Source organism: Engystomops pustulosus, chromosome 1, assembly GCF_040894005.1.
Source record: "Engystomops pustulosus chromosome 1, aEngPut4.maternal, whole genome shotgun sequence".
In the NCBI taxonomy this organism is placed as follows: Eukaryota; Metazoa; Chordata; class Amphibia; order Anura; family Leptodactylidae; genus Engystomops; species Engystomops pustulosus.
In genome coordinates, this window is record NC_092411.1 from 234189722 (window position 1) to 234261810 (window position 72089).

At 42.9% G+C, this 72089-nt stretch overlaps 1 long non-coding RNA gene across 1 annotated transcript; it reads right to left on the bottom strand.

The window, feature by feature from the left end:
- Positions 1-990: 990 nt before the first annotated feature.
- On the bottom strand, positions 991-53180 carry LOC140106032 (uncharacterized). Its single transcript, XR_011850703.1, has 4 exons — positions 53103-53180; positions 52764-52834; positions 42195-42321; positions 991-1265 (listed from the first exon to the last, which is right to left on the bottom strand). It is a non-coding gene; the product is annotated as an uncharacterized lncRNA (long non-coding RNA).
- Between the last annotated feature and the right edge of the window lie 18909 nt (positions 53181-72089).

Sequence of the window (72089 nt, forward strand, 5' to 3'; positions counted from 1 at the left end):
TATGTGCGGGCATACAGTGGGACGCTGGACAGGAGGAGGGGTGAGCACTGTTGACCCCTCCACATAGGAAACAGTGCCGCACAGCTGCACACACAGGGAAAGATAGGGCATGCTCTATGTATTAGTGTATAAATGTACATATGAGTACATAAATGTGTGCGTATGATTGTATACATGTATGTGTGTGTTTATGAGTATATAAAAGTGAGTGTATGAGTATAGAACTTTTGTAGGCATATAAGTATATAAATGTGTGTATATATGAGTGTATAAATTTGTGTATACTGTATATGATTGTGTAGTGATTGATTGAGTGATTGCATGTGAGTGATTGCATGTGTGTACAAATATGTTTATTTTTTTACGTGAAAGGGGGGCCCTATGCAGAAATCTGTGGTTATTGTGTATTTTTTTTTAGTAAATGAGCATGCTGATATGGCAACATAGTGAAGTCATATGGGATCATTACCACAATTGTTTATTGTGGGAATTATAGTAAGAATTGTAATGTCATAATGCACATTATAATTCCACAATGGGGCAATATGTTTTCATGAAGGAGGATTGTGAAGTAATACTGGGCATTGTACCACTACATTGGGGCACTGTAATTCCATGATGAGCATTATGATGTCACCAGAAGTGCATAATGATGGGTATAAAAATGCTGAGAATTGGTCTATGACATACATGTCCAAGATGCGAATGGGTTGTATTGCAGCAAAGAGAGCCATTTACTATTGAGCATTTAGGAATCATGTAATTATCTTACTAGTAAGAAATAATCTATGGACTGAATGCATTATATTATTCCTCTATTAAAATACTTAGCATGTCTGCACAACGTAATAGGCTATATAAAGTTCTGAAATGTAAGCAGCCCACAAAGATTGTCAAAAATATCCTTGTATGGCTAGACATGAGATGAGAGTGAGGACTGAAAATGAGATCACACGGCGATTTCACAGGAGAGTTAAATATTTGTGTTATTATTCAGTGTATGAAGCGAACGTCTCCATTTTCTGCTTGCCTAGATGTGAAATGCTGTGGGTAATGGACTCTGTAGAGCAGGATACCCCCCGGCTATGTGCAACTGATTTCATCTTGTACATTGTGTCTTTCAACTAAAAGGACTGTACTGTAAACTTTAATTTAATCATGTTTTCTTTTCTGCTTTTCTTCTTTTCCTTGAAGGGAGTTTTAAAGCCGTTCTGTACATCTGCATGCTGGGCCAGTTAAGTGTTGACAGATTGACTGCTTTGAATCTGTAAGGAATAGTGTTAGAGAAGGAAAGAAAACATCAAAATCCTTGACCCTTGCAAATGTGTAATACTTTTTGTCAGCAGTGCATAAAAATACAGTAATGCTTCTGCAAAGAGCAATGAATAGTGCACACAATTCCCCAAAATAGGACTTCCTTATGTCATACAGGAACAGGAATATTATATAAGGATCACGTTATTGGTCGAAAAAATAATAATTTGTAAGGGAGAGAATATTTTTTTGTATAAATGAAATCTTTAGTATGCTCTGTGTTCCAGAGATGTTGTTTTATTCCTTTTTATAGGCACAACAAGGGTTAATGACCGTCTGTATCATTGCCACATGGCATCACAATTGATGAACAGCTGGCTCTAGTTCTCTGGTACCAGCCTTAATGATTAAATGAAAACACTGGGCGATGCCATTCACCCAGCCTTATGTAGCCAGCTGTCATCTATTTGGCAGGTATGCCACCAATATCAAGGAGGTGTCCCACCTTAATCGTGGGGATGCGCAAATAAACCAAAACAAAGAGCAAATGACAACAGATGGGGACATTTTGGTAAAGGAGATTCACAATTGTCACTTTTGGGACAATGGAAGTAAATACCAACACTGCAATAAGTATGTGACATACGCACAGAGTTTACTTTGCCATTAGCAGTGATTTATTGGAGCTGTTCTACAAGCTCAGATTCCTGTTCATGGTTTGTTTGGACGACTGGATGTGTCAGGCTTTTACACTATATCATGACAATAAATACTGGGATTACGAGAGCATATTTGGTGAATGAAATGAAGCAATAGCTTAACAGTGATTAACCCTTCCTCTTGATCAATTGCAGAATTGGCAAATAATTATTGTGTCCAAGTTGAAGTCATTTATAACTTCAGTGTCTAACAATGGGGCATATTTATTTACCCGGCCCTGTCATGATCCCCGATCCGGATGGTCCGAAGAAGATGAAGTCTGGTGCGATTCACCAACATCGTGCACCCGATATCCTGCATCTGTGGCTTCCCTGCGGAGGTCCAACGGAGTTCATCCTCTTCTTCCCGGTGTATGTGAGTGCAGGTCTTGCGACACAATGGGGGTCATTTACTAAGGGCCCGATTCGCGTTTTCCCGACGTGTTACCCGAATATTTCCGATTTGCGCCGATTTTACCTGAATTGCCCCGGGTTTTTGGCGCACGCGATCGGATTGTGGCGCATCGGCGCCGGCATGCGCGCAACGGAAATCGGGGGGCGTGGCCCCGACGTATTCGGAAAAACCGCCGCATTTAAAAACCGAAAAAGTGTCGCTCGGGAAGCGCTTACCTTCACCTGGTCCGAGGTGGTGCATTCCAGCGCGTTGAGATGATTTTCAGCGCAGCAGCGCCACCTGGTGGACGGCGGAGGAACTGCCATCATAAATCCCGGCCGGACCCGAATCCTGTGCAGAGAATGCGCCGCTGGATCGCGAATGGGCCGGGTAAGTAAATGTGCCCCAATCTGTTAAATCCCACATGTTGTTCGAATCCGTTGGATCTTCCAAAATCCGTTCGCGTGCGCCAAAAACCCCTGTTAAATGCGGCGCAACACTGAAATCATCGGGAAACCCGACGAAAATGCGGTCCGTAAATGTGCCCCAATGTGTCTGATCATGTTTCTCAGTCTGAAAGCCTTTTTTTCCAAACTACCAGTATGGTAAGTACATCTCACTGTATTGATATGTTTTATTGAATGTACAGGATGAAGGCTTTATTTCTAATTTTAAAGAAACAAATCTTCCTATCATAAACAACTACTTTGCACTATCTATGTTTCCTGGTTTGATCACGGTTGTGCACATTAACCCTTGTTGGAAAAATGGATCCGGTGGGTCAACTAAGCAAAGCTCACACTGCATTTCTGACTATATTACTTCTAATACAAATCTACAAATCTCTTCTCTTCTTCAGATTTAGGTTGGGCTCACACTGTATTCGTATTCCACTGTATAACAGGGCCAGATTAAGGGTGGTGGAGGCCCCTGGACACAAACTGGTGGGGGCCTCCCCACAACTTTTTTCATTAAAATACATCTTGCTAGTAATAAATATATACAGCCACCCCAGTCATACATATATACACACACATTTCACCCAGTAATATAATATATAATAACTATATACAGCCCCCTATAGTAACTATATACAGCCCCTTATAATAATAACTATATACAGCCTCCTTATAATAATAACTATATATTGCCCCATATGATAACTATATACAGCCCCCCTAAAATAAATATGTACAGCCCATTATATAAATATATACAGCCCACTGTAATAACTATATAAAACCCCTATAACTATAAATAACTATAGTAACACAAAACTCAGAGCAGCACAACTATTTGTGGAGTGCTGCCTGTTCCTGAAGTATAAATAACTATATATAGCCCCCTTATAATAAATATATAGAGCCCCCTGTAAAACCTATATCGCTCTTGTCATGTCATTCCCATCTTTTGGGGTGTTTCCTCAGTGGTGCCACTATGCTTATATGGACAGTGACATCACCAGAGTCCCCCCCTCCAGCAGAGCAACGTAACTGGAGGATGCAAGAGGTAGCTTGCTATGTCTTTCCATCCTCTCTTCTACATCAGATACATCATATACTGAGCAGACGGAGGCCCCTGTAGTATATAGCCAGCCCCCAGTAGTATATAGCCAGCCAGCCACCAGTAGAATATAGCCAGTATAAAGCCAGCCCATAGTTTGCCAAGAATATTAAAAAAAACCTCAATACTCACCCTCTGACGCCCCGATGCTTGTCGCGGCTCCCGATCCTGGCTGCTTCTGATGGCTCCTCTTTGCTTCCCTCTCTGCTCTATTACCCTGTTTCCCCTAAAATAGGACATCCCCTGAAAATAAGACCTAGTACAATTTTGTTGAAAATAAGACCTAGCGGTAGTCATTGCAGCAGCTCCCCCCAAACCGTACATTAGTATTAGGAAATCTTTTAGATGCGGCAGAAGGTTGTGACATGGAGAAGAATTAATGGAGGTAAATCACTGGCTGTTGTGCTGCAAATGTGATACCAGCAGCTACCAGGATAAGAAGGGTCATTTATGGAAAGTGCTTTTACTAAACATGAGAGACTGGGGCCAATGATTCTAATAGAAATGGAGTCACAAGAAATACAGCATGAAATTCAGAGTTTGGAGAGTCATAAGGAGGTTAGAGAAGTTGATAAATGTAAATTCTTGTTCATGGAAAAATAAGACCTCCCCTGAAAATAAGACCAAGTGCCTCTTTAGGAGCAAAAATTAATATAAGACACTGTCTTATTTTTGGGGAAACAGGGTAGCTGGCAGAGACGCGTGGACGCATCTCTGCTGGCCGGCGCATGGACGCGTCTCTGCCGGCTAATAAAGTAGAGAACAGACCGGAAAGGAGCTGCAAAGAGCATCGGGGCGACGGAGGATGAGTATGTATGTATTATTTTTTTTATTGACTCGTGTATAAGCTGAGGTGAGGTTTTTCAACACATTTTTTGTGCTGAAAAACTCAGCTTATACACGAGTATATACGGTATGTCAATGGGTACGCACAGCAGATACGTTGGGAGCTTTCCCAGCCTATAAGCTTAGTGTATACATGACGTGAATCCAGCCTTACATGTAACAACTGAGACATCAAACCATAAAAATAATGGGAAGAATTTGTATAAGTGAACGTACAAGGAAAACATGCCATATGTACACAACAACATCCACTTGCAAAGAGAACACATGCAGTAAATCATGGTCAACAGGGTATGATTTTGCTAGAACCCAAACCTATAAATGCCCTGCATGTTCTCTAATGCTATGATAATAGAGCTTAGTGTGCACTGCTGCTTATACACAGAATACTCAATCTGTATATTATGGAGAAAAAGAGAATGTGGAATAGAAGTAGAAGAACCATCACAATAGAGATACTAAAAGAGAATCATTTGTTATGATATATTTTTCTAAAATTTCATCCATGTGTCATAGATTTAGGATTTGTAATATTCCATTACAATCAGTAAAAAATTAATATCTTCCTGTCCTGCTGCTGTCATTCCCTTATACATACTACTTACATATATTACCCCTTATTCTAGCCCGTTGTTGCTACTGTCCTCTTATGTGTATCATGTAACTTTATACTCTTTAAACTTTACCAGGGGATCATTTATTTCAGGTTCTATTTATTGATCTTACACACCCAACTCTAAATGTAGACACATACTTCCTATGTTCTCAACCACACCTAGTACACCCAGTGACCACACCTGTGACAATGACCATCTCATTACATGCCATGTCACCTATATTTCTCACTACAGCAATTACAATACACACAGAATTATGCTAGTTCTGTGTTGTCAGCATTATAAATAATCTGAGTACCTTCCACCTGGCTTTCCATATTTTGGCCAATAAACTCTCTTTCTTCCTTCTGCAGCCTTCCTCTTCTGGAACCTCTCAATACCAGATGTTGTGCAATAATACATATTAATAAATTAATAATCATGGTTCTATTTCTTCATATCCTCTTTTATGGCATATGGGGTCTTAATAGGCCATTGCTAACTGCAATTCTTATTTTCTGAAAAATTCCCCTTTTTAGTACATAACTTGAATACTCTGAAACCTTATCATAAATGTGTAACAGACTTAAACAGAACCTGTCAGGATGATTTTGACTGGTGGTTTATTGTCCCATATCGTCCTGTGTGAATTTTTTACGTGGTCACATAAAAAACAAACACTTATACTTACCTTCATCTGGAGCTTCCAGTGCCTGCATGTTGCGGCAAATGAAGCCAGCACAGTACACCCCTGCTTTACTGTGCGATGAAACCAGAATATTATCCCAACTTCACTTGCCACAGCACGAGATGAGGTATTGGTGCAGGATCTGCAGATGTGAGTCTGATGTGCCTCATGTGACTCAGAGTACAAATGAGCAGCTAATATACAAGTTGATTTGGAACCATAAACCACAGGTTAATATAGACCTGTCCAGGGCCTCATCAGCCATGAGGTGGGATGAAAATCCCACCTCAGGCGGCAGATTACAAAGCCCCAAGAAAGCGGCATAATTGCTGCTCACCTGCGTTATGGAGATGCTGCTGGAACATACATGGCATCTGTCTATTCAAAGCGGCACAGCAGCAACTTGTGCCACTCTATTCCTCTGGAAGATCCAACCAGCCTGTGTCCCTGCACGGAGCCTGGAGCTGGGGCCAACAACAACGTAAGTGTGGGAAACAAGAAATGCAGGTGAGTATTAGTTTCTTTTTTTTCTTATGCTGGCCATGTTCAAAGTAAAAGTTTAGGGCTATGCATAAAAAAACTAGGGAGGGGAAAAGCTTTATACCTGAGCTGGAGTTTAATCAAAAGTAGGGAAGTAGGGGGTTGTTTTGGGGGCTCTAAACAAAGCTAAACAGGGGGGGGATCTGCATTTGAGGTCTGGATCTTAATTAAACTGAAAGAGTAGGAGGTATGTTTAAGGGCCATTCTGTGATTAAACTGGGTAAGGGGTTGTATATGTGGCCATATCTGTATCAAACTGGTGGTTATGGGGTACTATATGTAATTATATGGGGGGGGATGAATCTGTCTATAGGGGCAGAACTTAATTAAACTAGGGGGATCTGAATATAGGGGGGTTGTATACTGTGGTGCCAGAATATAATTTATGGGGTATTGTATATATTAATGTGTAAGCTATATGTGGTATCGTATATATTAAAACTGAGGAGAATAGGAGGGGGCTGTATATAAACACATTAGGAGGTGCTATACATTAATTTTTAAGGTGGCACTGTATAAATATAGTATAGTATATAAATTAATAAATGAGAGGGGGCTATATATATATTAGATTATGCTGGCACTGTATATAAATTCATTAAGGAGCTTTCTGTAAAATATAAAATATAAAACAGTGGGCGTATATTAATTATATTGAGGTTGCGGTCACATGCATTAGAACTGTATTTAGACACATATGCATCTTATAAGTAGAAGCATGTGTTTTGCTCTGTTAATGTTCAATACTAATGTTAAAAGGGAACACATACACTCACCGGCCACTTTATTAGGTACACCTGTCCAACTGCTCGTTAGCACTTAATTTCTAATCAGCCAATCACATGGCGGCAACTCAGTGCATTTACGCATGTAGACATGGTCAAGACAATCTCCTGCAGTTCAAACCGAGCACGAGTGATTTGAGTGCCTTTGAACGTGGCATGGTTTTTGGTGCCAGAAGGGCTGGTCTGAGTATTTCAGAAACCGCTGATCTACTGGGATTTTCACGCACAACCATCTCTAGGGTTTACAGAGAATGGTCCGAAAAAGAAAAAACATCCAGTGAGCGGCAGTTCTGTGGGTGGAAATGCCTTGTTGATGCCAGAGGTCAGAGGAGAATGGGCAGACTGGTTCGAGCTGATAGAAAGGCAACAGTGACTCAAATCGCCACCCTTTACAACTAAGGCAGGCAGAAGAGCATCTCTGAACACACAGTACGTTGAACTTTGAGACAGATGGGCTACAGCAGCAGAAGACCACACCGGGTGCCACTCCTTTCAGCTAAGAACAGGAAACTGAGGCTACAATTTGCACAAGCTCATCGAAATTGGACAGTAGAAGATTGGAAAAACATTGCCTGGTCTGATGAATCTCGATTTCTGCTGCGACATTCGGATGGTAGGGTCAGAATTTGGCGTGGATCCATCCTGCCTTGTATCAACGGTTCAGGCTGGTGGTGGTGGTGTCATGGTGTGGGGAATATTTTCTTGGCACTCTTTGGGCCCCTTGGTACCAATTGAGCATCATTGCAATGCCACAGCCTACCTGAGTATTGTTGCTGACCATGTCCATCCCTTTATGACCTCAATGTACCCAACATCTGATGGCTACTTTCAGCAGGATAATGCGCCATGTCATAAAGCTGGAATCATCTTAGACTGGTTTCTTGAACATGACAATGAGTTCACTGTACTCAAATGGCCTCCACAGTCACCAGATCTCAATCCAATAGAGCATCTTTGGGATGTGGTGGAACGGGAGATTCGCATCATGGATGTGCAGCCGACAAATCTGCGGCAACTGTGTGATGCCATCATGTCAATATGGACCAAAATCTCTGAGGAATGCTTCCAGCACCTTGTTGAATCTATGCCACGAAGAATTGAGGCAGTTCAAAGGCAAAAGGGGGTCCAACCTGTTACTAGCATGGTGTACCTAATAAAGTGGCCGGTGAGTGTATACTATTGCTTATATAATTAACTTTATGTATCCATGGTGTTTTGTATAAAATGATTTTTATAGATTTTAAAACACAATGTAAAGGTATTATGGAAATGCAGCCTTAGGGGGCTCTATATTAATTAAGGGTTCTGTATATGATGTATATATAATAATTTATCAGGGGGTGCTATATGTAATCAGTTTAGGGAAACCCTGTATACATAATAGCAAGGGGTGCTGTAAATAATTGAATTGATTCTGGAGGGCTTTATGTTGGAGAATTCATTTATTACAATATCTACAATATGATAATTTATTCAGGGTGAATCTAGTAGAAATTGTAATACTTTAGGAGGGCCGCACACAGTGTATGTTTTATATATGGGGGGCAGTGTAATCATTTGTGTTGTGAGGGGTATATATATTAGAAGCACCGTTATCCAGGTGACATTATACTTGTCAGAATTTGGGATGCCTGAATCCACTGGACCAACGCTGGTGGCGGTACAAGCCAACACCTGGGACCGGAGTCTAAGTGGCACCTGGTCTTCACCAGAGCCCGCCACAGTGCAGGTTGGAGTTGCTGCGGCGGGGTACCACCAGGTCGTTCCAAAGATGCGACTAGCCCGCTGTGGCAGCAGAGGTCGAGGTACCTTAGCAGGAGACAGTCTCGAAGTCAGGTCCAGGCACAAGGTCAGGGCAGGTGATAGAGATGCAATGTCAAGTCCAATCCAGGGTCAGCAACGGGAGGTCCAGGCAGATGGGAACGGGAACACAGACACACGGGAACTCAGGAGCAGGAACGCAGGATACACAGGGACACTCAGGAATGCAGGAGACACAGGAACGCAGGAGACACAGGAGCGCAGGATAATCGCTTAGGAGCTTTTTCTAAGCCTGTGAGGCACAAAGATCCGGCAGGGTTTGCAGGAAGAGTCAGGCTTAAATAGAATTTGTGAAATTGACCTGGAGCTGTAGCTGGTTTGGAGTCCCTACTTTATACTTTGTATGTATTTTGTCTACTTTATCATGTCTGATCTCTTCTTTATCAGAATTTAAAGGAGCTGATGCGGAACATACTGTACACAGCTGTTTTACAGAGACAGTTGTGCAAACATATGCTGCTCCATCTAAGACAAATGGTGAACATATTGTGTTGGGCTGTGATACATCATATTTCAATTACCAACATCTATTTACATGCATTATTATGATGTCACAGCCTAAATTATTTAATTTTCATAGTAAATCCCTCCACTGTTTTATGTGTCTGTTAATGGGGGCTTAAATACACCATTTGTCAGCATTCACTTCTGTCTGTCTTTTTTTTTGTTCTCATGGAAAGAAAATAAGTTTATTTTTAAGAAAAAAAGGAAGCCTTATGCATGGGAAAATGATCAGTTATGTTTTACATTGAACAAGTGAACAAGGGAACTAAAATAAAATTGGTTGGTTCTAGTTACTACAGAACTGAAGTGACCTCCCCATCAGCCTCTAAAAGTGACTCATCTGGTTAACCAGTTAAACTGGTTAAATTTCACATAAAAGAGGAAATTCTAGAAAAGATATTCCATATTCTACATGAGATAGCTAGTCCTTGTGTAGTAGTGTTGTAAAATTTGGCGACAGGTTCCCTTTAAAAGGAGTCTAACTACCTGATTAATTCTTTGAAAAGAACTGAAATATGGATTTTTAATGCTCACAATTTCTAGTGAAATATTGAAATACATAAACAGGATTCTTAATGGTGCTCTAAAATGACCACCCCTGCATTCCATATAGGTTTTATACAAAGCAAACACAGTTTTAAAATATTTTCCATTTCAATATGTTGCAAAATTCTTCTTAGTCATGAGCAAAAATTTCCAAGAACCCTGAGGTGTCCTTGTTTCGTTGACCCTCGTGTTCAAACCATATTAACAAATGCTGTAAAGCAATGTTAGGAGAAGTTAAGTGCGGAAAAATATGTGAACACTGACAAACAATGTACACATGTATATTTCATTATAGCCTACAGCAAAGTCTGACTTGGAGATATGGCTAAAAGGAGTTTTCTTAGAGTGACAAACCAGAAATATTACGGTGGAACTTTGTTCATTCATTATTATTTATTTTACAGTTCTATTGAAATACTGTCAATAATTTAATCAAAATCTAATTGAATTATAATCCAATAATGAGCATAGGTTACCAGAGCTTATAGTTATAGTCATATTTGTTGAGTTTACTTCTACAGCATAGTTCTGGGGAGATAATAATTGTATGAAAGTATGAATTTTACTGCCTAATTCTTTTGTTACAGGGAGTCTTTATCTTTTCATTATACATGGCTCCCGGCCTGACGCAGTCGTACATATGCATGAGGGAGACAGGGGAGATAGCTGTATACATAATGACCCTTTGGCTGACAGCGATTTCATGTGTATGACAACCTACAGATTATTGTCTAGGTTGTTGCTGTAGTTAATCTTATGCCTACAACTGACACAGACATCAGAGAACAAGATTTTAGCTGAAGTTGCAAATACAAACAGCAACATTAAGAAAGGAGTATCCTGCTTATTGAAGGAAGCCCCACCTGTGAGTATTTGCGTCTTGACCCACATTAACCAGTTGCTCGGCAGGACATTCTATTGTGTCCTGGTGCTGCGAGGGGTTTTATAATACAGCAGATACACGCCTGTTCCTGCTGCAGTCATTGCTGGCATCAATCGTGGAAGTTAACATGTTAAGTGCCGCTGTCCTACCCAACCATATCACTTAACATCGCTTCCGATAGACACCGCCATCTTGGATGGCCTATCACCTCCCCCTGTGATGACATTGGCGGGTGGTGGCCCTTGCAGCCTTATGTCTCATAGAGACTTGTTGGCTCGTCATGTATATTGATCTCCAATACTTTTCGAATGTCAGGCTACTAGAGATCGTCTGTAAAATTTCTCTAAACTGCAATAGAGCAGTATTGCATTATATAGTATGAGCAATCATATTGCAGGGTTAAAGTACCCTAGAGCAGTGATTTTCAACCAGTGTGCCGTGGCACACTAGTGTGCCGCGACACATGGTCGGGTGTGCCGTGGGGAAAGCTCCCCAAACTATGGTGCCACCTGTGTTTTGTTTCCCAGAGAAATGTAAAATGAGAAATACTATAATCATGAGGCTGGAGTACTACAAGTACCAGCTCATATGCTGAGTATATGAGCTGGCACTTGTACTCTGGCCTCATGGCCATAGTACTTCTCATTGTACCCCTTTATTTTGCAGTATATGAGCCACATAATAATCAGCACCATATACTAAAAAGAGGGAGAAACTGAGAACTGTTGAGGAAGAGCTTCGTGTGTGTCTTTCCACCATTCCTGCCAGGATAAGGCCCCTTCTCCACTGGCGTTTTTCACGCGCGAGTTCTGCGCATGCATTTGACGCTCAGAACTCGCATTGCACTCTGTCCCATTGTATTCAATGGGTCTTTCTCCATTTGCGTGGTTTTCAACGCGCGTGCTTGCGTTCGTTTGCACGCGCGTCAAAATCGCAGCATGCTCTATTTTTGCGAGTCACGCGCAATTTTCACGCCCCATTCAAGTCTATGGAGATGCATCAAGAACGCATTGCACTCGCAATCATTGCAAGTGCAATGCGAGTGCAATGCGTTTTGTACGTAAGGGTTGCTAGGTGACCAGAATAACATTATTTCCCCTGCTCGCGAACGATCATTTAATTAAAAAAACACAATGAAGAACAGTGAAGAATAGAATAAAACCAGTGAACACAGTGAAAACAGTGACCACAGGATCATTTAAGATAAAAACACAGTGCAGAACACAGTGCAGAATAGATTACAGATGTTCGGCACATCTGCTTACTTGTCGGGAGATACGCGCGGAACGGCGCGAACAAAATAGCATGTGAAGAACAATATATATGTGTGTGAAGAACAAATTGCAGATGTTTAAATACATCTGCAATGTGTTCTTCACACATATATATTGTTCTTCACATGCTATTTTGTTCGCGCCGTTCCGCGCGTATCTCCCGACAAGTAAGCAGATGTGCCGAACATCTGTAATCTATTCTGCACTGTGTTCTGCACTGTGTTTTTATCTTAAATGATCCTGTGGTCACTGTTTTCACTGTGTTCACTGGTTTTATTCTATTCTTCACTGTTCTTCACATCTGCTAACTTGTCGGGAGATAATATACGCGCGGAACAGTGAAGAATAGATCGCAGATGTTTGCAACTTATCAGAAGACATTATTTTTTAATTAAATAACCCATTTTAATCCCAATCCATGGTCCCTTTGAAAAATGCTCGATTCTCCCATTGACTCGCGCGTGAAAAATGCGCCGAAAACGCAAAAAAAACGCTAACAAAACGCGCGTGAAAAACGCTAATTACTCCAAGGAAAAATGGAACAAAAACGCAGCCAAAAACGTCAGTTTTTCACGCATTGCACCCTGACGTGAAACGCAACGCTAGTGTGCAAGAGGCCTAACTCTTTTGTGTTTATCGAAACAGGCCCAGGTTTCACACTGAGTGAGTAAAATAAATGTAGAATCTATATTATTAACTATATGTATAATATGACTATTTTAGTGTCATTTTGTGCTATTTTGGTTGGTGGTGTGCCCCAGGATTTTCTAAGTATAAAAAGTGTGCCGCGGCTCATAAAAGATTGAAAATCACTGCCCTAGAGGGTCTGAAATAATAGTAAAAAATGTAAAAAAAAAATTAAAATGAAAAAAACATGTAAAATGTAAAATCATCCGCATTTCCCTAGAACAAATATAAAAAATCATAAACATGTTTGGTATAGCCACATCCAAAAATGCCCTTTCTATGAAAATCCCGGCCATGAACATTGTAAAGAAAAATAGCGCCCAAATGTCTGAATCACCACTTTTTTAAGATTTTTCCATCCGTAAATATTAAAAATGATCAAACGGTCATACAGGTCCCAAATTGATATAAATTTAAATGCCATCTCATGCTGCAAAAAATTACACCTTGCATAGGTCTGTACACCAAAGTGTGAAAAAGTTATTGGCAAAATATTTGGCAAAATGGCAGATTTTTTTTTGTACAATAAATGGAATTTAAAAAAAAAAATCTGCTAAAACCTAATAAAACCTATATAAATTGGGTATCCCTGTGATTGTATCGACCAATAGAATAAAGTGGAAGTGTCATTTGGAGCACAGACTGAAAGAATCCACAAGAAAATGCAGCAAATGTGTTTTGTCAATTTCACTGCACTTGGAATATTTTTCTAGCTTTACAGTACATTGCATGGAATAATAAATGGTGCCACAGATAACAAGCCCTCACCCATCTCTGTAAACAAAATAAGAGGGAAGTAAAAAACAGAAACGCACAAGCACAAAATGGCTTGGCTTAAGGATTAATCCAAGTGCAAATGATGTACCCTCTGGCTGTATGGTAACTTACTCGCTTCAAAAAATGTTTAAAAAGCCAGCACTTTGTTTTAAAAGTGTACTCTTTACTTCGGCATCATATTAAAATATTACATAGAAAACTGTAGTTCATGTATAGCAACTATGCTTTTCAAGCTTTATTATACCTAATATTCACACTTAATGCTTCCCAATAAAAAAAAACAAGTCAGGACGAATTCAGGAAATGCTATTATCACAGTTTTACCGATTTTAAAACATATAATCTATACACATTAAAAAAAAAAATATATATATATATATATACAGTATATGTAAATATATATAAATATATATGTAAATATATATTTTGATAAATAAAGATTATTAGTATTATATACTTTAATGAGTAACTGTGAAGGTTTTTTTAACAAATCAATAGCTCTTGGGATGTAAAACAGCTTTGCCTATTTTCTTTGTTACCTATATGCAGTAGTTTGCTATCCCCCTTAGATTACCTTAGAGCTGCAATAGTTGCTCCTCTCCCTGTGCTGATAAGCCCTGGAGTCCGTAAATTTGTTTATCTGATGTTTATCTAAGGGTTTCATAGGAGGGGAGGAGCTGTTGCTCCCTGCTCACAGAGGAGGAGGTCATTTGACAGTGAATGCAGCAGAGCTGGATATGTATGCAGATGTCTCCTGCAAGACATGGTGAGATACAAGATCTCCCCTGTTCCCTGTCAGTTTCTCCATAAGTTACAGTTACACTTTAATGAAGTGATGGGCAGATCCGGAAACTCCTGTAGTCTTTTTTTTTCAGATATTGAAAAAAACAATACAGCTACTGTAAGTTTCCATTCAGGATCTGCATGTTCAGTATCTTTTGGGGATTTACATATTTACTTTATCTTTTTTCCTGTCATATTCATCAAATTATGGGGGACATTTACCATAGCCGGCACTCCATACATAGAGTGCATAATAAAGGCCCAGTCCACCATCTGTGGCAGACACATCACGAGGCTTAGACCTCCGGATGTATCCATCAAGCAGCGGCACCGGGCAAAGCTATGGCAGGCTTGGCCTAGTGTAGTATTGTGCAAAAGTCTGAAAACATTCAGTGGTGAATAGGTACAGAGCCAGTTTCTGTGGCCCCTTCACACCCCTCTATGCCCACATGTTGCAGAGGTGGCGTAGTCACAATTAAAATCACAATTTCTTGCAGTGGGCAATTATTTCAGTGCTTCTACACCAGAAAACTGTTGAGGAAGCACTGATGAATCTCCCCCACACTCTTTTCCTAAAAAGAAGATATATTTGGGTCACCAATGAAAACAAGATCAAGTTTTGAATCCAATATAAAATTTACCTCAATAAAAAAAATTTTTGATTTTTTTACATTTATGCTAATTTATCAAGTGTCCTCTTTCCTCATACTGCTGTTTTAGGGTTTCCAGTCAAAGTGTTCTGTTTATTTATGCAAATTGTTAATCAGGTTTTTGCCAATTAAGTGATTCATATAACGTTCTCATGAATGCAAAATTAAATAGAAAGAGCTGCGGTTGCATAACACGGACAATAATTATCTATCTATCTGAATTGGAAGAAGTGAGCAGCACTCCAGAGGTAGAATTCAAAAGTTGGTGATCTTTATTGAGGCAAGTGGCAACGTTTCGGTGTTGGACACCTTTTTCAAGCTTGAAAAAGGTGTCAAACACCGAAACGTTGCCACTTGCAGGCTCCCCCCCTCTCCTTAGGGGTTTCACAAATCTGTGAGGACTTGAACTCTACTTTTTGTATCTATCTATCTATCCATCCAAAGTCCAATAAAAGAAAAGCACAAAAAATTTAAGTGGAAAAATACCTTGGTGAACTTTATTCCTTAGTAAGATCAACGTTTCAGCTCCAAACAGTGAGACTTCCGTAAGCTGGTTTTAATGTGAATATTTGGTGTGGTGCTCATTTATTGGACTTTACCTAATGCTAAGCCCTATAAAGTGTGCACCCATCTTTTTTTTTCTTAAAAAGTTCTTGTTTCTGCTGCTTGCATTTCCCTGTCGTATCTATCCATCTATTTATCCAAATACTTACCTTATAAATCTGGAATTTCCAACATTGGTTGGATGGCTTGAGAAAATATGTATTGCAATGTATCACACTAAAATAGGGAAAAACAAAACTAATTTTGTTTTATTGCAAACATGAGATTATTATTACCATATTCTGGCAGCAGCTGATGTTTTCCACAAAAACTCTGAATCTTGAGGCATTGACTTATAGGGACACATTTACTTACCGGTCTCATTGATGCCGCTGATCCGGAATGTCCGACGAGGATACAGAGCTGCCGCAATTCACTAAGATCGTGCTTCCCCGCTGAGGTCCACCGGAGGTTACCTTCTTCTTCCCAGTGCATGTGAGTGCTGTTCTTGCAACACAGTATGGCTTTTAAATTCTTCGTTTTGTCCGAATCAGTCGGGTTGTCTGACGGCCACGCCCCCCGATTTGTTCTGCATGCAAGCCAGCGCTGATGCGCCACGATCCGATTGCGTGCACCAAAAACCCCGGGACAATTCAGCGCAAATTGGAACAAAATGCGAAACCCGACGGAAATGTGTCCGACAGACCCTTAGTAAATGTGCACCAAACTGTTCTTTACTGTCGCTCACTCAGACTCTGCCTCACAATTGCAGCATTCTGGTGACATCATAGTGTTCAGTTTTCATGTCTAGCATGCATGTGTAATAAGCCCAAACTATATACTTAAAACGTGATAAAAGAACCATATCCATTAGATACTTGTAAAGGACTACTTAGAAGTATGATTAGTCTACTTATTTGGCTGAAAGTTGTAAGCTAGATAACATGTATGATCTACATTAGACTATAAATGTACCAAAAATATGTATTTTGCACAGTACATAGAAGTACTGACACCTATTGCACTGGACTTGTTATCAGCCTTGCATCTGTGGAATGTACTGTACTCCCAAAAGAATGTGAAATGTGAGTGGCAGAGAGACAGAAAGGAAGAGTGATTGAGAGACAGGCATGGAGAGTAAGTGACAGAGAGACAGGCAGTGAGAATGAGTGACAGAGAGACAGACAGGGAAAGTGAGTAATAGAGAGACTGTCACTCACTCTCGTTGCCCGTCTCTCAATTACTCACTTTCCCAGTCTTTCTCTCTGTCACTCACTCTCCCTGCCTGAGAGAAAGACAGGGAGAGTGAGTGACAGAGAGACAGACAGGGAGAGATAGATGCATAGATAGATATATAATATTTTTTGTAAACCAATTCTATTTCGTGATAGTTAAGAGCAGTTATTTACTATACCAGGCAATGCCGGGAACTACAGCTAGTTCTATATATAAAATTAAATAGAAACATGCATATCCTGTTAAAGGTCTCCAGTGCCCAGTTTGGGGAAGGTCCCAACACTATTCTGGATTGCCTGAACACTGTCGAGGTATCACTGCATGTTGTTTTTCTCTTGAAGGGATGGTAAGGCATGGTGCACTCCACTGAGAAGTCAGTCCAGAGAGTCAGAGTCTGCAGTGAACAGTTTAATTCTTTTCAGGTGCCAAACAAGTCATACTGGCTTTTCCAATCCTAGAACTGGCTTTTCCAATCTCCTCCCTGGCAGAAGATGGGTTCTACTTGGAGGAAAGTTCTGGGCTACCTGTCCCTCTCTTTTTCAGAAGACTGGTATCCTGGTCACAGGCTACAAGCCTAAAAGTATTATCACTATTAAATGGGCTTTCTAAAGCACCAACCCCTTTAACAATGGATATATATTTTCAATTTCCAACAACGGTAGCAAATCAAATAATAATGTAATGCAATTGCTTGTGTTTATTACTACACATAAGATGAAATGCATGATATGTGGTGAAGTTCATTTGAATCAATAAATGCACAGTTACTTCAATATATGTGATAAGCGTTACTAAGAAATTGTTGCATTTGATGCTTTGGAAACCTGACTTTACTGTGAACAAATATAAAGGGGTCTTCTTTTACATTTTAACCTAATTTCTAACACTCTTCTAAATGAAGTGATGCATATTCATGTTATACATATTATTCAGTATAATGAATTCCAAATAGAGAGCTGAAACCTAATGAGACACAATTATTCTGATGCTATTTATTGAAAGACTCTCATGCAAATGTGGAGAAAGGCTATTTTTGCCTTGAACAAATTCCTTGTAAAATTGTGATGAAAGAGTAATTAAGGTCCTCGAGACCCAACAATATATAACTTTTTTGGAGTGTTTTCATGTGTCTTTCTCAAAATAATAATTTAGAGATGATAACTTATTACATTTACTTTTCAGCAAAGTCATGAATAGTATATGATCTTACACATTCTTCTTTTTCTTTTTAAATTCTTAAAAATATATTCATTATTTTACAGCAATTACAGAAACAGCAATGAAATTCCTTCAATATGATAATCCACAAAGACTGATAATCCAGTCTGGCAATATACGGTATAAATTCACCAAATCAGAAACAAATCCAGCCTGGCACTATACGGATAAATTTACCAAATCAGAAACAGAAGATGGAGTACATTAGCTCAGATTAATCGAAGAAGTAAATTTTATATTAATATTATTTTATAACTTCCAGAAACTTCTCTTATCTCTTAGGGTACAATCACACTTTAGTTGTGGGCAGGATAAATCATGTTGTCTTTTTATCCTTGCAAAAGAGCCCACCCCATTTCTCCCATTATAATCAAGTTCTGGAAATATTTTGATACTGATTTCCTACTAATAAATATATTCCAAAATCAACCTGTGGCTTTCCATAAAACCATTATCCATACATCATAATCCCATTGATACTCAGCTAAAGAAATTCTCTGTAACTTTAGCATAATTTGTCCAATGTGACGCCTGCTGGTCCATGATAGGTGCCCCGCGAGGCCTGCTGTTCTGGTGGCCCCCGACGCCTGCTGACGGACACTATTTCCATTTGGCCGGCAGCCCACCGGTACAGCAGGCAGCGCGGACCAGACCAGCAGGCATTGCGGAGCAGGTGTCACAATTCAGTGAGTTGTTGTGTCCCTGCCCGCAGCTGCTTCACATGGTAAGCATAATTTATTTTCCAGAGACCCTGTGAATATACTGAGGTAGGGGGAGGCGCTGTAACTATATTGGGGTGGGGTACAGTGGGGTGTGGGGTTGACTTGGCCCTGTCACTGTACTGGGTTGAAGGCAACCCTGTAACTATACTTGGGTGAATGATTGTAAATTGGCCATGTGACTGTAGTGGGGTTGGTGGAGGCCCTGTAACTATACTGGATGGGAGGAGGCCCCGAAACTTGGGTGGGGTGGAGGCCATGAAAGTGTACTGGGGTGGGGGGAGGACCAGAAACTGTACTGGGGTGGGGGGATGCCCTGAAACTGTACTGGGGTGGTTGGAGGCGCTGTAACTACATTGGGTGGGAGGAGGCCCTGTAACTATACTGGATGGGAGGAGGCTCTGCAACAATACTGGGATGAGGAGGAGGGCCTGTGACTGTACTGGGGTTGGAGGAGGCCATGTGACTGTACTGGGGTGAGGGGAGGCCCTGTGACTATACTAGGGTGGGAAGGAGGCCCTGAGACTGTACTGGCTACTGGGAGGAGGCCCTGTGACTATACTGGCTACTGGAAGGAGGCCCTGTGACTATACTGGCAAATGGAAACCCTGTGACTACACCGGGGTGATGGGAGGCCCTGTGACTATACTGGCTACTGGGGGGAGGCCCTGTGACTATACTGGATACTGGGGGGGGGGGCCCTGTGACTATACTGGCTACTGGGGGGAGGCCTTGTGACTATAATGGCTACTGGGGGAGGTCCTGTGACTATACTGGCAACTGGAGGGACTGTGCCTATACTAGCTACTAGGAGAAGGCCCTGTGACTGTACTGGAAACTGGAGGGACTGTGACTATACTGGTTACAATAAGGATACTGGCTACAGTGGGTTCATCATTGTAAAATTGCCCACTTGGGGCACTGTTATACTGTTTATGAAGTGACGGGTCTAAAATCTACAGAAAAAAGGCTTGTCGGCTTCATGAAGCTTCAAATGGGTCTAGGTCATAGAAGATGTTGAAAGTAAGATTTAGAGTAAGTCCTGGTATTACCCCTCAACTCACAATTCTGCAGCATCTCTCATGGGCTGTGACTCCTATGAGGATAAAATAAGAATTTTATTTAAAGAGCTACAGCCACAGTACACAGCAATACATGGACTAACATACTCAGACAGACATGTCAGGAGTGATGTCAGATCTGTATTGTCCGGTGACTATTGCTGCACAGAGCTTTATCCACCCATATAGTTGTTAGTGTGATAACACTCTGCAGAGCCCCTTTGTAGAGATAGCATTTGACTGCTATATAGTCATGGTTTGCTGGAGTGGACATTTTTTTAGAAGCCTTTAGATTTTGTTCTGAGGTCTGTGTCTCATTTTAACAAGTAAGTGGATTTACAATCACATGTTCCCTACCTAGGAATCGCAGTACCGGTATGTCATCTGTGTTGTTCGAAATAAGCTTTTTTTCTGTTTGTATGGAGCGTATTTTGGTGCAGTATTTCTGATGTATATAGTGAACTTGGCTGAATGCTGCAGTTATGTACGGAGCTTGGTTCTGGCCCTGTATTTAATGTTAGATGCTTCTAATAAGTCCCCCAGAATGTTTCACACTTTAATTAGTAGTAGTCTGGTGGTCTCTCATTACATGAAGAGTGCCCCCCACCCCTAAAATTTTCTCTGGTAGGCCCAAGGTTCTCCAGTCCGACATAAGCATCTTATGTATCTTAACAAATTAGGCACACTACTGAAATTTGCACCAGAAGCTTCTAGTAATAATTACAAGTCTACTGGTGCCCTCCGGTGTCCCGCGCTGCTGTCGCTCCGGGCGCCATGTAAACAAACATGGTTGCCGGAGCAGCGAAGGACTCAGCTTCCGGCCGGCCGTGGCTGACCACGCCTACCCGTCCCTATTCACAGCATTGTGTATGGGGGCCGGAAGGTTGTCGGGTCCGGCTGGAAGCTGAGTCCAGCACTGCTCCAGCGGCCATGTTTGTTTACATGGCGCCCGGACCGGAGCGACAGCAACGCGGGATACTGGAGGGCACCGGAAGGAAAGTAGATCTTTATTTTTTAAGCAGCCCCCTCCGGCCACCTTTAGTTTTTTTTCATTACTCTCGGACAACCCCTTTAAGTGACAAGCTACATTTTATCACACATTCTGTATTTGGTACATATGTATAAATACAAAAACAGAAAGCAAATGCAGACGTACACAAAGTGATTTTTTTGCCTTCTAAATTGCATTCGTCTTTCCAGCCAAGCAGTATTCCTGCACATAACTGCATGCCATAAAACATATAATCAAGCCTCCATCTTGTAATAACTTTTTGGAATTATGATTTATTCTTTGCAAATTCATCCTCCACTAGCTTCCTGACAGCTTAACTATACAGTTGTTGTCCTCAGGAACAATTATGCAATTATTAAAATGATGTATGGTGCCTCCCCGTAGCATTTTATATGTATGTATGTGTTATCTCCTTGTCTGTAATCTACAAACTACTTGTTTTGATTTATTTACTTCATTAAGATTTGACTTTCAATTCCGTCCTCAATATATCATGCTTTGCATACAAACCCTAGACTTTACTTGCCATTTGTCATGCTGTCCCTCCATTTTCAGTTTAAAAGAATAACACTTTGGTGATTAAAAAATAGGTAGTAAATATAAGATTTAATAAAAATATCTATTTATATGATCTCTATGTAGTATTTATCTATATATCTATCTATCACTATCTTTTTGGGGTGCAGTACCAAGTCTGCTCTTATGTATGTTTAGATCTCCAACATTGGATACGTTTTCGTAAGCCCTATCTCTTAATGTGCTGGGAAAAACAGAGTTTGGGACTGGTACTAAAAATTTAGGACAGTCCTAAAAAAGTTGAGGTGTTGCCAGGATTGCGATTAAACTTGAGGCTAGCCAGGATGTTCTTTGGATGTTCTTATACTGTATTATGACCACCTTTTCCCATTACTGCTTTTTCCCAAACTTTAGTTTCCATGTGTGCCTTTTGTGTACTGTCTTTGTATAATATTTTGTTGCATTGCCCATGTTGTTGCATACATCTTTACTGATCATTCAGATTAGTTACTTTCCCTTGAAGATCTCTCTTCTTGCCAAGTTCCATTATAGATGTTTTGCACCAGTGCCCAGCATTGTCTTAAACTAGAGAAAACCATTTGTTCAGCATGGCAAAATACATCATTCTCCAGAAATACGGAGAAAGAAGGAAACACAGATCCCTCCTTTATGTCAGCAAAGAGTGTGATGATCCGTCAGGGAGCAGACCGAAGTACCAAACAGAGACAGCATGCAAATTGGTCAGCTTTTACAGTGCAAATATCCTCTTCTTTATTGCACACATCTGAATCCAGTAATGTGTCATCTGCTTAACTAAATCAATATGTTACATCTCAGCGCCTTATTAATGTTTCCAGACGAGAAACAAATTCACACCTTGCTAAATCTCTATTACATAGAAGCCGAGGATAAAGAGCCGAGAGATTGAAGATGAGAATCACAAGAGATTGTGGGAAGATAAAAGGTGCATCTCTTTTTGCAATAATGTCTGTATTGTTAGCACTGGAAAAGATAAGTATCTGTGAATTGTACAGAATGGAAAGTGTGTAAAGTAACCAATAAATGACTTTATAATTAGCCATTTATTACAGGCATTTAAAAGCCTCCAACCTGTGTGGAGGACGATTTTGTGCCTTATGGAAAAGGCTGGTGGTTTTACTATTGTACATTTATATTAGATTTGATTTCACAAACCATGATGTTAAATATATGTCTCGATTCCCTGGTAATTAGAATGTTTCTTAGGCTAAGTTCCCTCGAACCTAACTTACTTACCTACATTAAAAAAGGTAGGAATGGAGGTTTAACATATCAATTAAAAATCCCATTGAAAATGATATGTAATTGTTTATGGTCTGTTAGGCATGTATCCATTATACATGTTTCATTTTTCAAACAGAGAAAAAGTACCAAAGTACCAAAAGTTCCAAAACACGCTTGCATAATGGATGCCTACTAGAGATGAGCGAACACTAAAATGCTCGGGTACTCGTTATTCGAGACGAACTTTTCCCGATGCTCGAGTGCTCGTCTCGAATAACGAACCCCATTGAAGTCAATGGGAGACTCGAGCATTTTTCAAGGGGACCAAGGCTCTGCACAGGGAAGCTTGGCCAAACACCTGGGAACCTCAGAAAAGGATGGAAACACCACGGAAATGGACAGGAAACAGCAGGGGCAGCATGCATGGATGCCTCTGAGGCTGCATAATCGCACCATTATGCCAAAATTATGGGCAACAGCATGGCCATGACAGAGTGACAGAATGAAGCTAGATAGCATCTAAAACATCCAATAATTGACCCTGACACTATAGGGGACGGCATGCAGAGGCAGCGGCAGCAGGCTAGAGAGTGTCATGGCGACATACCCTAAATGGACTCAGGCTTCAAACCAATGGGTGGCAGAGAGGAACCAAAGGAGGTGAGCAAGAAGCGCTCAAATAATATCGGTACATGATAAAAGTTTGCCAGTATATTTTGTGGATTACACAGCAGGGTGGCGACAAAGTTAACATGGAAGCCATGAAAACAACCCAAAATTCTGCCTGACACAGCTCGTTTGATAAGGGGACCATGTATGGAGGCAGTGAACTAGTAGTAGATTAAAGGTGCTGCAGTTAAAACTATGTTAGTTGGATCTTGGCATGGAGCTGGCGCTCCGCTGCCAGGCGAGCTTTCGCCAATCCAAGCCCCTGTCTCTAGGCTACTCCCCAAACAGCACTTCTAAGAACCTTTTGTATAAGATCAAGTGTAGTAGCGTTCTTATAAGTTTAGGATATGGCGGGTGAGGGGAATGTAAACAGATGCGCAAGAAGCGCTGAAATAATATCCCTAAATGGTAAAAGTTTGCAAGTATATTTTGGGGATTACACAGCAGGGTGGCGACAAAGTTAACAACTTTGATGTGGAATGCCCTGTAATAGCTCTTGGGCGGTGTGCCTTTTATCGCCTAGGCTCAGCAGTTTCAGCACCGCCTGCTGTCGCTTAGCGACGGCACTGCTGCTGTGCCTAGAGCTACCGACTGATGGCGCCATGCCCACGGATGGTAATTCGGAGGAGGAGGAGGTGGAGGAGGGGTGGGAGGAGGTATAGTAGGCCTTTGAGACCTGGACCGAGGTAGGCCCCGCAATTCTCTGCGTCGGCAGTATATGACCAGCCCCAGGGTCAGACTCGGTCCCAGCCTGCACCAAGTTAAGTGTAGTAGCGTTCTTATAAGTTTGGGATATGGCGGGTGAGGGGAATGTAAACAGATGCGCAAGAAGCGCATGATGCGCATGGAGCTGGCGTTCCGCTGCCAGGCGAGCTTTCGCCAATCCAATCCCCTGTCTCTAGGCTACTCCCCAAACAGCACTTCTAAGAACCTTTTGTATAAGATCAAGTGTAGTAGCGTTCTTATAAGTTTAGGATATGCCGGGTGAGGGGAATGTAAACAGATGCGCAAGAAGCGCTGAAATAATATCCCTAAATGGTAAAAGTTTGCCAGTATATTTTGTGGATAACACAGCAGGGTGGCGACAAAGTTAACAACTTTGATGTGGAATCCATGAAAACAACCCAAATTTCTGCCTGACACACCTCGTTTGATAAAGGGACGATGTATGGAGGCAGCTATATGGACGACTTTTGGAGGTAGCAATGGAGACAACGTGTGGAGGCTGCTATGGAGACAATTTAATTTGGATAGTGCCTGTATGTGGCAGTCCCAAACATTTTTTAAACCAGAGGAGCAGGTAGGTGGCCCTCCAGTAAAATGGGATAGATTGAGTGCCTGTATGTGGCAGTCCCAAAAATGTTTCAAACCAGAGGAGCAGGTAGGTGGCCCTCCAGTAAAATTGAATAGATTGAGTGCCTGTATGTGGCAGTCCCAAAAATTGTTCAAACCAGAGGAGCAGGTAGGTGGCCCTGCAGTAAAATGGAATAGATTGAGTGCCTGTATGTGGCAGTCCCAAAAATTTTTTAAAACAGAGGACCGGGTAGGTGGCCCTCCAGAAAAATGGAATAGATTGAGTGCCTGTATGTGGCACTCACAAAAATTGTTTCAAACAGAGGACCGGGTAGGTGGCCCTCCAGAAAAATTAAATGCATGAAGTACTATAGCAAGAGCCAGTGGGCCCTGTCAAAAAATAGCCATTTTCCTCTGCTTTACTGTACAAAGAGGAGGAGAAGGAGGAAAATGAGGAGGAGGAGGAGGAGTGGATCAATTATTCAGGTTGAGCTTCCTTCACCTGGTGGAGATTGGAAATTCTGAGAAATCCAGCCTTTATTCATTTTAATAAGCGTCAGCCTGTCAGCGCTGTCAGTCGACAGGCGTGTACGCTTATCGGTGATGATGCCACCAGCTGCACTGAAAACCCGCTCGGACAAGACGCTAGCGGCAGGGCAGGCAAGAACCTCCAAGGCGTACAGCGCCAGTTCGTGCCACATGTCCAGCTTTGAAACCCAGTAGTTGTAGGGAGCTGTGTGATCATTTAGGACGATGGTATGGTCAGCTACGTACTCCCTCACCATCTTTCTGTAAAGATCAGCCCTACTCTGCCGAGACTGGGGACAGGTGACAGTGTCTTGCTGGGGTGACATAAAGCTGGCAAAAGCCTTGTAAAGCGTACCCTTGCCAGTGCTGGACAAGCTGCCTGCTCGCCTACTCTCCCTCGCTACTTGTCCCGCAGAACTACGCACTCTGCCGCTAGCGCTGTCAGAAGGGAAATACTGTTTCAGCTTGTGCACCAGGGCCTGCTGGTATTCATGCATTCTCACACTCCTTTCCTCTCCAGGGATGAGAGTGGAAGATTTTGCTTGTACCGTGGGTCCAGGAGAGTGAACACCCAGTAATCGGTGCTGGAATAAATTCTTTGAACGCGAGGGTCACGGGATAGGCAGCCTAGCATGAAATCTGCTATATGCGCCAGAGTACCAACGCGTAAGAATTCACTCCCCTCACTGGCCTGACTGTCCATTTCCTCCTCCTCCAACTCCTCCAACTCCTCTTCTTCTGCCCATACACGCTGAACAGTGAAGGACTCAACAATGGTCCCCTCTTGTGTCTCGCCAACATTCTCCTCCTCTTCCTCCTCATCCTCCTCCACCTCCACCTCCTCCGATATGCGCTGAGAAACAGACCTCAGGGTGCTTTGGCTATCAACAAGGGAATATTCTTCCCCCGTCTCTTGTGACGAGCGCAAAGCTTCCGACTTCATGCTGACCAGAGAGTTTTTCAACAGGCCAAGCAGCGGGATGGTGAGGCTGATGATGGCGGCATCGCCACTGACCATCTGTGTTGACTCCTCAAAGTTACTCAGCACCTGACAGATATCAGACATCCACGTCCACTCCTCATTGTAGACTTGAGGAAGCTGACTGACCTGACTACCAGTTCTGGTGGAAGTTGACATCTGGCAGTCTACAATCGCTCTGCGCTGCTGGTAAACTCTGGATAACATGGTCAGTGTTGAATTCCACCTCGTGGGCACGTCGCACAACAGTCGGTGAGCGGGCAGTTGGAGGCGGCGCTGCGCTGCCCTGAGAGTGGCAGCATCTGGGCTGGACTTCCTGAAATGCGCACAGATGCGGCGCACCTTCGTGAGCAAATCAGACAGATTGGGGTATGTCTTGAGGAAACGCTGCACTATCAGATTTAACACATGGGCCAGGCATGGCACATGTGTCAGTCTGCCGAGTTGCAGAGCCGCCACCAGGTTACGGCCGTTGTCACACACAACCATTCCCGGCTTGAGGTTCAGCGGTGCCAGCCACAGATCAGTCTGCGCCGTGATGCCCTGTAATAGCTCTTGGGCGGTGTGCCTTTTGTCGCCTAGGCTCAGCAGTTTGAGCACCGCCTGCTGTCGCTTAGCGACGGCACTGCTGCTGTGCCTAGAGCTACCGACTGATGGCGCCGTGCCCACGGATGGTAGTTCGGAGGAGGAGGTGGAGGAGGGGTGGGAGGAGGAGGAGGCATAGTAGGCCTGAAACACCTGGACCGAGGTAGGCCCCGCAATCCTCGGCGTCGGCAGTATATGAGCAGCCCCAGGGTCAGACTCGGTCCCAGCCTCCACCAAGTTAACCCAATGTGCCGTCAGCGATATATAGTGGCCCTGCCCGGCAGCACTCGTCCACGTGTCCGTGGTCAGGTGGACCTTGTCAGAAACGGCGTTGGTCAGGGCACGGATGATGTTGTCTGACACGTGCTGGTGCAGGGCTGGGACGGCACATCGGGAAAAGTAGTGGCGGCTGGGGACCGAATACCGAGGGGCGGCCGCCGCCATGAGGTTGCGAAAGGCCTCGGTCTCTACTAGCCTATAGGGCAGCATCTCCAGGCTAAGCAATCTGGAGATGTGCACATTAAGGGCTTGGGCGTGCGGGTGGGTTGCACTATATTTGCGTTTCCGCTCCAGCGTCTGGGGTATGGAGAGCTGAACGCTGGTGGATGCTGTGGAGGATCGTGGAGGCGACGATGGGGTTTTTGTGCCAGGGTCCTGGGCAGGGGGCTGACTAGCAGCTGACACAGGGGAAGGAGCAGTGGTGTGCACGGCCGGAGGTGAACGGGCTTGTTGCCACTGAGTGGGGTGCTTAGCATTCATATGCCTGCGCATACTGGTGGTAGTTAAGCTAGTAGTGGTGGAACCCCTGCTGAGCCTGGTTTGGCAAATGTTGCACACCACAGTCCGTCGGTCATCCGGTGTTTCCTTAAAGAACCTCCACACTTCTGAAGATCTAGCCCTCGCCGCAAGAGCCCTCACCACGGGAGCTTCACTAGTTGACAGTGGCGCTGATGCACCAGCTCTGGCCCTGCCTCTCCGTCTGGCCCCACCACTGCCTCTTCCAACCTGTTCAGGTCGAGGACTCTCCTCCGTCTCAGAAGCACTGTGTTCACCCGGCCTCTCAACCCAGCTTGGGTCTGTCACCTCATCATCCTCCGATCCCTCAGTCTGCTCCCCCCTCGGACTTCCTGCCCTGACAACAACTTCCCCACTGTCTGACAACCGTGTCTCCTCATCGTCGGACACCTCTTTACACACTTCCACTACGTCAAGAAGGTCATCATCACCCACAGACTGTGACTGGTGGAAAACCTGGGCATCGGAAAATTGCTCAGCAGCAACCGGACAAGTGGTTTGTGACTGTGGGAAGGGTCCAGAAAACAGTTCCTCAGAGTATGCCGGTTCAAATGCCAAATTTTCCTGGGAGGGGGCAGACTGGGGGGGAGGAGGCTGAGGTGCAGGAGCTGGAGGAGTGGGGATTTCGGTGACATGGGTGGACTGCGTGGAAGACTGACTGGTGGTGGACAAATTGCTCGAAGCATTGTCAGCAATCCACGACATCACCTGTTCGCACTGTTCTGGCCTCAACAGTGCTCTACCACGAGTCCCAGTAACTTCAGACATGAACCTAGGGAGTGTAGCTCTGCGGCGTTCCCCTGCTCCCTCATCAGCAGGTGGTGTCTCACCCCGCCCAGGACCACGGCCTCTGACCCCTGCAGTAGTTGGACGCCCACGTCCCCGCCCTCGTCCTCTACCCCTAGCCCTCGGGTTAAACATTTTTAAAATGAGAGTTATAACTTTTTTTTTTTTTTTTACTTCTTTTTGTTTTTTTTGGTGTTTTTTTGTGTTTTTTTTTTTTTTTTGTGTTTTTTGTTTTTTTTTGAGTTTTTAAAACCAAACAATCCTATCCTATTGCTATGGCTATTTTCTAGCCAAGTATCAAAGGAAGCACACTACTATGCCAGATGAGATGACACTGAGTTATTGCCTAATAGAAATCCAACCCCTACTGAATTTTGCCACTTCGGCCTTTGCTATGGATATGTGCGCCACTAAGCGCAGAACACAGCGGTCGCAAGTCTCACTACAAATTGCTCAGAATTGGCAAGTACATGCACTGCAGAAACTACAGCCACCAGCAGATCAACCAGAAATCAAATATATAGAACGCTACTGTAGGCTTCAAGAAGCTGTTTGTATTCTCCTCTGGCTATTTTCTAGCCAAGTATCAAAGGAAGCACACTACTATGCCAGATGAGATGACACTGAGTTATTGCCTAATAGAAATCCAACCCCTACTGAATTTTGCCACTTCGGCCTTTGCTATGGATATGTGCGCCACTAAGCGCAGAACACAGCGGTCGCAAGTCTCACTACAAATTGCTCAGAATTGGCAAGTACATGCACTGCAGAAACTACAGCCACCAGCAGATCAACCAGAAATCAAATATATAGAACGCTACTGTAGGCTTCAAGAAGCTGTTTGTATTCTCCTCTGGCTATTTTCTAGCCAAGTATCAAAGGAAGCACACTACTATGCCAGATGAGATGACACTGAGTTATTGCCTAATAGAAATCCAACCCCTACTGAATTTTGCCACTTCGGCCTTTGCTATGGATATGTGCGCCACTAAGCGCAGAACACAGCGGTCGCAAGTCTCACTACAAATTGCTCAGAATTGGCAAGTACATGCACTGCAGAAACTACAGCCACCAGCAGATCAACCAGAAATCAAATATATAGAACGCTACTGTAGGCTTCAAGAAGCTGTTTGTATTCTCCTATGGCTATTTTCTAGCCAAGTATCAAAGGAAGCACACTACTATGCCAGATGAGATGACACTGAGTTATTGCCTAATAGAAATCCAACCCCTACTGAATTTTGCCACTTCGGCCTTTGCTATGGATATGTGCGCCACTAAGCGCAGAACACAGCGGTCGCAAGTCTCACTACAAATTGCTCAGAATTGGCAAGTACATGCACTGCAGAAACTACAGCCACCAGCAGATCAACCAGAAATCAAATATATAGAACGCTACTGTAGGCTTCAAGAAGCTGTTTGTATTCTCCTATGGCTATTTTCTAGCCAAGTATCAAAGGAAGCACACTACTATGCCAGATGAGATGACACTGAGTTATTGCCTAATAGAAATCCAACCCCTACTGAATTTTGCCACTTCGGCCTTTGCTATGGATATGTGCGCCACTAAGCGCAGAACACAGCGGTCGCAAGTCTCACTACAAATTGCTCAGAATTGGCAAGTACATGCACTGCAGAAACTACAGCCACCAGCAGATCAACCAGAAATCAAATATATAGAACGCTACTGTAGGCTTCAAGAAGCTGTTTGTATTCTCCTCTGGCTATTTTCTAGCCAAGTATCAAAGGAAGCACACTACTATGCCAGATGAGATGACACTGAGTTATTGCCTAATAGAAATCCAACCCCTACTGAATTTTGCCACTTCGGCCTTTGCTATGGATATGTGCGCCACTAAGCGCAGAACACAGCGGTCGCAAGTCTCACTACAAATTGCTCAGAATTGGCAAGTACATGCACTGCAGAAACTACAGCCACCAGCAGATCAACCAGAAATCAAATATATAGAACGCTACTGTAGGCTTCAAGAAGCTGTTTGTATTCTCCTCTGGCTATTTTCTAGCCAAGTATCAAAGGAAGCACACTACTATGCCAGATGAGATGACACTGAGTTATTGCCTAATAGAAATCCAACCCCTACTGAATTTTGCCACTTCGGCCTTTGCTATGGATATGTGCGCCACTAAGCGCAGAACACAGCGGTCGCAAGTCTCATTACAAATTGCTCAGAATTGGCAAGTACATGCACTGCAGAAACTACAGCCACCAGCAGATCAACCAGAAATCAAATATATAGAACGCTACTGTAGGCTTCAAGAAGCTGTTTGTATTCTCCTATGGCTATTTTCTAGCCAAGTATCAAAGGAAGCACACTACTATGCCAGATGAGATGACACTGAGTTATTGCCTAATAGAAATCCAACCCCTACTGAATTTTGCCACTTCGGCCTTTGCTATGGATATGTGCGCCACTAAGCGCAGAACACAGCGGTCGCAAGTCTCACTACAAATTGCTCAGAATTGGCAAGTACATGCACTGCAGAAACTACAGCCACCAGCAGATCAACCAGAAATCAAATATATAGAACGCTACTGTAGGCTTCAAGAAGCTGTTTGTATTCTCCTATGGCTATTTTCTAGCCAAGTATCAAAGGAAGCACACTACTATGCCAGATGAGATGACACTGAGTTATTGCCTAATAGAAATCCAACCCCTACTGAATTTTGCCACTTCGGCCTTTGCTATGGATATGTGCGCCACTAAGCGCAGAACACAGCGGTCGCAAGTCTCACTACAAATTGCTCAGAATTGGCAAGTACATGCACTGCAGAAACTACAGCCACCAGCAGATCAACCAGAAATCAAATATATAGAACGCTACTGTAGGCTTCAAGAAGCTGTTTGTATTCTCCTCTGGCTATTTTCTAGCCAAGTATCAAAGGAAGCACACTACTATGCCAGATGAGATGACACTGAGTTATTGCCTAATAGAAATCCAACCCCTACTGAATTTTGCCACTTCGGCCTTTGCTATGGATATGTGCGCCACTAAGCGCAGAACACAGCGGTCGCAAGTCTCACTACAAATTGCTCAGAATTGGCAAGTACATGCACTGCAGAAACTACAGCCACCAGCAGATCAACCAGAAATCAAATATATAGAACGCTACTGTAGGCTTCAAGAAGCTGTTTGTATTCTCCTATGGCTATTTTCTAGCCAAGTATCAAAGGAAGCACACTACTATGCCAGATGAGATGACACTGAGTTATTGCCTAATAGAAATCCAACCCCTACTGAATTTTGCCACTTCGGCCTTTGCTATGGATATGTGCGCCACTAAGCGCAGAACACAGCGGTCGCAAGTCTCACTACAAATTGCTCAGAATTGGCAAGTACATGCACTGCAGAAACTACAGCCACCAGCAGATCAACCAGAAATCAAATATATAGAACGCTACTGTAGGCTTCAAGAAGCTGTTTGTATTCTCCTATGGCTATTTTCTAGCCAAGTATCAAAGGAAGCACACTACTATGCCAGATGAGATGACACTGAGTTATTGCCTAATAGAAATCCAACCCCTACTGAATTTTGCCACTTCGGCCTTTGCTATGGATATGTGCGCCACTAAGCGCAGAACACAGCGGTCGCAAGTCTCACTACAAATTGCTCAGAATTGGCAAGTACATGCACTGCAGAAACTACAGCCACCAGCAGATCAACCAGAAATCAAATATATAGAACGCTACTGTAGGCTTCAAGAAGCTGTTTGTATTCTCCTATGGCTATTTTCTAGCCAAGTATCAAAGGAAGCACACTACTATGCCAGATGAGATGACACTGAGTTATTGCCTAATAGAAATCCAACCCCTACTGAATTTTCCCACTTCGGTCTTTGCTATGGATATGTGTGCCACTAAGAGCTAAACACAACGGTAGCAAGTCCCCCTGCTAATTCCTCACAAAATGGTAAAAGATGCAAATTAAAATAAAAAAAGTAGAACGTTATTGTAGCCCTAAGAAGGGCTGTTGGGTTCTTTGAGAATCACTCCTGCCTAACAGTAAGCTAATAGAACACCCTAACGCTTTCCCTGACCAGCAGCAGCTCTCTCCCTAGCGGCATCCAGAGACAGAATGATCCGAGCAGCGCGGCCAGCGGCTAGTCTATCCCAGGGTCACCTGATCTGGCCAGCCAACCACTGCTATCGACGTGTAAGGGTACCACGTCATGCTGGGTGGAGTGCAGAGTCTCCTGGCTTGTGATTGGCTCTGTTTCTGGCCGCCAAAAAGCAAAACGGCGGGAGCTGCCATTTTCTCGAGCGGGCGAAGTATTCGTCCGAGTAACGAGCAGTTTCGAGTACCCTAATGCTCGACCGAGCATCAAGCTCGGACGAGCATGTTCGCTCATCTCTAATGCCTACCTAAACTGAACATAACGAAATACATAAAATTTACATCGATGTCAATGGTATTTTTAATTGATATGACTTTTTGATTCTTGACTTTTTTCAACAGAGATAAGGAATGGAGGTTTGAACAGTAATGTGAACTTAGCCTTATTCATTACTGAAATCTGCACCAGAAGCTTCTGGTAATAATTATTGTGAGAGATGGAGCATCACCACCACTTAGACCTCCCCTGACACATTCAACTTTTAGACACGTTTAACTTTTGCCTCATGTGCAGGGTGCACATTAGGCAACGTGATACTAGGTCAAACGTAATAGAGGAGGCAGTGTTGTGATTATCTGCCCAACTGTAATCCTTCTTACTTACAAAATTCTTCATTGAGCACAAAAGATGTTTTGTATTGAACCCAAAACTCAGTATATGTCTTACCAATGTCTAACATTGATCAGCAGAATGTGTCACAAAGCTATACAACAGCTGCTATTAAAGTGACGGCAGACCTAACACAAATTACTTTCCGCTGCTAGAATGGAGACTGTTTATTTTTTCAGATTTTCATAAAAAACTCACGAGGAGACAAATTTTGTTGAAAGATTGGATATAAAACATACTCACCTTTTTGAAAGCACCCACACATCAAGTAGTCTGGCTTCTGGTCTCAAATGCTTTTGCTCCTGTCAGAATGTGTTTTTCTCTCTTTTTTACCTTTTGTAATACAGGATCTGGGAATGGACAAGAGCCCCTCACAGAAATAGTGTGCGATGAAAATTACCCCCCTTTCCAGCTATCCCTGCCTGATTTTCTTATATACCCTATGCAGAAGAGGACAACTTGTCAATTTTCCCTTCCTGAGCCAAATCACAAAATGTGGGGATTATACAAATAGGTTTTCCAGGATGAGATAAGGAAAACCATGCCTCTTTTAGCTACCTTGTAAGGGAGCTAGTTTGACATCAAGCATGACCTTAAGGAGGCCTAATGACATGATGTGGGATTAAGACCAAACCAATATACTGGTTTGGCCTTATAAAGAAGCTTTTGACTAGGGTTGGGAGAACTCTTACTTCCTGACCAAAATGTGGAGATGAAGACAAGTCAGTACAAACAGAGGAATAGTCTCCAGATATAGGTCAGAACCAGAGAGGACAAATGCAGTACAAAATGACAAGGCAAAAGAATAGTCTTAACACCTGCAAGCTGTCAAATATATCAGAATACAGACAGCAGCGTGGAAAGGAGCTCGCTAAGTATAAACTATAGAATGCAAAGAATACTCAACATGAAATACTGGAAGGTACATGGAGAGGAATTCTGTCACTCACAGTGTGTTAACTCTTAGACAATAGGGTTTGGAAAAAGACAGATGGGTATGATGCAATTCAATCAAGGTTGTCAGAATAAGGAATACACCAGTGTTCACATTAACAAAAAGAAAATGGAACAAACAACGGAATAAACTGGCAAATCAGCTCATTTTCAACCATACCTTATGAAGTGAGGAAGATAAAGACACAGATGTAACACCTGAAATTGGCACATAAATCACTGATCCCAGCTGATATAGCAATAACAACTGCATGTGATCAGCAAGTCCTGCAGATGGGGAGCTGCCACTGGAGTTCTATTGATTCCTATGAAAGGTATTTCTTTTTTAACTTGTCTTGTCTGTTTCCTCAGAGGTTTTACCAAGATACAGAAAACCCCATTTGATGAGTGTCTTTTACTACCTAACAAACATTTGAAAAATTTGAAAAATAAATCTTCAGGTAAAGGTAGCAATGAAACACTTGCATGATGACAGCTCTAACATTAGAGCTATTTCTGATAAACATGATAAACCTGGGGTACTTACTCATAGATCCAGGGAACACACAGTGATACTTCTTTGAGGAGACCAACCAATTTTCTACCCAATAAATATAAGAATATTACTAAAGTCACAGTTCCTGGATCTATGAGTAAGTATCCCTGGTTTATCATGATGGATTTTCATGGTAGATTTCCACCAAAAACTCTGGGACTTAAAGCCTATACTTGCTACATATAAAACAGAAGTAATTTAACACCTCAAAGGCTCTGTGAATTTTGGGATGGACTTTTACATGCCTAAATGAGCCTAGGAACATATTGCAGGGTTATATGTGTCCAATAGTTCTGCCAGGCTCATGTCTACAACAGAAACATTAATCAGTTTTCCATTCCAACAAATTATAATCTATTCAGATTTCTAAGACAGATGCTCATTGTGTCATGACTAATAAACAATCATTATACCCAGCAGTAATAATTCCATGATTGCTACCATGTTGACATATTCCACATTGATGATGTTATACAAATACTGTTGCCACATTCTTCAGTGTAAGAAAACCATCATAAAACATTCCAAAGAAAAATCCTCAACAAAAAGAGATCCCTTTCCTTTTCTATGACCAAACCCCTTACTCTTTATCTCTCAAGTCTCACTCTATACATTTTAAAAATCTTCACTTTTCACTTCAGCGTTTCTCAGGGTTTCAGCCCTGACTACATATCCTAATTATCCAGGACTACCCATGTAAAGGTACAAAAGATCAATAAATAAATGCAACATTATAGCTGCTATATTGTCATCAGTAAATTACCCCATGTATTCAGAAAGAAGTAATGCCGTTAAATTTGTTCTTTTCCAATACAGAATCAATTATTTTCTTCATCTATATCACAAGCGCCCCAGCTTCACTAAATTTAAAGGGCCAGTGCGCCGTTACTTGGCGCTGGCCATTTTAAAAAAATAAATAAGCCTTCCTCTTCCTGCATAACCGGCCGGATCTTTGTGCCTACGCTATTGTGAAAGCTCCCCTGCGATATCCCGGAGTATTCCTGCGTTCCTGTGTGTTCCTGCTTTTGAGTTCCCGTGTTCCTGGGTTCCTGCTCCCGGCTCTTGTGTGTTCCTGTTCCCGTGCTCCTGTGTGTTCCAGTCCATTCCTGTTTTCCCATTCCCTCCTGTTGCTGACCGTGGATTGGACTTGACCTGGCATCTCTGCCGCCTGCCCTGACCCTGTGCCTGAACCTGACCCCGAGATTGTCTCCTGCAAAGGTACCTCGACCTTGGCTGCCGCCGCAGGCTAACCGCACCTGTGGAATGAACTGGTGGCACATCGCCGCAACAAGACCATCCTGCTTTGTGGCGGGCTCTGGTGAAGACCTGGTGCCACTTAGACTTTGGTCCCAGATCTGACAAATACAATGTACAATATACTGAGTATTTTCCTGATCATCCATTTTTATAATTAATCATTTGTTCAAAAGGACACTAGGTCCCAATAAACTATCCAGGCAGGAGTGAGTGACTCCGGGGGCCGGTCTACCTCCTCTCTCTTGTTCCAGTGTTCCCCATACCATAGTCTATTGCTTCCTATTCTCCCTTTTCTTTTCCCGTTTTCAGATTTCCACAGTTTCTTGGGACCTATATGATTGATTTCAGGCCATGTCATGAATTTAGTAAAAGTAACAACTTTGCTGATTATTCTAAGTCACTGATTTTCCCTACAAATATGTTTTACAGCACCATTTTCTGCAACTGCCTGCTATTTTCCTTGTCTTAGCCTACCATTACTTGAATTTCTTGGGTTGTTCATACATGTATTCATTTTTGTGGCTTTGTATAGCTTTTATTCTTAACAGTTTTGTTCTCTATTTCTGTTTTATATGAAAAATAATACAGTTATTAGGTCTTCTTGTGGAGTTGGATTAGTACCATTTATTGGGGAAGGAAATATATTTTAAATTACATTGAGCAATGAACCTGCTGTTTACAGTGATTTGTTTGTAATACAGTTTGTGGAATAAGCACAAGGTAGGATAATGATGCTGACAGTGAACCTTTACAAGAATCTCTAAATAGCATATTCCTAAAGGGAGTCTACCAGCAATTATGAACATACAAATGCATTTATATACCAGGATCGTAGCCAGACTTTGTATTTTAAAGAGCACTTCTATGTGAGTTCTCACAGCAAGCTCCCTTCTGTTGTGGGGAGGGGGAATAGATGGCTTATGGTAAAAAGTTACAGCAGCGGGGAGGGGGTGTTGAGCAGTTTTCATACGAGGGTCTAAGAACAAAGAAGTTTGAGGACATTCTTCCAGAGTTCCAAGCCCAGCTACTGTCCTGGAATATAAATCCATCTTTCACAGTTCTGCTGCTACCAACTGCACACAGATGGTTACATAGCTCTTAAGGGCTCCTATCTAACTCTGTCTGCAGAGTTAGGGGTATAAAAGTCACAAAAAAGTGGCAAAGACGGTTTTTGCGACTTTTCATTGCTCAAAAGTTGCACAGTACTATTGCCACCTCTTCACTATACTGGAGTAAACATATAACTACTGTTATATGCAATGCAGCGCAAAGCCACATTCATGACTTTTTTTTAAAAAGTCACTAAAAAGTCGCAGACAACACCAGCCCCCTGCTGGAGTATGTGCGGCAACCTTTGATGCATTCTGCACCTTTTTTTTGCCTTTTTGAATGAAAAATCCTAGACAGATATAGAACATAAGAACATTTATTAAAGGGCCACAACCACTTTAATGAATCTGATTAGAAGCGGAGGCCAAAGAGAGACATAGGGGCATATTTATCATAAGCTGGCACTCGTGCTCGTGTATAATAGCCCCGCCGCTGCATGTTCGCAGCGGAATAAATCAAGAGGCTTTCGCCGACGGCAGCGAGTGCGCAGGTGTGGGGACAGTAACACCCACGCCAGCCCACTCACGGCCGGCCACGCCCTCCGCGCCAGCCCACTCCTGGCCGGCTGCGCCCTCCTGGCGCCCACTGGCGTGAAGGTGGCGGATTGGGGCAAATAATCGAAAGTGCTAGCGTGGCGCAGAGGTTCTGATCAGTATGCCGCATAGAACTGTCTCAAGGAGCCGCCTAATGATACATCTCCCCTTTTGAAGGTATCTAAGCCACTATCCAATGTTCAAAATATATCTAAGATACTCTAAAAACTGGAGTAAGATTTTGCCCCAATGTTATTATACTCTGTCATAGTGCTCAAGGCAATGGGAAATTACCACCCCTATTGACTTTATATCTATAGGTATCTATAGAATGCAAACTATAATTATATTGTCATTAATGGAAACTATGAAATTAAAATAGCAACCAGTGTAAAGTCAGCTGTGATTTATTTTTTTGTAAAACCAAAACATGTTGCATCCTGAATTTATGGGATGGCCATGTATGCGGTTGATCATTAATTTTACTAAAAATCCATCTATGTTATATTATTTCACAGGATTCTCTGTGCTCTTTTATGACCAGAATAGTTTAGAAAGCTGCAGTTATATCTCCAGTAAACACAGAAACTTGGCAGACCCATGACAAGTCAGTGGGAGACAACAAGATCTGTTACAAAACACTTAATAATAGATCTTTCATATTCATCAAGATGCCAGTTTGAACAAAGCCCAACATTGTAATTTCTCATCACCCACCAGTTTTCCTCACTGATGTCATAAGTAATTATGCCCTGAATGATGCCGTCTAGATATTCTAGATTTTACTCTTACTTTTTGTATAATTATAAGCTTTTATATAGCCCCACTATAACATCTATCTCTTTATAGGATACAAACTTCCTTGCAGTCTTCTTTCAGCCTTGATTTATCTTTGCTGAGTTAGGAGTTTGACTCCTAACTTTATCATACTTTCATCTTCCCAACACAAACTCCTCCTGCATAATAATTTATTCCTACTACTCCACTTAATACTTTACTTTCTGTACAGCCTGTAACCCCATTGCGACACTGCAGAAATAATCACTTTTTTCGGCTTCCAAAATTATATTGAAAACATTTATCTACAGACGTGGCCGTCACAGTAGTTAATGTTACACATAATACCCTAAAAAATGTTTGTGTATATATTTATGCTTCCCTGGGAATAATGATTGCGACAAACAATGCCCCAAATAAGGAGTTCAAGCAAAAGTTCTGCATAGTATTGAGCAATTAATGCCCATAATTAGTGATGGCATTCATCCAAATGTGTCTGAACTTGAATTTTAAAATCCTGTTTGGTACCTGAAACCAGACCCCAGTAACACCCGCGATCAATGGCGCCACCAGTCACAGGTGTTAACTGCTTAAATGCCACTCGAAAAGTTGCCAACAGCATTTAAAATACTATCTACTACTATTGCCTAAATGATGTCAACAATTATGCAACACCATTTTGGTCAATAGAATATAACTTTAATATTTATTGTGAAAGATAAAATGTTATTTTCTTTGTGCTAATAAATAGATGCTAAAGAAAAAACTTGGAAACAAGCCAATATAAAAAGGGCTTACCATTAACTTTACTTTTAGAAATTTCTTGGCACTCCAAAAACATATATTTTTGGCTGAGCCAAGGATCTTACACAATGGAAATCAAGTGTTTTTATGAAAGGCCACCTCCATGGTGACTCATACTACTAAAATTCCAAAGTATAGTTACTTCCACATTAGAAATTTTCAATTACTTGTGCCAATATCTCATCCCCTTTATTCCTAATGCAACAGTTCCTTTACAGAGTAGTATTTCGCAGGTTCTTAATTTGCAAGAGATCAGATCAAAGAATGCTGAGTCTCCTATCTTTAAGAACACATCAGCGACAAAATACTCTACTACTATGGCATTCACGCTGTTCCTTCACAATTGACTAATATCTTTGCAACTTCCTTGCTTTTTAACATAACAAAGTACTGCAGACATTTTCATTTGCGAGAATAATATACTATAATATAGAAGTCTGAATACAATCATAGCTAGGCATTAGAAAAATTGCTTATGTAAAACCAAGTGCTTTTGTATAAACCACATAAATCTTTAACATTTCTAAGCTCAAGTAATCATTTGACAGAAACTTTAAGTTCAGCGGACCCGAATTAATTATTCAATTTAAATAAACTTGATTTTCATGGGTCGCATTTAAAGGGGGGGGGGATTTCATTACAAAGATTACGTAAAATAAATTCAATTATCTTTGCAGCAGTCACTTAAGATTCTGCACAGGGAAATGAAGTAAGTATTGTTTTCATTTCGAAGATTTATTAGGCGCACGCTGCTCCTTGTTTTTCAATGTCTCACTTATTATTCTACTTATCACAACAGCCAAAGTGAGTTCTAGGAAGTGAGAATTTTATACCCATAATTTCTTTTTATTCTCTGGCTCAGTCCAAGCAATTTCACTGAGACTTTGTAGCAAAGTGGTCAAAGGGAAGTAGTTAAAACAGCGGTGATGAGCATTGTACCAAATCATTAGACCCCAACAATTAAGAAACAAATGGACTTCTTTTGTGCCAACATCTCCAATATTGCCAAACACAAGGCTCTGACTGATGGCAATCACAACTAAGGAATCAGAGCTCTGAAATGAAAGCTAATAACAAGCCATTGCAAGGATCTAGTGCTATTTTTCATGTTTTCTGTCACCCAAGGATATTCAAGATGGAAAGACAGCGTTCTTCATTTGTTGAAAATCCTCATGTTAGAAGCGATTGCATTATATGATGATTAGACTTACATCAAATGTCAGGCAATCTCTTAAATACCACTGCTGACTTTCGCAACAATTCAATAAAGCTTATGACACTTGATGAGAGCAGATATTACAATTGAGACGGATAATGAGTGTTGTAATAAGGGTCGATTATTATTCATGGAATTAGCAATATCCGCTTAACAGATGTTTTGCTCCTTTCTGGGGTTCTCAAACATCCTAAGGACCGAGATTCAGACGTCATTGCCTCGTCAATAAGCATTAATTCTATTTATATGGAAATTGTATCACTTCATCTACACTCAAGAGCAGGGGCTATTATTTTACCATGTAAAACTGGAATATTGATTGAACTTATGATTCAAGATCTAAGATCCAAGTAAATGTTATTTCTGAGGCCATTTAATACCATCTATACTTATATTATTTGTCTATAAGGTGTCTGGGATATTGACATAAATAGGAAAGTCACTCACTGGTCAGGTGAGTTTTGGGATGTACTATTGCAATTTGGCAGTCTTATATTAGGAATCTGTGAATATGGAACTCAAGAAATATGTGTGTCCATAGAGGTGGACTGCAATTCCTTGGGCTGATTACAGAAAATTATTTTAAGCTTGTCTTCTGTGTACTGTCTATAGATCCTTTGCACATCTAATTTAGTGTATAGTCTTATGAAATTGTATAGTATATAGTGGACATTCAGAATAAAAACTGCTGTCACAACTAGAAAACTACTCTAGACCAATGATCCCAACTTTTCTGTAACCACGGGTTGGTTGCATGTCATTTTAGTGTGTGTCAAAATAGTGTGCCTCCCCTTAACTTGTACCGAACCCCACACTATATGACACTCCCTTTCACACAGGTGCCGCAACTTTTTTAGCAGCTGCCGCAAGCTTCCGGTACCCCCTAGTGCCCCCTTTCCTACAGTCCCTCCTTACTATGCCCCCTTTCTATCATTACCTACTTATCATGCCCCCTTTCCTGCCATCTCTCTTCTAATGCCCCCTTTCCTGCAGCCCCTCTTTATTATGACACCTGTCTTGCAGTTTTCCCTTAGAGTTATGTCCTTCCTGCAGTCCCTCCTTATTATGTCCTCTTTCCTGAAGTCCCCCCTAATGCCTTTTTCCTGCACCCCCTTATTATACACTCTTTCCTACATTTCCTACTTATTATGCACTCTTTACTGCAGTCTCTCCGTATGCCCTCTATCCTGCATCCCCCCTTATTATCCCCTCTTTCTTGCAGTTCCCAATTTTGAGTTTCCTGTTTCATGCAGCCACCTTTATTATACCACTTCCCTGCAGCCCCCCTTATTATGCCCAATTTCCTGTAGTCCCATCTAATGTCCTCTTTCCATCAGCCCACTTATTATGCCCCCTTTCCTGCAGGACCCCTTATTATGCCCCCTTTCCTGCAGAACCCCTTATTATGTTCCCTTTCTCGCAGGTCCCCTTATCATGCCCCTTTCCTGGAGAACCCCTTATTATGCCCCCTTTCTTGCAGGCCCCCTTATTAAGCCCCCTTTCCTGCAGACCTTTTTATTATTATTTTCAGTAGCTCCATCTGAATAAGGGCAAACCATAGAAAAGAGGGCTTCCTTATACAATCAAAATTGTCTGGTAATTGGGCAGGTGTCAATCATTTTTTATAGGTATTTTAAAGGCTCACTGATAACAGCTGAGCAAAACTATCCAGATATTTAAACCTTTACTTACCTTCACCACCGCTGCCAACAGAAGATATGACAATGTTTTTTGGTACACAAAGAGTTAAACATTTTAGATTTCTACTTACGGGCTTATGACTGTGTTCACAATTGTGTTTCTGTTTGAGACATCACATGTTGTTACCCAATATTAGCAATTATCTATTATGGCTCACATAGGACTCTGCTTAGGTGTTTTGACTGGAAAGAAAAACACTGTAAATATAAAAAAATCAGACTTATTACACTGTGACGAATACTAGTTTCCAAATGTTATGAGTTGAGGAGGAAGTCATTATTATCCCATGCACAAAGAGTAGACATTTGTCTTTAAAGATTTCCATTGAAATTGAGGCTTCAACATAGGCTTTACTTGATGTTCAATATCATCCACAAGCTATTTCAGAATCCCAATATTTTTATTATTATTAAACCTTGAGGATCATTTTGTACAGTAGTTTTGTACCACAGTGGAGAAAGAGTGATATAAAAAATAAGAGTATTTGACTGGAATCCATCAACGGAGCCGAGCATAAGGATCAACATCTTTAAAGCTGCTGATTCCACTCTTATTAAAATACATAAATTATGGCATCAACATTTCTTTGGAAGACTTCTGCCACTCTAGAAATCTATCTATCTTTCTCCCTCTCTCTTTCTCTCTCCTAGTATTCAGTAGATATTAGTGAAAAATATGTAGGATGTAACTCATGTTCCTTTTAAACACCATATAGGCACTCTATATTTGAGACTGGGTTCTTATGGAGACTGCCAATTAAGGCTGCCGTGTAGGACTGTCGAGTCTTATAGCCATGGATACTACACTAGGAAAGGAAAACCATGCCTTTTTTTAGCTACCTTTAATCTACCATGCAGGGGCGTTGCTAGGGTGGAAAAAGATCCGGGGCACGGGCCCCAATGCATGTGTATCAGACTTTTAGTAATGACCCCCTGTACATAACCCCCTCACATGTGCTTGTGCCAATAATAACCTGACAGTGTATACAGCTACAGAAACCACAGGAGAAACCCCTACTTTTTCCCTCCAGTGACTGCAGGTGACGTCTCCTCCATCTTCTCCATTAGACATCACCACATCTTATGTTCCCCATTGTCCCTACATCTTGGACAGTGTTATCCTGCTGCTGCCCCCAACAATCTCCCCCAAATACTGTAAGGCTTGCATTTAAACACCAGGAGCTTGTTACCCATCACACTGGTCTCACTAGAAACGCAAATGAGATCAAACTGAGGCCTGTTCTAGTGCCACGTGTGAACACGCCCCAAGAAATGTCCCCCACACAACCCCCCAGTAACATGCCCCACACAGATACCCCCAGTAAAGTGCTGCATACAGCCCCCCAGTAACGTGCTGCACACAGCCCCCCAGTATCGTGCCCCACACAGATAACCCCAGTAACGTGCCCCACACAAATACCCCCAGTAACGTGCCCCACACAGCCACAAAGCAATGACCCCCATACATCTACCACCAGTAATGTCCGCCATACAACCAACCCCAAAATGTCCCCCATACAAACCCCTGGTATTGTTCACCACAGCCTCCCAGTAATGTGCCCCCACACAGGTACCCTCAGTAGGTAATGTGCCCCCACACAGCTACCCTCAGTAGGTAATGTGCCCCCACACAGCTACCCTCAGTAGGTAATGTGCCCCCACACAGCTACCCTCAGTAGGTAATGTGCCCCCACACAGCTACCCTCAGTAGGTAATGTGCCCCCACACAGCTACCCTCAGTAGGTAATGTGCCCCCACAGAGCTACCCTCAGTAGCTAATGTGCCCCCACACAGCCCCCCCAGTAGGTAATGTCCCCCACACTGCCCCCCCAGTAGCTAATGTGCCCCCACACAGCCCCTCCCAGTAGGTAATGTCCCCCACACAGCCCCCCCAGTAGCTAATGTGCCCCCACACAGCCCCCCCCCAGTAGGTAATGTCCCCCACACAGCCCCCCCCAGTAAGTAATGTGCCCACACACAGCCCCCCCCAGTAAGTAATGTCTCCCACACAGGACCCACAGTAGGTAATGTCCCCCACACTGCCCCCCCCAGTAAGTAATGTCCCCCACACAGCCCCCCCCCAAGTAACTAATGTCTCCCACACAGCCCCCACAGTAGCTAATGTGCCCCCACACAGCCCCGCCTGTAGGTAATGTCCCCCACACAGCCCCACTTACCTCAATGATGCAGGTCTATGTGTTCACTGTGTGTTTCCCCGGCAGGTCATGTGACCATGACATCATCACAGGTCCTTCAGAGTATTATTCCTCCAGAGGCTGCAGCCCCTGCTGAGGAAAACAGTGACTGCACTCCTTCTCATCACGATCTGTGGAGATCGTGATGAGAGAGAGGAGGATGCGCAGGGGAGATCCGGGGCTCCAGCCAAAAGATCCGGGGCACGAGCCCCGGATCTTTTGACCTAGCGACGCCCCTGCTACCATGTAAGGCAGCTCCTTTCAAGCATGACCTACAGGAAGCCTTATGACATGATGCAGGATTAAAACCAAAGCAGTATATCTATTCCAGAAGGAACAGATTCCCAACTATAGACAGCACTGTTTCAACGTGGTTGAGTCTCTTCAGTACAGTGTAGGTAACTGGTTTGTGAGAGGCCGGTGACTCGAGCCAGGAAGTTCCAGGAGGGTTCCACAAATTGTGCTTTGGATTTTCAGTGGGTGTCACCATTTATCCAAATCCCCCCAAATATTGAAATTTACACTGACATGTATGTAACGCTGATATTTAATAGGAGCCAAACACTGTTACACAGACAGTGTGTGGGCACATTTACTAAGGTTCTTGCACCAGTTTTCTGTCACACTTTGTAATTTTTTATGTGCCAACTGCTAGCACATATATTTAAAGGACATCTACCATGAGATTATCTGATGGTAGATGCCTATTACGTTTCTCCTTGTATATCCCAAGCTTAATTTCCTATATCTTTGCAGGGTCGCATTTACTTTTAAAAGATATGCAAATTAGTCTGGTTTTCTGCAGAGCACCATGAGGCTCCACTGTATTGTCATTTATGCTTGGCTCGGGGCAGTGACAGACGCATTTTGAGAGCTGGTGAGATTTACAAAGAGGGCAGATGACATCACTGGCTCTTAGAACGCGGCTTGCATTATATTACAGTGGAGCCTGATGGGGCTCTGCATAGCACCACAGGCTAATTTGCATGTCTTATAAACTTATTTTTTATAGAAATGTGGCCATGCAAATATATAAGAAATGAAGCCTACCAATACTAAGACAATGCCTCAGGGGCACCATCGTCTTAGTTTACATAAATGTTATATGTCATTTTTCGGAAAATTGATCTATGATACTATTGTGAGTAGCACTGCATGGCTGTATAATTCCTTAGAAACTGGTAGTGGGGTTACTTGCTGTCTAAAATACACTTCCAATGAAAACAGTCTTTGACTGGGGTCAAGTTTAATCTCTTACCTATTTACTCTCCCTGTACATTTTAACGCATCAACAAACAAAGCAGAAAAATAAGAAAAAAAAGCAGATTTACCGTAAAACCATGACATAGTTGTTTTTTTTTACCTTTTCACATCTCAGCAGGAATTTGCCCATCTTCCAAGATGCCAAAGATATTAATGACTATTTGTGAGAGTGTGAACAAGCAACACACTGTCTATAACATGTTAACTGTTCCCTTGAGAAGCTTTCTGTCATCAAAATATAGGAAGCCGTATAGCTTTCAACACTGAGTAATGATTACATGAGATTTATGGCCTATGCCCCAGCCAAATACAACATTTGATGTAAATTACTCTTTGGCATTTATTATATGTGCATGAAACAAATCTAGCTTATATTTTTGCATAAGCAGAAATGTAGGTCGTATATGTATTGTGTTTTATAAATGTATAAACTATTCTGCAAAGTATCTTATGTTGCTCAGAGAGAAATTTGTCATAGTTTATAATAAAAATAATAGTAATCTTTATCTATATAGCACCATCATATTCCATAGCGCTTTACAAATCATAGGGGAATAATTTAAATAAATTATGCAATTTAGTTTTAGATTTAATGTTTAGAACTTAATTTTGTAAAATTGAAATGTACTGTGTGTTATCTCCAGCAAGATTCTGGGACCGGAATCCTTTTTCAACCAGGTTGGACCTGTTTAGACCAGGTCTGACTTGGCAGAGATTGTAGCTACAGTCTCTGCCAGTTTTCTGGTGGAGGCCATAGTACATATGGTGGGTGAGGGTGAAGCCCATCCCCTGCCTGTCCATGCAGGCATACATAGTCATGCATTAAAGAAAAACATATCCCACTGATAAAGCATAAGAAGGAAGGCCCTTCATAATTCAGATGAACTGAAGGATACTAATATACTACCTTCAGTACAAAATGTAAACTATAAATATCTCACACACCTTAAGATGTGGTGTTGGACCACAAGTAGTGGAAAGCCACTACCGGACCACGTGTTTTGCACATAAATGGCTTCAGCAGAATGTAACAGGGCCATGATATATAGCAAGGAAAATGCTAGATAACATAAGTTTCACTTTGCAGTGTATTCACAGCAACAATTCATTTATGGTTATAACAGAGCCACCAAAAATTCTTTATTGGTGAGTAAATGTAGACACGAACATAAGAACTGAAAATGTGAGGTTTAACTTGAGGTTTAATTCATGAGGCAGGTCTGTTTCACAAAAGGGAATGAATCTTGCAAAACTAATTTCATCTTAATGGAAATCTACCAATTGCTTTTATGCATTATGAAACAAACGTACCTTGAGAACGCTGTTGCTACTTTGATGCAGAAACATATCCTGAACTGAGTGGTTTTTTAAAAAAACTGTTATAACATTTTAATAATGAGGCTCTATCGCTCCTGTGGCTCTTTCTGTATTCATGCACATGCATTATATGTATTGGGGTCACTACTCTTACTGTGTAATTTTATTTCATTTTCAATATATTAAATTATAAATTTCACGTAAAAACTTTCACAGCGGCATATTTAATAGTTTTGATCAAAGCACTGACACATTTTCTGGGCAACATTCATGCTGACACTTGTGTTTGGCAAGAGCCAAACAGGTTTGTATACTCATGGGGGTACATGTGTCAAAAGTCTGACTTTGTCCATCTGTTTTTTGGTAGTTTTCTTGACTTTTCTGCAGGTATGATGTATCTTACAGTTTTTTTCTTATTGATACTTGTGGCATTGAATTAAGAACTTTTTAAAACAAAAGTCTCCAAAAGTTGCAGTCAGTTCTAAGCTAATTTTTACATTTGGTTAGGGTCAGCCTTAGTCTTGTGGCAAAAGCTGAAATTTTCACATCTGGTTTCAGGTGATAACTCAGGGAAAACTATAAACTTGTTTAGGCTCAAAATTTGCAGAAAAACACCTGCCTCATGAAAAGTCTCAAACAATAAAGGAAACCTGCCACTGCTCGCACAATGAAATCATGCGAGCAGAACATCCGGTAGGCTATTTAATAGTGATGCCGGCACATACTTTAGTTAGGCACGGCGTTCTTTAGTTTCGCTAAAAAAAAATATTAACTTACATATGTAAATAGCCCTCCGGTGCTACCCCCTATGTCATCTTTGGAAGGGCGATGGCTTCCGATGTTTAAATATCCATGCCTCCTTCATTGTACCCGTCCTCCTTCAGGTGCCGAGAGCCGTGACGTCACCAAGCTCTCGGCACCTATCGCCATCCGGCTGTGCGAGAGTTAGTATCTGCGCGTGCGCGATAGGTGCCGAGAGCTTGGTGACGTCACGGCTCTCGGCACCTGAAGGAGGACGGGTACAATGAAGGAGGCATGAATATTTAAACATCAAAGCCATCGCCCTTCCAAAGATAACTTCGGGGTAACACCGGAGGGCTATTTACATTTGTAAGTTAATCGTTTTTTTAGCGAAACTAAAGATCGCCGTGCCTAACTAAAGTATGTGCCGGCATCACTATTAAATAGCCTACCGGGTGGTCTGCTCTCATGATTTCATCATGGGAGCAGTGGTAGGTTTCCTTTAAAGAAAAAGGCAAGCCAAAAGTTTGATACATGTGCCCCATAGTGTGTCATTGGGGTTTTTGTTGGGATTTCCTTATTTGTTGAAGATGGTTTTAATATAATAGCATCCCAATTCATGGGAGGCATTTGTGGGTTGTAAAAGCCCTGAGAGGTCCTTATATTGCTATGTAAAGCTAAGTTGCACCCATATTTCAGAGACAAAACAAAACTGGAAGACAGCATTGTGACAAGTAAAGTAGAAGATAGGCAGAACAATAAAATAGTTAAAACTACATAAGGGCACAATTAAAATGTAAAATTTGGGTTCTGAATGACTGTGAATATCCATTTATACTAAGAGGGCCTAGTGAGAACCATTGTTTCTCCTATTGTGGCACGTCAAATATCTCCTGCCATTTCTGCTGGTAAAACACATAATTAATTCATAGCTAAAACTAAATGCTATCACACTGCTTAACTCAAAAATATTTTTTTGCAATGACAACTATATGGTTGTTGTTAAACATCTACAAAATGACATGTATGGTGCATAATGAAATCTTCAACTGATAGACTGGAACTAAGCCGTAGGGGTGTTCATCACCTTAAATTAAGCAGTGTTGCATTAACCTTGCACATATAGCAGATTATTTCACTCATCCCAAATTCATCATCTCAGGATGTGCGTGTGTAACCATTATTTTAATAACGGCTAAGGACTGTCACAGGGTATAATTATATTGTAATATTTACAGGGTGCTGCTCATCTGTGGGGAGGCAGCGATACCATCACTCAGCTCCTTCACCATACTTTATGTCATGATTATGATGAGAATAATTTCTCAGAGGCAACACTAGGTGCCCTTGGCATTGGATGTGTAGCAGACTTTGTGATTTAACAAAATTGGCTCACTTGTAACAGCTTATGTTTTCTTCTCTGAAATGAAGATGACAAATGTACTGCATGCCTTTCTTTTGCTAATTTATTGAATGAATGAGCTAAAGCTACCTTTTTTCTTTATCATTAGAAAAATGCTATCACTAATAAAGTTGGCAATGTTTGATACAAAACACGGTCTTAGCGACATATGGTATTGGTGTCATTAGATCTGGTGTAAGTTTGTGGCCCAACTACCTTTTGTGGTCTGGATTAGTAGACAAGGTAATACACTAGTACTACTAGACATCTAAGGTAATCTAAGGTAAGATAATCTAATTCTGAAATTGAAGAATTACGTAAGGATTAAATCAGTAACAAAGGACTGGTGTCATAAAAGGTCCAATATTCAAATGGGTAAACGTAAGCCAAAAAAATTAAAGATCTATGAGTTTAATCTATGTTGTAGAGAAAATTTTTGAAGGGTATCTCAGAGATGCTATTATGGAGTAAGTATGTAATAATAACAACCTTATGGCATGCCATAAGGGAGAAAGTAGATAATAATAACAAGATGATGAAACAGCATCAAATGGAGAAGGAAGGGTACAGGCTCTTTTAAAAAGTGGACATAGGTTGCAGAATGGAGAATGGGTACATGGGGTTGCAAGCTGAAGAAAAAGGTAATATAGTACAGGGTAGTTAATGAGGTAAGCTGGAAAAAGAGGAGTCATGGAGGTGCAGGTTGGAGAAAGAGGCATGATGTGGGGGATAGTTAAAGTGGGAAAATAGAGGTGCAAGCTGCTTAGAAAAAGGGGACATTGGGTTGTAGGATGGAGAATGATAGGGACACGGGAGTGCAAGATATCTTGAGAAATTTCCACTAATGTCTTTTAGAGAAACAAGACCAAAGTTTTCATGTTTGGGCATACAACACAACTTCATGATCTCATACCAACTGTCAATCATGGTAATGGACGATTGATGATTTAGGTTTATTTTGAAGCACCTTGCAGCTATTGAGTTGGCCATGAACATCTTTGTATGCTAAAGAATTCAAGAGTAAAATGTCAAGACAGCTATCTAAATGCTAAATATGGTGATACACACCAGATACACACTACAGAATGCCCAAAAAAGAGAATCAAGATTGCAATGGCCTAGTCAAAGTCCAAGACTCAAGGAAGTTTAAATGTTGTGGTGGCACCTTAAAAGAGCTGTGCATAAACAAATACCCAACAAACCTCAATGAACTGAAGCAATTCTATAGTAGGGCAAACTATAGTAGGTGCGTATAGTCAATAACAAACTGCCTTACACTTTGTGACAAGACCATACTACTTCAATAACATCTTCAATCAAATCATTTTGCATCTGCATGAACAAGACAGGTGTACCGCATATACTCGAGTATAAGCCGACCCAAGTATAAGCCGAGGCCCCTAATTTTACCACAAAAATCAGGGAAAACCTATTGACTCGAGTATAAGCCGAGGGTGTGAAATGCATTGGTCACAGCCTCCCCATTTATATAGCCTGCCGGACCCTGCCCCATTGTATATAGCCAGCACCTGCTCCCAGTATATAGCCTGCTAGCCCATATCCCCCAGTATATCGCCAGCCCCTTGCCCCAGTATATAGCAAGCCCCCTGCCCCAGTATATAGCCAGCCCCCTGCCCAAGTATATAGCCAGCAGAGGGGGAAGCCAGAAAGGTGAGTTTTGATATTTTTTTTACTCGTGTATAAGCCGATTTTGGGTTTTCAGCACATTTTTTTGTGCTGAAAAACTAGGTTTATACTCGAGTATATATGGTAATTTCATATTCACAGAAGACAATGTGCCATCTCATGGAGGTTGCATAATTCGAGAGTGGCTGTTGGAGACAGGGGTGCCTGCACTTTCTCCAGACCTAATTTATCCAGCAGATGGGCAATTCTACAACAGGTCCTGCATGGCGTTGAATTGCTTCAGTTACTGGCACAGGTTATAGCTAGTGCACTGGCGTGGGGCAGGCCCTCTTCATGTAAGTGGGAAAAAAGTGTCAGGAATTGTGAATTTATCAAGGCTTGTACACCAGAAAACTGCTACACCTATTGAATTTTTTTTGTGAGAGGGGGATGTACCCACCACAGTTTTTACTTTTGTCTCAATAAATAGTTTTAGATGAGGAAATCCCCATTGCATACTTCCACTTAAATGCCCTACTTTCTGATGTTATATAATATTTAGCATAAACTTTTTACGTTTTCCATAAATTTCACCTAAAGCTAAATATTCCTAACTTTAAGTAGTGTGTAGTTGAGTTTAATCAGAAGATCATAATTAGGGTAGCAAGGGTAACCAAGATCACCTTTGAATTCTGCATGTGTACCACTGAGATCATATGTCAGATATGGATTGGAAATGAGGTGAGATGTAAAGTAGGCTTCTAACTTGCCCAAATGGACCTTTTAGACAGTTATAACAAACTGATTTCAATATGTATCTAAAGCCACTTTTTGACTGAAATAAGCAAGGCTGAAACAAAGGGTGGAAAGTAATCTTTAAGTAAAATTGGATATGAAGTTTAAATGTTACTAGTCCCATTTGTTTCTAGTGTAATTCAGTCATGGACCATTGCACTTTCACAAAATATGAATTACATAGTTTTATGTGAGAAGAAATTGTTCCACGTTATATGTACAGTCGAGATGTTGATGATTATGGAAATTTTATTGCAAAAATAAAATTTTTCTATGATTGAATCAAAGAGGTGAATTATTTGATCGAAAAGGCTTGAATTGTATTGCCTTAACTTGATAGAAATAGGCATATTATGTCACTCAATGCTCAGGTAATAACAATAGTTTTATGAAAAAATAATGACGAAAAGTTTTGGCACGTAGTGAAACAAGAATGAATGAGGGTTTCAGGATATGACAGCATCTGTTCTTTCTTGGGATTTGTTGCCAATGTACTGCATATATGATAAGCAAGGAATGAAAGAAATAAATCTTATCTACTTTTCTCTTGTCAGAGTCAACTACATAGCGGCCTACTACATATTAAATGTACTTGACAGGTGAAATCAGCTGAAACTGAACAAGCTGTGAAATATGAGAATTAGATGCTTGTGATGGCATGCACATTCCAGATGTCTCAGACTTGCGGTTGATGGTTCAGTATGTGGTCTGACACGTATGTGACTGTTACTTATACCGATCAATGTGGGTGATACCCACAATACCCACAATGTGTTAATGAAATCAGATTTTGTCACTTTAGCAAATTGCTATGAAAAGTGAAACACAACTTGTTGCTACCAAATGAATAAATGAAACATTAAAACTAAATGAAAGTAATTTTAGTCAGGAAACTAAATTCTACACTCATTCTCTTTGTGAGCAAATCTTAATGATTGGTGCATGCTGGTAACACTCCAAAATTACTTATAAGTTTTGACCTCTTAGTGATTCTGGTTCATCATGTGTAGATTTTCAGATATCATGTATGCTGGTTTCATATGCACGCTATAGTAAATTTGGCTGTCCAAGTTGTCCGGCCCATGGCATGCCATTCTCTCCCATTATTTTTAAAAGTGGCGTGCATGGCACAAAAAGCATGTTATAAAAATTTTTATTTTTTCATGCCTTGTACGCCAAGAAACTGGTGTACTAGGAATGATACATCAACCTCATTATTTACTTAGTTTCATGCTAAAACTAAAACCCCATTTGTTATACATTTACCACATGAAAATATATAGTTATTTGAAAAAACTTACAGGAACACTCTGGGCTAAAAAAATGCTCTACGTCATGCTGGTTGCTGGGTTTGCTCTTGTGTGGGCCATGACTAAAGAAAAATAAAAGCAAGGTTTAATACACTACCCCCATAGGTCCAGAACTAGGCAATTAATCCGTTTTAATAACAATTTACTTATAGTTATTTTTACTTAAAAGGGTATTCCGGGAATATGAACGTCTGATACAAAAAAACATAATTCTAGAAATAAATGAATATACCAAAACTCAATGTCATTAGTCATAAAATGAAGCTTAAATATTTTGACTTTATAATTTACAAACTGTTATGGGCTTTTTAAAGTAGGCAGAATTATCACCAAGATGGCCGTCACTGGAAACTACAAGTCTAAACCAAGATCCTTTAGTTCTCAGTATCTTCTCCTCCCTCTCAGGCACTGATCCCAGTGATGATGTAACAGACTGTCCTGCTCTGTTACCATAGTAATGATGTGTAACTGCCATCACTGTACATTACTTCACTGAGATGAAGTCTCACCACAACACTGGTCATACTGGATGCACTGAAAACAAACAAATACAGCCAAACATAGTGGTGATCACATGACCAGCCCAGGCAGGTGTAGGACATGTGATGTGGACATGTGACCAGCGGCCATCTTCTGTCCTGTGTCTGCTCCACGCGGAGAAAATCAACTGACTCATTAAAGGGCTAGTAGCATTTTAATTCTTCATCACAGTCTACGTCCACAGCATTTTCTGCTAAGGGGAGCAAAATTTGAAATAACAACTAATTACATATTAGCTTATGTTTTAAGGACCCATTTGTATATGAATTATGCTGATTCCTGGAATACCCCTTTAAAACAAACAAGAGAAATAAAATATTTCCCCAGTTAATATAATTAGTTAAAATTATATAATTAAAATAATAGTGTAATAAAAATAATAATAAATAATAATAATGGAGAATTCTTGTTCAAGTTGTATAATTTTACTGGATATGGGATAACTGATAGATTAGTGCGGTTCTGCCACTGATCACTAGCACAAGTGGCTTTAGTTACATTTTCAGTTCAGTTTGTGATTACTGTCTAAAAGCTCAATCTGACCTGGTAAGGAGCCTACTTTACCTCTCACATTATGGGATCCATATCTAACATATGACCACAGTGCTACACATCCATAATTCAAAGGTGATTTTGGTGACTTTCTACTCTAATTATGAGCTTATACATTAGTTTTCTGATGTACAAGCCTTGATAAAGTGGCAATTCCTGGCCCTTTTTTTCCCACTTACGTGAATAGCACCAGAGCTTGTGCTATAAACTGAAGCAGGTTATAGTGCAATTCTAGGCCATGCAGAATCTAGTGTAGAATTTCCCAGCTGTTGGATATATCGGTAGGCCACAACCTCTGAGCAGTTGGAGTGGCATAAATTTTTCTCTTAAAGGGGTTTTCCCTCAAACTAAAGTTAGGCCCTATCCATTGGATAGGGCCTAGCTTGTTGATCAGTGGGGGTCTCAGTGCTGAGACCCCCAAAGGTCGCGAAAATGAGGGGTCTGTCAGACCCCTCGCCGGTCCTTCAGATTAATGGAGCAGATGGCCATTCATTACTGTTCTGCTCCATTAAACTCTATGGAGCTGACAGAGATCAGTGAGCGTGGTGCTCGATAATTTCCGTCAGCTCCATAGAGATTAATGGAGCATAACGGTCATGCGTGGCGACTGCTCCACTAGGCTGTAGGAGCAGTGAGGGGTCTGACGGACCCCGGATTTTTGCGATCTGTGGGGGTCAGCACTGAGACCCCCACTAATCAGCAAGTTAGGCCCCCTATCCCGTGGAAAGGGCCTAACTTTAGTTTGTAGGAAAACCCCTTTTATTAATGTCACACCTTTCCAGGGTTCATAGATCCAGTGGTTATGGAGGGGCAAGTCATATGATAAATACTATTATTTTTTTTCATTCACATCACACCTTGCTAGATTTCACAGATTATAAAGCATTGGTCCAGGCATAGCATAACTCATGCAACACAAAAATCCAAAAGAAAAGAATATGATGAAAATTCAGTGAAACGCAAGGAAAAAAGAAATAGCAAATGTGTTTTAGAAATGTTGTGGATACCACCCTCCTGTCCTTTGTGCTGGAAATAATTCTTCTTTGAGTAAATTTATGTAATAAATGTGAATTAATCTGCATTGTTGTAGGTCATACTAACATCCTCCAGTAACGCATCATTTACTTGTTATCACCTCTTGTCCTTCTTTTTCCTGCCATGATACATTTTTGTCCAGTTAACTTTTCAGTTCTTCCTTTAGGGCTTGTTACATTTGTTCCATGCCATCCCTTAAATTAGTTTACAATAAAAATGACAGCTGCTAAGCAAACGGGGACAGAAGGACTGTGCCGCACTGACTCAGCGCCACAAACTGTGATAACACAGATTGTCTGCGTCGCTTAGTTTTGGGAGAGAGACTATTTACTGTGTAATCCATGGATATATTTTTTATATAGATTACACATAAATTAACCAGTTCATTTTTCCTAGAAGGCCAATTCTAAAAACACATCTTGCTTTATATTTAAACTTGACAGAATAGCATAAGGAGACATCCATGCAGGTCAGGGCTGCTTAGAGAACAAACAACATGGCACTAGTCCATTGCAGGGTTGGGGCTGTGTCTTCAGTGATATCTGCTATTTAGCCACTTCGCAGGCAAACATGGCAGACAACATTGGGCTAGGGATGTTTTCTACTGCATACACAGGCCTTGCTTCAGATACAACAAAATATTTATCTGGCATGTACAATAGTATAAAAATAAATTCTTATAATTTGTGATCTAGCGATGAGGGGTCCGACTGAGGTACCTGGGACAACATCGAACCCTTCGCTCTCGTGATCTGTGGGGGTCTCATCACAGGATAGGGCCTAACTTGGTTCTTGGGACAATCCCTTTGAGGCAAAAGTTTATCATTGCAATTTTAACCCTTAAAGACTTATGATGTACTAGTAACTCACAAGTTCATTAAGGTAGTATGAAGAGGGCTCACAGGCTGAACCCTTTTCCATACAAGCAACACCCACTGGTGACACCCACAGGTTCTAATCCTTTAACTGCCGCAAGGTAAAACAAAAGCCAGCGTAATACCACTTTTTCTCCATTTTGAAATACATAAAAATGTTATCCTTGTATACAATCAAAAGGTCATACAGTTGCCAAAATAGTAGCTATGAAAATGTCAGCTCATCTCGCATACCCCTTACACAGCTCTGTACACCAAAGTTATTACCAACAGATGACGAAAAAAAAGACATTTTTTTTTCATACAAAAGGGTTCTATTTTTCAAAATGGATTAAAACACAATGGGGGTCACTTACTAAGGGCCCGATTCGCGTTTTCCCGACGTGTTACCCGAATATTTCCGATTTGCGCCGCTTGTACATGAATTGCCCCGGGTTTTTGGCGCACGCGATCGGATTGTGGCGCATCGGGGCCGGCATGCGCGCGACAGAAATGGGGGGGGCGTGGCCGAACGAAAACCCGACGTATTCGGAAAAACCGCCGCATTTAAAAACCGAAAATGTGTCGCTTGGGGAGCGCTCACCTTCACCTTCTATGGGATGGTGCATTCCGGGGCGTTAAGATTATTTTCGGCGCTGCAGCGCCACCTGGTGGACGGCGGAGGAACTACCATCTTAAATCCCAGCCGGACCCGAATCCTGTGCAGAGAACGCGCCGCTGGATCGCGAATGGGCCGGGTAAGTAAATGTGCCCCATTAAAACCCAGATACATTTGGAAACACTGTGATTGTCATTTGGAGCGCACAGTGAAAGTCTTCAAAACAAAGCAAATGCGTTTTTTCATTAATTTCCCAATATTTAAAATTTTTCCCCTTTCCCATTATATGGCGTTCATGTTTGCACACTGGGAAATAAAAAAATAATAGCTTTTTGAAGGTGGGGAATAAAAAAAGGGAAAAACAAAAACATTAAAGGCCTTAAAAGCAAATGAATGCTCGATTATTTGTCCTGGTGGTCCAACGTAATATGACTATTAAATCAAAAATGTCTTTGTGCAATTTGCATTTTTCTGGATAAGTGGTATTTTAGAAGCAATATTTATTTTCTAATTTGATGTGTTGAGAAGTGAAAAAATTTTTGTTTGAAAGAATGGAAAGAGATGGCAATTACTGCCATTGGCAGTTACGATTATTCTGAAGGTCAGGATGACCACGGTAATACCAAATTTAGGTTGTTTTTGTTATGCTTTACTACTTTACAACCACCAAAACATTGGAAAAATTATTCTGTGGCATCATCATATGTGTTACCCATCATCATATGATGACATCCAAAATTTCTATGTTATACTAAATCTGATGTAACATATAACATGAGTGACTGAGGAGCAACTACATTTATTAAATTTACTTTATGGTATAAGTGGAGTGTTGCAGCTTCTTCTACTATTTGTATACATTGTATTTCAATAGTATTTCTTGGCATTGGCTTTATTACCCAAAAATATTTAGGATGCTTTCAGCCTGTTTTGAGATTTCTCTCAAAAAGTGGCAGAATTTACAATATCTGTATCTTCTTCCAAGATATTTTTAATAAACAACAGGTAATATGTAATATACCATCACATGCATTGTGTCACTCCCCGCTCCTGAATCCCGTCCTAGATCCATGCACACGCGTCCCCGGGACCTAGGGCGCGCTAGCTTCAGGAAATTTAAAGGACCAGCGCACCATTAACCCCTTAACGCCTCAACCCTTTTTCGTTTTTGCGTTTTCATTTTTCACTCCCCACCTTCAAAAATCTGTAACTTTTAAATTTTTCATGTACAGAGCTGTATGATGGCTTATTTTCTGCGTAAGAAATTACACTTCAAAATGGTGGTATTTAATATTCCATGCCGTGTACTGGGAAGCGGGAAAAATATTCCAAATGCAGTAAAATTGGTAAAAAAACGCATTTGTGACGTATTCTTGTGGGCTTGGAGTTTACGCATTTCACTGTGCACCCCAAATGACAGGTCTACTTTATTCTTTGGGTCGGTACGATTACGGGGATACCAAATTTGTGTAGGTTTTAAAATGTTTTCATACATTTAAAAAAATTAAAACCTCGGGTACAAAAATTTTTTGGGGGATTTTGCCATCTTCTGGCGCTAATAACTTTTTTATACTTTGGTGTATGGAGCTGTGGGTAGTGTAGTTTTTTGCGGATTTCGATGATGTTTACAATGTTATCATTTTTAGGACTATGCAACCTTTTGATCACTTTTTATAGAATTATTATTTTTTTTTTTAAATGGCAAAAAAGTGCCATTTTCGACTTTGAGTTAAAACGAAGTATCCTCTGGTCTTCGTGAGACCCAAGGCTACCATGGCGACGGATCGCCGCTCCTGATGACGTCACGGTGAGCGACGATCCTTGGAAAGATGGCGGCGTCCGTGGCAAAGAAGCCGCCGACGGCAAAGATCAGCCCGAAAACACCCGCGATCTGCCTGGACCTCCTGTTGCTGACCCTGGATTGGACTTGAACCTGCATCTCTGCCGCCTACCCTGACCTTGTGCCTGGACCCAACCACGAGGCTGTCTTCCGTTAAGGTACCTCGACCTCGGATGCCACTGTGGGTTAGTCGCAGCTGTGGAACGACCTGGAGGAAACCTGCTGCAGCAAGTCCATCCCGCTTTGCGGCGGTCTCTTGTGAAGACCAGGGGCTACTTAGACTCCGAGGTGTCAGCTAGTACCACCTCCCGCGATGGTCCAGTGGATCCACACATCCCAAATACTGACAGAAACATCTGGCCATGGATCCCGCCGAGGTTCCACTTCCCGGTCAGCCTGATCTTGCCACTCAAAAAAAAAAAAAAAGAACCTTACACAGCAGAATGTAACGCCAAGTAAAAGTAATGGTCGACACACTCAAAACAAGTAATCAAAAAGCCAGAAAAAGCAGTGTGTCACTGACATAATGGGTTCAGAAAAACATAACAAATTTTATTTGTATCAAACACTGAACAGAAACAAGACACCTCCTGAATGGGCAATATGTACCCAAGCCACCCCTAAGTATTGAGAAAACTGGTATAAAGTGCAAATGCATATATCAAGCTGCCATTGAAATAAATGCTAGGTGAATGGATGCCTACAATGCAATCATAGTATACATTCAATACAGGTAATGGAGGAAAACCCTAGTGCAAAATACAGATAACCTGGCAATGGGCCAGTAAGATAGCAGAATACAAATGGGGTGGTAAAGTGGTCAGGAGGTGGAGGGCTTGCCACTATCATGGTCCAGCAATCCAGGCAGATTGACGCACAAGGTGAACAGCTGGGACAAGTCACCGCCATGCTGCAACAGCTGCTAGCTACCCAGCAACAGCAACAGGTTTCTGAGGTTGCTCCCATGACTTCTGCCATTGTGGCTTGTCTTCCTGCTGCAGAACCCAGGCTACGGTTTTCTATGCCCGGCAAATATGATGGAAATCCCAAGCATGCCATCTCAATTTGTTATGAAGCGATCTAAGGTGGCATTTATCCTCAGCCTCCTCTCAGGAAAGGCCCTGTCCTGGGCTTCCCCTGTCTCGGACAGAGACAACCTGGTTATGGCTACTCTCACAGCATTTCTGGCGGAGTTCCGGTGTGTGTTTGAAGAACCGGCATGGGCCTCCTCCACTGAGACTGCATTGTGGAACCTGCTTCAAGCGAACTCGTCTGCGGAAGGGTATACAGTTCATTTCCGCCTCTGGCCTCTGAACTTGCCTGGCACGATGCAGCCCTTATAGCCACCTTTAAAACATTGCTCTCTGCTGAGGTCAAAGACGCTCTGGCTGCTTGTGACCTGCCGTCAACTCTGAGTGGTCTTATCACACTGGCCACTCGGATTGATGTATGATTTAAGGAGCGCACCAAGGAACTACCCTCCGAGCACTCTCAAGCCTGTGTATTGTCTGCTGTGGAATCTATGCAGGTGGACAAATTCGGCCCTCTCTACAGGAGCATTCCAGAGAGGAGAGCCTCTCCCTGTATTGTGCCAGCCCAAACCACTTCATCGGGACTTGTCCTGTCCATCCCCAGCATCTGGGAAACACCAGCACCTAAGGTTCTTGGGAGAAGCGTCCCTAGGTGTAAGCCAAGCTTTTCCATGCCTGATGATTCTGGCACTCCTCAGTATTGGCAGTGGTACCCAGGTCTCTGCTTTCTTGGACTCCGGTTCCACAGGGAACTTCATGGATTCCGCTCTGGTCTCCCGGCATCACATCCCCATAGTTCGCCTCGAGAAGCCTTTGGTCATCTCTTCAGTCAGTGGCCAAATCCTCTCTGACCCGGTCCAGTACTGCACCAAGCCGCTGTCCTTGCAGGTCGGTGTGCTGCACAACAAGAGACTGTCTTTTTATGTCCTACCACGGTCCACGGCAGAGACTTTGCCACCTCACCGCCCCTACGACTGCCCTATTGATTTTTTGCCAGGTACCTCTTTTCCCCGAGGTCGGGTGTACCTGCTCTCCATTCCCAGGACCACAGCCATGTCGGAGTACATCAAGGAGAACCTGCAAAGAGGTTTCATACGGAAGTTCTCCTCTCCTGCGGGCACAGGATTCTTCCTTGTTATCAAGAAGGATGGCTCCTTGCATCCTTGCATTGACTATCACGGACTTAACAGAATCACGGTTAAGAACCACTATCCTCTACCGTTGATCACTGAGCTCTTTGACCGCCTACACTGTTCCAGGATTTTCCTCTTGACCTGCGTGGGGCTTACAACCTCATCTGGATCAGCGGGGGGTGATGAATGGAAGACAGCATATAACACTCGAGATGGACATTTCGAATATCTTGTGATGCCATTTGGACTTTGTAATACTCTAGCTGTCTTCCAGGAATTTGTCAATGATATCTTTCGAGACATGCTGTATACGTGTGTCGTGGTCTACTTGGACAGCATTTTGGTCTTCTCCCCGGACCTTGAGTCCCACCATTCTCACGTGCGGCAAGTACTTGGCCACCTATGGGATAATTGTCTCTACACCAAGCTCGAAAAGTGTCTATTTCACCAACGAAGCTTACCTTTCCTCACTTACATAATCTCTGACAAGGGTCTCCCGATGGATCCAGCCAAACTAATCGGCAGTTCTGCAGTGGCCACGTCCAGAAGGTCTAAGAGCCATTCAGAGGTTTCTGGGCTTCGCAAACTATTACCGGCAGTTTATCCCACATTTCTCCACTCTGGTCTCTCCCATCGTGGCGCTCAAAAAGAAGGATGCTAATCAGTGGCCTTTGGCGGCTGAAGAAGCCTTCACAAAGTTAAAGTCTGCCTTTGCCACGGCTCCTGTTCTCTCTATACCCACTACGACAAGCCATTTAGTCTGGAGGTGGATGCATCTTCTGTAGGTACAGGGGCGGTGCTTACCCAGAAAGGGCCGAACACTCACATGCGGCTTCTTTTCTAAAACCTTTTCTCCCACAGAAAAGATTTTCTCTATAGGGATAGAGAACTTTTGTCCATCAAACTTGCTCTGGGAGAATGGCGATATCTTTTGGAGGGAGCTTACACAGATCATAAGAATCTTTCGTTCCTCCAGTCAGCTCAACGTCTTAATCCCAGGCAAGCCTGTTGATCACTCTTTTTCTTCTGCTTTAACCTGATGATCCACTTCCGACCAGCTGAGATGAATATCAAGGCAGATTCCCTTTCCCGAGCCTCAGATGTTGTTGGCGAAGAGCCGGTTCCTCAGCATATTATCTCTCTGGAACAGTTGGTTGCTGCCACTCTTGTGGACCTTCGGCAGCTCCCCCCTGGCAAGACATATGTTCGACCTGCTCTGCGGAAGATGATTTTGTTTTAGGGACATTCTTCACACCTGGCTGAGCACCCTGGAATGCAACGCTCTGTGGCCCTCATCTCCCGCTACTACTGGTGACCTGACTTGGAAAAGGATGTTTGGGACTTTGTGTGACCCTGCACCTCCTGTGCTCGTAATAAGCCTTTCCGTTTGAAACCGGCTGGTCTCTTGCTTCCGTTGCCGATACCCAGTCACACATGGCTATGGTCTTTGTCACAGACCGTCCATCTACCTCGGGCAATACCATCATCTGGGTGGCGACTGGTTTTCGAAGATGTCTCATTTTGTCCCTCTTCCAGGTCTCCCGTCTGCTCCATTTCTTGCCAGCCTCTTCTTTCAACATATCTTCCGGCTACATGGTCTTCCTCAACACATTGTCTCGGTTCAGTTCGGTTCAGTTCAGTTCAGTTTGTTTCACACTTCTGGAGTTCACTTTGCAGCCAACTGCAGGTAAAGTTGTACTTCTCCTCAGCTTACCACCCTCAGTCCAATGGACAAGTGGAGAAGGTAAACCAGACTCTGAGATGTTGCCTCCATCATTTTTTTTCTGCCTGTCAAGACGACTGGTCCGCCCTGTTGACGTGGGCAGAGTTCTTTTATAATTCCCTGGATTCTGAATATTCTGTCTCCACTCCCTTCTTCATTTTCTATGGCAGCATCCACGCCCTCCTCTTCCTCTGCCTGTGTCCTCGGATGTCCCTGCTGTTTAGGAGTTGGTACGAGATTTGAAGTCCATCTGGGAGCAGATTCACCTTTCGTTGTTACAAGCTTCTGCCCGTAACAAGTTCCAGGCTGACAACAGATGCAGGCCTCCTCCTGTCTTTCGATCCTTTCAAGGTCCTGACTCGCATCAATCCTGTGTCCTACAAACTGCGCTTTCCTCCCACCATGTGCATCCCAAACTCCTTTCATGTCTCCCTACTCAAGCCTGTCGTCCTGAACTCGGAGAGTATCTCCTTCTGCTCGTCTGGCTGACTCATCTGACATCTATGAAGTAAAGGAGATCCTCGATATGAAGACGGTGAAGGGTAAGCGGTTCTTCTTGGTTGACTGGAAAGGGTTCAGGCTGGAGGAAAGATCTTGGGAGACCGGGGAGAACATCTTGGACAAAGGGGAGGTACTGTCACAGGTGTTCCCGCAACCCATATCGCGGCCAGCCTCTTCCATCACAGCCCGCCAGATCTTTGTGCCTCACAGCCTTAGAAAAAGCTTCTCAGCGATATTCCAGCGTTCCTGTGTATTCCTACGTTATTGTGTATTCCTGCTTTCCAGTGTGTTTCTGCTCCTGAGTCCTGTGTTACCATGTTCTTGTGTTGCCAGAGTCTCTCCGTGTTCCTGTGTTACCAGAGTTCCTCTGTATTGCTGTGTTCCTGCGTTGCTGTGTTCCTGCAAGTCCATCCCGCTTAAGCTCTGGTCCCTGGTGTCAGCTAGTACCACCTCCCGGAGTGGTCCAGTGGATCCACACATCCCGAATCCTGACACATTGCATTGTGCACTTTTTTTCTGCATCAAGTCAGAAGCTTTTCCAAATACACTTGTTTTAGGAACTTTTATAGGTGTCATATTATGTATCTGTCCAACTGAAAGTCTTTCATGGAGCCACAATATTCTTTAGTATAAACAAAAATGTGAGAAAAACAGGAATATGTAAATCAAGAAATTGGTTTAAGGTTGTATTTATTTTGAGAATGCATTTGTTAAAAAAAGGAATGAAAATTATAATCTATATTCAAGCCCAGCAGGTGTTAAGTATGTAGAATGAGAATCCATCTGCTCTCGAGATAATTTTATTTTGATGGCTCTCTTGTGTTAAACAATTATACAAATACTTTTTAACCTGCTGCTATTCAGTGAAGTAATCCATCGGAATAAGCAGCATACATTTTTCTACAAACCAACTTCATTCTTTAATCTTAGTTACATCCCATGTTCACTTTAATAACAGAGATGAGTGGACTTAAAGTTTCTGTTTGGGGTCCAGATGTGTCCTGATTGACCAGATTTATCAATTTTAACAACCAATTCGGCAAATTGATGCCCCTAGTTTGTAGTCATGGCTGTCATTTGCTGGGCTGTCCCCTCTGGCCAATCAGTATGAAGATTTTTGGCAATAACTTCCTTCTTTCCTACATTGTTTTCATTTTGGGAGCTGGAGCATTAATTATCCTCACAATTAAGTCTAAGCTAAATCTAAGGCGGCATATTATGTAGCGTCAAACACTTAGGTAAATCTGGTGCAGCATAAGACTGTCTAGTAGAGATGAGCGAACACTAAAATGCTCGGGTACTCGTTATTCGAGACGAACTTTTCCCGATGCTCGAGTGCTCGTCTCGAATAACGAACCCCATTGAAGTCAATGGGAGACTCGAGCATTTTTCAAGGGGACCAAGGCTCTGCACAGGGAAGCTTGGCCAAACACCTGGGAACCTCAGAAAAGGATGGAAACACCACGGAAATGGACAGGAAACAGCAGGGGCAGCATGCATGGATGCCTCTGAGGCTGCATAATCGCACCATTATGCCAAAATTATGGGCAACAGCATGGCCATGACAGAGTGACAGAATGAAGCTAGATAGCATCTAAAACATCCAATAATTGACCCTGACACTATAGGGGACGGCATGCAGAGGCAGGGGCAGCAGGCTAGAGAGTGTCATGGCGACATACCCTAAATGGACTCAGGCTTCAAACCAATGGGTGGCAGAGAGGAACCAAAGGAGGTGAGCAAGAAGCGCTCAAATAATATCGGTACATGATAAAAGTTTGCCAGTATATTTTGTGGATTACACAGCAGGGTGGCGACAAAGTTAACATGGAAGCCATGAAAACAACCCAAAATTCTGCCTGACACAGCTCGTTTGATAAGGGGACCATGTATGGAGGCAGTGAACTAGTAGTAGATTAAAGGTGCTGCAGTTAAAACTATGTTAGTTGGATCTTGGCATGGAGCTGGCGCTCCGCTGCCAGGCGAGCTTTCGCCAATCCAAGCCCCTGTCTATAGGCTACTCCCCAAACAGCACTTCTAAGAACCTTTTGTATAAGATCAAGTGTAGTAGCGTTCTTATAAGTTTAGGATATGGCGGGTGAGGGGAATGTAAACAGATGCGCAAGAAGCGCTGAAATAATATCCCTAAATGGTAAAAGTTTGCAAGTATATTTTGGGGATTACACAGCAGGGTGGCGACAAAGTTAACAACTTTGATGTGGAATGCCCTGTAATAGCTCTTGGGCGGTGTGCCTTTTATCGCCTAGGCTCAGCAGTTTCAGCACCGCCTGCTGTCGCTTAGCGACGGCACTGCTGCTGTGCCTAGAGCTACCGACTGATGGCGCCATGCCCACGGATGGTAATTCGGAGGAGGAGGAGGTGGAGGAGGGGTGGGAGGAGGTATAGTAGGCCTTTGAGACCTGGACCGAGGTAGGCCCCGCAATTCTCTGCGTCGGCAGTATATGACCAGCCCCAGGGTCAGACTCGGTCCCAGCCTGCACCAAGTTAAGTGTAGTAGCGTTCTTATAAGTTTGGGATATGGCGGGTGAGGGGAATGTAAACAGATGCGCAAGAAGCGCATGATGCGCATGGAGCTGGCGTTCCGCTGCCAGGCGAGCTTTCGCCAATCCAAGCCCCTGTCTCTAGGCTACTCCCCAAACAGCACTTCTAAGAACCTTTTGTATAAGATCAAGTGTAGTAGCGTTCTTATAAGTTTAGGATATGCCGGGTGAGGGGAATGTAAACAGATGCGCAAGAAGCGCTGAAATAATATCCCTAAATGGTAAAAGTTTGCCAGTATATTTTGTGGATAACACAGCAGGGTGGCGACAAAGTTAACAACTTTGATGTGGAATCCATGAAAACAACCCAAATTTCTGCCTGACACACCTCGTTTGATAAAGGGACGATGTATGGAGGCAGCTATATGGACGACTTTTGGAGGTAGCAATGGAGACAACGTGTGGAGGCTGCTATGGAGACAATTTAATTTGGATAGTGCCTGTATGTGGCAGTCCCAAACATTTTTCAAACCAGAGGAGCAGGTAGGTGGCCCTCCAGTAAAATGGGATAGATTGAGTGCCTGTATGTGGCAGTCCCAAAAATGTTTCAAACCAGAGGAGCAGGTAGGTGGCCCTCCAGTAAAATGGAATAGATTGAGTGCCTGTATGTGGCAGTCCCAAAAATTGTTCAAACCAGAGGAGCAGGTAGGTGGCCCTGCAGTAAAATGGAATAGATTGAGTGCCTGTATGTGGCAGTCCCAAAAATTGTTCAAACCAGAGGAGCAGGTAGGTGGCCCTGCAGTAAAATGGAATAGATTGAGTGCCTGTATGTGGCAGTCCCAAAAATGTTTCAAACCAGAGGAGCAGGTAGGTGGCCCTCCAGTAAAATGGAATAGATTGAGTGCCTGTATGTGGCAGTCCCAAAAATTGTTCAAACCAGAGGAGCAGGTAGGTGGCCCTGCAGTAAAATGGAATAGATTGAGTGCCTGTATGTGGCAGTCCCAAAAATTTTTTAAAACAGAGGACCGGGTAGGTGGCCCTCCAGAAAAATGGAATAGATTGAGTGCCTGTATGTGGCACTCACAAAAATTGTTTCAAACAGAGGACCGGGTAGGTGGCCCTCCAGAAAAATTAAATGCATGAAGTACTATAGCAAGAGCCAGTGGGCCCTGTCAAAAAATAGCCATTTTCCTCTGCTTTACTGTACAAAGAGGAGGAGAAGGAGGAAAATGAGGAGGAGGAGGAGGAGTGGATCAATTATTCAGGTTGAGCTTCCTTCACCTGGTGGAGATTGGAAATTCTGAGAAATCCAGCCTTTATTCATTTTAATAAGCGTCAGCCTGTCAGCGCTGTCAGTCGACAGGCGTGTACGCTTATCGGTGATGATGCCACCAGCTGCACTGAAAACCCGCTCGGACAAGACGCTAGCGGCAGGGCAGGCAAGAACCTCCAAGGCGTACAGCGCCAGTTCGTGCCACATGTCCAGCTTTGAAACCCAGTAGTTGTAGGGAGCTGTGTGATCATTTAGGACGATGGTATGGTCAGCTACGTACTCCCTCACCATCTTTCTGTAAAGATCAGCCCTACTCTGCCGAGACTGGGGACAGGTGACAGTGTCTTGCTGGGGTGACATAAAGCTGGCAAAAGCCTTGTAAAGCGTACCCTTGCCAGTGCTGGACAAGCTGCCTGCTCGCCTACTCTCCCTCGCTACTTGTCCCGCAGAACTACGCACTCTGCCGCTAGCGCTGTCAGAAGGGAAATACTGTTTCAGCTTGTGCACCAGGGCCTGCTGGTATTCATGCATTCTCACACTCCTTTCCTCTCCAGGGATGAGAGTGGGAAGATTTTGCTTGTACCGTGGGTCCAGGAGAGTGAACACCCAGTAATCGGTGCTGGAATAAATTCTTTGAACGCGAGGGTCACGGGATAGGCAGCCTAGCATGAAATCTGCCATATGCGCCAGAGTACCAACGCGTAAGAATTCACTCCCCTCACTGGCCTGACTGTCCATTTCCTCCTCCTCCAACTCCTCCAACTCCTCTTCTTCTGCCCATACACGCTGAACAGTGAAGGACTCAACAATGGTCCCCTCTTGTGTCTCGCCAACATTCTCCTCCTCTTCCTCCTCATCCTCCTCCACCTCCACCTCCTCCGATATGCGCTGAGAAACAGACCTCAGGGTGCTTTGGCTATCAACAAGGGAATATTCTTCCCCCGTCTCTTGTGACGAGCGCAAAGCTTCCGACTTCATGCTGACCAGAGAGTTTTTCAACAGGCCAAGCAGCGGGATGGTGAGGCTGATGATGGCGGCATCGCCACTGACCATCTGTGTTGACTCATCAAAGTTACTCAGCACCTGACAGATATCAGACATCCACGTCCACTCCTCATTGTAGACTTGAGGAAGCTGACTGACCTGACTACCAGTTCTGGTGGAAGTTGACATCTGGCAGTCTACAATCGCTCTGCGCTGCTGGTAAACTCTGGATAACATGGTCAGTGTTGAATTCCACCTCGTGGGCACGTCGCACAACAGTCGGTGAGCGGGCAGTTGGAGGCGGCGCTGCGCTGCCCTGAGAGTGGCAGCATCTGGGCTGGACTTCCTGAAATGCGCACAGATGCGGCGCACCTTCGTGAGCAAATCAGACAGATTGGGGTATGTCTTGAGGAAACGCTGCACTATCAGATTTAACACATGGGCCAGGCATGGCACATGTGTCAGTCTGCCGAGTTGCAGAGCCGCCACCAGGTTACGGCCGTTGTCACACACAACCATTCCCGGCTTGAGGTTCAGCGGTGCCAGCCACAGATCAGTCTGCGCCGTGATGCCCTGTAATAGCTCTTGGGCGGTGTGCCTTTTGTCGCCTAGGCTCAGCAGTTTGAGCACCGCCTGCTGTCGCTTAGCGACGGCACTGCTGCTGTGCCTAGAGCTACCGACTGATGGCGCCGTGCCCACGGATGGTAGTTCGGAGGAGGAGGTGGAGGAGGGGTGGGAGGAGGAGGAGGCATAGTAGGCCTGAAACACCTGGACCGAGGTAGGCCCCGCAATCCTCGGCGTCGGCAGTATATGAGCAGCCCCAGGGTCAGACTCGGTCCCAGCCTCCACCAAGTTAACCCAATGTGCCGTCAGCGATATATAGTGGCCCTGCCCGGCAGCACTCGTCCACGTGTCCGTGGTCAGGTGGACCTTGTCAGAAACGGCGTTGGTCAGGGCACGGATGATGTTGTCTGACACGTGCTGGTGCAGGGCTGGGACGGCACATCGGGAAAAGTAGTGGCGGCTGGGGACCGAATACCGAGGGGCGGCCGCCGCCATGAGGTTGCGAAAGGCCTCGGTCTCTACTAGCCTATAGGGCAGCATCTCCAGGCTAAGCAATCTGGAGATGTGCACATTAAGGGCTTGGGCGTGCGGGTGGGTTGCACTATATTTGCGTTTCCGCTCCAGCGTCTGGGGTATGGAGAGCTGAACGCTGGTGGATGCTGTGGAGGATCGTGGAGGCGACGATGGGGTTTTTGTGCCAGGGTCCTGGGCAGGGGGCTGACTAGCAGCTGACACAGGGGAAGGAGCAGTGGTGTGCACGGCCGGAGGTGAACGGGCTTGTTGCCACTGAGTGGGGTGCTTAGCATTCATATGCCTGCGCATACTGGTGGTAGTTAAGCTAGTAGTGGTGGAACCCCTGCTGAGCCTGGTTTGGCAAATGTTGCACACCACAGTCCGTCGGTCATCCGGTGTTTCCTTAAAGAACCTCCACACTTCTGAAGATCTAGCCCTCGCCGCAAGAGCCCTCACCACGGGAGCTTCACTAGTTGACAGTGGCGCTGATGCACCAGCTCTGGCCCTGCCTCTCCGTCTGGCCCCACCACTGCCTCTTCCAACCTGTTCAGGTCGAGGACTCTCCTCCGTCTCAGAAGCACTGTGTTCACCCGGCCTCTCAACCCAGCTTGGGTCTGTCACCTCATCATCCTCCGATCCCTCAGTCTGCTCCCCCCTCGGACTTCCTGCCCTGACAACAACTTCCCCACTGTCTGACAACCGTGTCTCCTCATCGTCGGACACCTCTTTACACACTTCCACTACGTCAAGAAGGTCATCATCACCCACAGACTGTGACTGGTGGAAAACCTGGGCATCGGAAAATTGCTCAGCAGCAACCGGACAAGTGGTTTGTGACTGTGGGAAGGGTCCAGAAAACAGTTCCTCAGAGTATGCCGGTTCAAATGCCAAATTTTCCTGGGAGGGGGCAGACTGGGGGGGAGGAGGCTGAGGTGCAGGAGCTGGAGGAGTGGGGATTTCGGTGACATGGGTGGACTGCGTGGAAGACTGACTGGTGGTGGACAAATTGCTCGAAGCATTGTCAGCAATCCACGACATCACCTGTTCGCACTGTTCTGGCCTCAACAGTGCTCTACCACGAGTCCCAGTAACTTCAGACATGAACCTAGGGAGTGTAGCTCTGCGGCGTTCCCCTGCTCCCTCATCAGCAGGTGGTGTCTCACCCCGCCCAGGACCACGGCCTCTGACCCCTGCAGTAGTTGGACGCCCACGTCCCCGCCCTCGTCCTCTACCCCTAGCCCTCGGGTTAAACATTTTTAAAATGAGAGTTATAACTTTTTTTTTTTTTTTTACTTCTTTTTGTTTTTTTTGGTGTTTTTTTGTGTTTTTTTTTTTTTTTGTGTTTTTTGTTTTTTTTTGAGTTTTTAAAACCAAACAATCCTATCCTATTGCTATGGCTATTTTCTAGCCAAGTATCAAAGGAAGCACACTACTATGCCAGATGAGATGACACTGAGTTATTGCCTAATAGAAATCCAACCCCTACTGAATTTTGCCACTTCGGCCTTTGCTATGGATATGTGCGCCACTAAGCGCAGAACACAGCGGTCGCAAGTCTCACTACAAATTGCTCAGAATTGGCAAGTACATGCACTGCAGAAACTACAGCCACCAGCAGATCAACCAGAAATCAAATATATAGAACGCTACTGTAGGCTTCAAGAAGCTGTTTGTATTCTCCTATGGCTATTTTCTAGCCAAGTATCAAAGGAAGCACACTACTATGCCAGATGAGATGACACTGAGTTATTGCCTAATAGAAATCCAACCCCTACTGAATTTTGCCACTTCGGCCTTTGCTATGGATATGTGCGCCACTAAGCGCAGAACACAGCGGTCGCAAGTCTCACTACAAATTGCTCAGAATTGGCAAGTACATGCACTGCAGAAACTACAGCCACCAGCAGATCAACCAGAAATCAAATATATAGAACGCTACTGTAGGCTTCAAGAAGCTGTTTGTATTCTCCTATGGCTATTTTCTAGCCAAGTATCAAAGGAAGCACACTACTATGCCAGATGAGATGACACTGAGTTATTGCCTAATAGAAATCCAACCCCTACTGAATTTTCCCACTTCGGTCTTTGCTATGGATATGTGTGCCACTAAGAGCTAAACACAACGGTAGCAAGTCCCCCTGCTAATTCCTCACAAAATGGTAAAAGATGCAAATTAAAATAAAAAAAGTAGAACGTTATTGTAGCCCTAAGAAGGGCTGTTGGGTTCTTTGAGAATCACTCCTGCCTAACAGTAAGCTAATAGAACACCCTAACGCTTTCCCTGACCAGCAGCAGCTCTCTCCCTAGCGGCATCCAGAGACAGAATGATCCGAGCAGCGCGGCCAGCGGCTAGTCTATCCCAGGGTCACCTGATCTGGCCAGCCAACCACTGCTATCGACGTGTAAGGGTACCACGTCATGCTGGGTGGAGTGCAGAGTCTCCTGGCTTGTGATTGGCTCTGTTTCTGGCCGCCAAAAAGCAAAACGGCGGCCAGTATTCGTCCGAGTAACGAGCAGTTTCGAGTACCCTAATGCTCGACCGAGCATCAAGCTCGGACGAGCATGTTCGCTCATCTCTACTGTCTAGTCTAACTGGTCTATTCTTATATTATTGGACACTTGAAGTGGTGAGTTAGTACTAAGGTTGCAGAGCCAGAAGGGGATCATAATATGCTTCTCCAAAATTTAAGGAAAGTATTAAAAATTAGATATTATGTTGGGGGAGGAAGGGCTGTAGGTTCCACCAAAGGCCCCACCAAACCTTGAATGGTATGGTAGTTGTTCTTGTTCCCTTAGATGACCTAGCATTAGCATTGTCCTTTTCTCTTGGTAAGAATACATTAGTAACGTAGATGACATGTGGCCATTCATTTAAACTAGTTCCTTACATATGGCTCTTTTATGTGCAAAATCCCCAAAATATAAACTCCTTCCCATCACCAAGAGACATGAAGTTTGGTATATTTAGAGAGCAATATTTACACAGAACCATCAGCAGTGGAGGTCTGTTGTGACCTATTCAGATGTTTAACCCCCTTTGTTCATGACATCTAAGGAGATAAATGCCAACCCATTGCCCCCACACCACGGTAATTGCTATGGCAGTCAAAGGCAAAGCAATGGTCTTTAGCTATACAAAGGATACTAACAAGGAGGCAAAATACATTACTGACTTACCTAGGGGTGGATTTATCATACACCTACGCTCCCCACCCTTCCCTCTGATGTATCTGGCAGCTAAGCTGTGCAGCATTCTTTCCCACGCAAGGCCCTGCCTGGCAGTGTATTATGCCGTAACCTGTGAACTTTCAGTCCGCAGCTATAGCGTGTATGCAGGTGTGGGAAAAGAACATGTGAAGGGGGTAATAATCGCAATTATTGCAGTTTCACTAATTGTCATTATTAAAGGTCTTGTACCCCAGAAAACTGATGCACAAGACCTGATTAAGCTTCCCCAGTAAATGTAAGCATAAATATAAAGTAACAAAAATGCATTTAAATGGAAATCATATGCAAGTAATTACAAAAAATGCATTATTATAAGGAAACATGAAACATATTTGATATCTCTACATACGCATTGACTGGTATGAAAGAAAATCCATATGTTAATCCATAATTGGATATAATCAAAATTCACATGGAGCACAAAAA